Below are 72089 nucleotides of genomic sequence, written 5' to 3'. Positions count from 1 at the left end.
TATTCAGTGTAAAAAACAGGTTTGTCACGCTGTGCACTCTCTTGCTGCAGTGTTTTTAACTCAGCTTTGAGTTGTTGAACAAGATCCTGGGCCTGTGACAGGTCTCTAGCCTGATTCATTCTACTAGCCTCACTATTTTGCCAACGCTATTCTACTAAAAGCAAATTAAAATATAACTGAGAAGTTAGCTGAGCCATTTGTATTTGTTCATCATGAGCAGTTGTGGTCATACAAAATGCCTCAAGTGCGTTGTGCAATGTTCCGGCTTCAAGACAAATATCATTGCTTACTGAGGTAACCTCCCGCACAATTCCGGTATGCTAGTTTACTACACCATCCTGAACCCATTCTCCTTTGAGAAATAATTTAGTTAAGAGGTGCTCCCTGGCTTCCTCAATTTGTACAGTAGTCATTTTCACAGTTGGCTTTTTGCACGTATATCAAACTTTCTTTATGCAGGGGCAAACCCACCCTGTTTCTACTTGATTTCCTCACTCAAATAAATTATTACACTCTCTTAATTGTCTAATTATACACCTCCCGGGAACTCAGGAGTCAAGTCCTAGTGGCACTTTAACAAAACAAAGATGACTTTCACTTCACCTTAATGCAATTGCATCAAATGAATAGAATGTTCCAATGTACTTGTCATGGGTCAGGAATAGGAAGCTAAATCCCGAAACGAGCCCCCACTTTGTAACGGTTTATTGAGAAGCCACTCTCAACGCAGGAAGTCCCTTCCCTCCGCACTCAAGTGGTTGTTCAACAAACTGTTTAACAGATTCTTTTTTTAGCCCCATCACAGACACATATCATGCCCTTGGATCCCTCTTCCCTGAGCTAACAATAAGCCAAGTACCAGGCTGGCGTACGCAAAATATATTGGTATTTATTTAAATCAAAAGTAATACAAAAGTACCAAAAATATCAAAAACACCACTTTATCCGTGGCATAACACAATCAACTACTTTCAGCATAAATAAATCACAGACGTGAGTTAAAAAGAACACAGACACAATTCCTACTTTCTACAAAATGATTTCACTGATCAGTAATATAATTTCACCCAAACTTTTGGTTTAACATAAACACAGGTTGATTTATTGCTTTGTTTTTCAGACCCCCTACCCCCTGCTTTGGTCTATGTTGGGAAGTCGGGCAGAAACATGTGTATGCTTTGGGGAATTTTGGATTCAGACCCCCTTTACTGAAAGGCCTGTGTTGGGGAATCTGGATAAAATGGTTGGACTGATATAAGAACAAAGACGCCCTTCTTCCTTATAGAAGTCAGGGTCAGCTGGACAACAAGGATTGCTCAATTAATTTATAGGCTATAGTTTTCAGCTCACTCTGGGAAGCGAGTTTTGTTCATTTTGAAATTTAGCAAAATCCATCCCGTAGTGTCCTGCCAAATGGGGAATTAATTAAATTAATATTCAAGAATTCAAGGCAAGCAGACTCCCCCACATTTTGGTTTTCCAGGGCTCAGTTCTACTTTCATAGCAAGCCTCCGTTTAAGGTTCAGGAAAGACAGCTGCCTCTCAAGACACTCTGGAAGGATAGGGCAGGGGTCTGGTCACTCCACTCTCAAAGATAGCCTCCCGCCCGACACCATAGGAACCAGTCAGCTTTGAGGCCTTCCTAGAAATAGACAGCTCCACCCAGATGCACTCTCAGCAATCACCTCTGGTGTCTCCTTAGAGCTGTCAGATGGTATGTTTCAGTAGCCTTCTGGATGGTCTGTCTCTTCTCTATGTCCTCCTGTCTTTCTCCTTTTTATGTCTCTCCGGTTTGTGTGTCTCTCTGTCCCCTGTCCTTGTGCAGTCCCCCTTATATAGCAGAAATTACATCACCAATTTTACAATCTTGGGGAAGTACCCTGCTATAATCTGTGCCAATAGGGCTGGACAGTTACTCCTCTCCCTCCTTCCAACCCTGCCTTCAAGTCAGGATTGGTTTAGGGGTTTGGAATAACATATGGCAATTGCTAGTTTTAATTGCCCCTTTGTTCTCTTCTCAACTTTCTGGCAAAAACTAGTTCTGTATCACAACTTCATTATTTTACTAGCACCTGCCATACCAAACATATTTTCTGTTTTAGCTGATCATGGAGAACTAGATAAGCCGATTACCAAATCCGTACGTTGTAGCATGGCCATGTGGCACATTTCTGCCGTTTCCATAAAAAGTACAACAGTTATGAAGATAGAAGTTATTAAGCATATCCCTCATTTAAGTTTCCACCCACTCACCAACTCTCATATTTGGAACATATTCAGATCAACCAGAAACCTAGCCTAACTGCCCATTACAGTTCCCAGAGTCACAGGTAGATGCATTTTATATCCCCAAAATTGCCTGGAAATTACATTAAAAATGGTACAAAATTGAAATCAATTCACAGTATGGTTGCTACCAAAAAAGGCCTAAATGATAATAGCCCTCTTAAATTAATTGTGAATGTTCACGTTCAGCAAATGGTAGGTCTGCTTCATCCAGCACGGTCATCTATATCCCTGGGCCAGCCTGTGACCAGAGTTTTTTTAGGAGTCTCTTTGAAGTTTGTAGTTTGGTCTTTGAAGTGGGTGCCCCCATTTTCACACACATTAGTTGTGCTCCATCCAAGGGTGAATTTCATTGAAGCCCCTGCTTCTAGTGCCATCAGGTCTGGAAGACAGCCGGCTTTCAACACCTTCAGCAGCATATTTTATTGTGGGTGTCCTTAGATGGGAGATGTGACTTCCAGGCTGGAAGTGGGAGATTTGTTTGTGAAGTTTTGACCACAGCTAGAAACAGGTTTTCCAATAAGACAAAGTGGCTCTTCAAATGTCACTGGAGTTTTGTAGGTGAAACATAATATACATTGCTTTTGTCAACCCCCACATCCTGTTTTGTTTTCCTGACATTTTCTGTGAGCAGTGATATTTTTTCCAGTTTTATTCCAGTTTTATTTTTTAAAAGATGTTTTTATTTGCACAACAAGGCCGTTTTTGCTTTCAATGTTTAAATATTCTGTGTTCCATGTCACAGGGATCTTTCATTGCTCCTTCTTTTGTAAATTGAACTGCTGCTTGTCCATTGGTAATGACAGGTATGCCCCTTTCCATGTGGCTCTAACTTTACTTGAAAAACAAAAGCAAAAGCCATGGCATTTTTGTTTCAGTTTTAAATGCCTGCCATTCATGTGAACGGGACTTCTGTTTGGGGCCTGTAAATTCACACCCCAGTAACGGCTGCACCCAGCTCCTCTGCGTGAGGTTCCACGTAAGTAACAGCTGCAACCCATCTACTCTGCACAAGACTCCATGTAAGTAATTGCTGCACCCAGCTACTCTGTTCAAGGTCCCATGTAAGTAATTGCTGCACCCCAGCTACTCTGTACGAGGTTCCACATAAGTAATGGCTGTACCCCAACTACTCTGCTTGAGATCGCAGGTGAGTAACAGATGCACCCCAGCCACTGTGCCTGAGGTCCCACGTAACTAATGTCTGCACCCCTGTGGACCGTCCCCCCTATTCCCACTGCACACAAAGTGCTGGCACATACCCTGGCTGCATATCAGCCCCCTCAGGTGCAGACACCACCCATCAGCCCTCCTCACCTCAGCCCCAACCCCAGGTAGCTCTCACACTACCCACCAACCACCCTTACCTCTGATAATAACCCAGTCAGCCCTCACACCACCCATCAGCCCTCCTCATCTCTGACATGACCCCAGGCAGCCCTCACACCACCCACCAGCTTCCCTCACATCCGCCACTACCCCAGGCAGCCCTCACACCAGCCACCAGCTCCCCTCCCCTCTGATTCTTCCCCAAGCACCACCCACACAGACACAGTACTCTACCCTCCCTACACTGCATTCACCTCTGACACGGCCCCTAGGCAGCCCCCTCAAGTCCAGACACCACCCACCAGCCCCACACACCTCCAACACTACCCCAGGCACCACCCTCACAGTACTCCACCCTCCCCACACCACCCTCATCTCTGACACTACCCCAGGCAGCCCCCTCAAGTCCAGACACCACCCACCTGTTGCGGTTTATTACACAGTCACACCCAAGTCAGAGAGCTCCTTCCCCCACAATGAATGGGGTGCATAATACAAATGCTTTGGATTTTTTATGTAGATTTCACTATGGTGAGGCCCCAACCCATCTCGCACACAACCTCAACAAATACCCGGTGCCAATATGGACTAGGAATCAGGCCGGTGTGTATTAAGAATATATGCATTAATGTATTTATTTAGCCAAATATCACAAATAGGTTACATCAACCACCAATGTTGTGTCAACGTAAGAACAACATTACTTTTGTAATTATCCACACAGAGATGACACTAAAAATATGGATTTACAATAGTTTCCTTTTTGAATCACCCACCAATACAAGACAACTATTCAGAACACAGTGATTCAAACAGGGTTATTCTTTTTTCCCAGCAACCCTCACCTCTCAAATATCAATTAGGCTTGACTCTTTTGAATGGAAGGCAGTGGCAGGGAGTGGGAACACAATGGAAAAATTGGGTTTTGCAAATTGCTCACAGAACTATATGGGAGACAGAAAGGCAATGGAACAAATTTGTGTTGCTACACCTGACAATGACACACATGGCTTTGGGGTTTTTATCAGAACAGAATGGGAAAATCGTTTTTTTAATTATTTAGCACAGCTGCAATGGGAAAAAATAGGAAGAAATGGGAAATTCGTTCTTTACCTGTCGAGGACAGATAGGGTTTTGTGGTTTTGGTCAGAGCACAATGGGTACACAGGGGCAATTTCGTTTTGCAGAGCACAATGGGAACCCAGGGGCAATTTTGTTTTGCACCTTACATATGCACAGGCACTACTGGGCTTCCCACTTCTGATTTAACATTAAGGGGATTAATGGTGAATTTTGTTTTTACACCCTGCACACACACGTGGAACAGGGCTGTGGGGTCAATTCTTTTGGCAAATCTTTATGATTATAGCGGCTTGCAACACACTGGGAAAAGATTGTTTGTTTTGAATGCAAACAATACAGATCCAGAGAAAACAATAGGGGAATTAATTGATTTACTTTGATAAATATGCAAAGGATCTACACAGGCAAACAGAAGATTTTTCAATGGGGAAATAACTAAAACAATGTTTGAAAGCATACAGGGCATAAACAATCTATGGCTTGGGGTATTTCTACTTACAGGAGAGGTCTGGACTGGGCATTGGGGAGCATCAGAACACACCACTGGGACAGCAAGGGGTCAGTCAAGGATTTCCTGCTGTGAGTCCTCCAAGGGGTCCCAATCAGTCTCTATGTCTCCTGGCTCCTGTCTCCACTGCAAGATTAGGCCTCTCTCTGCTGGGATGTTTCTAACCAGATTTCGGCCGAAGGTCATCTCTTGGAATTAGTGGGAGAAGTACAGCTCTCATGTAAACTGACTTAGTTATAGGGAAACTTACATCACTAATGTGTCATGATTCTCACGAAAGGGATTGGTTGATTGTCTGTATCCCCCTCCCACCTGGGTGCTGGTAGGACAAGGGAATGAGAGAGTGCTTTGGACTGTCTGTGGGAGGAGAGAGCTTCATCATCTCACTTTGACAGGTGCACTCGGTCTGCATTAAGACTTAAAAATCTCACCACATGGCAAGTACCCTTAATTTTCACATCTTGACATGTATGAATACATTTTTGAGAACTACATTTTAAGGTGAATCAAAATATAATAATTTGGACTCCGCACACCCTTCCTATGCAGAGATACATTTTTTCTTCACTAATTCTGGAAGCATATCAGTGAAAAATATGCTGCTTTTACAGGTGTAATAATAAATATGATGGGCACGATCATACCAACGTTTACATCTCTTGGAATTATGGAAGGACCAATTCACATTTTCATTAATAACTTTAATTGTGTTTATCCTATCAGAATCGTTTTAGCATGGTTAGAAGGGGTTGACTGTCACCTTTCATGAAAGCCTGGGATGACGGTTGTGCGATGTACACGGTCCATCATTTTACACAATAAAATGCATTTCTCCCATTTTAAAGCAATGTACAGTTTCACTCCTCATTTTCTGGGCCCCCACATTTTTTAAAGTTTCATTTCTCCTCCTTGAGTACCTGACGTCAGCAGGGCTGCCTAATGGTCATGCTAATGCACTTCTTATGCGACTTGTGACCTGGAGGTCACCAGCGCTTCCAGAACAGACATGGCCTAATCTGGACTTCTCCAAATTTCTGATTTAGAAAGTATTTCTGATTGTATTTTGAAGAAAGGGCACTTGATGGCTGAAGACAACCATGCCTGAATCTCCAGGGAAACAGGGGGAGGTCCTAGTGTCTGATTTTACACCTGCGGAGATGACCACCCCTGTACCCTGCAGCAAACAGCCGGTAAATGTGTACATAAATGCATTTTATTTGCCACATTATAAGACACACAGTTTCAAAAACTATATATGTGTTGCTTTGAAAATGTCTATGTGGATGAGCTCGTTAAAGGCAGAAACCATGTTTACACTTTGAAAGTTTGGCAAGCATGTTTATGAGCATAATATTAATCTAGATGAGGGAAAAAACGCAATGACATGCTTTTATTTTACATGTAAAATGCTCTGTTTCAAGACAGCTGCTGTGGCACAATCTGGTATTTCTTTTAAGATGATGTGCGCTGTGGTTTCTTGAAATATCATTGCAGTTCTCCATGTATTTGTCAAAACATAGTTGCCACGTGTCATTTTTTCCCTTCAAGAAATACATTGTGCATATTTGCGCATCTTCAGATTTTTAGGGCTACTTTCTTTCCTTTTGATTTGTGTTCCATAGGCCTTATGCCGACATCATTTCTGTGCAGGCCTTGTTTTTGGGTGAGTCCCCATAACTGACTCTGGCCTCTTTATTTCTCATAGCCAGGGGCTATATTTCACCCCACAGCCCCCCCCCGGTCTTTGATTAATAAGACAGAGCGAAGATCAAGGAGAGAGCGGGAGGTCCATTTTATGTGGCCTGGCTTAGTTCCAGGGGTCTCCTTTAGAGCACGGCTGCCATTTTCCTTGTCTTGAGGGAGTGGCACTCTGGTCTGCACTCCACTTTTTTGGATTTTTTTGTTTGTTGTTGGGGGTTTTGGTGCTGGACCCCTCCCTTTCTGACAGATCCACATCCGGTCTGTAGAGGCAATGAGTCAGTTAATCTGCTAAGAATAAAAGAGAGGTCAACTATTTCATACAGTCCTATTTTCCCCCGGTATTGACGTGGGAATTGACAACAAAACAACAAGAGACACATGACATTTTATGACACATTAAAAACCTTTGACAATTATTCATGATAACTTCAAAATAAATATAAGTTTGGGTTACCATTCTGTACCTTTACTCTTCACATGGTTCCTGGGCTCTACCCTCACTCGGTTCTTCAATCAGTCGTACGTTCTGTCTGGGATGACAGCTTTTCAACTGATTGATGTGAATCCATTTCTCTTTCATCTGTTCTCTTTTAGGGATGCAGATCTTATAGGCGACAGGTGAGATTTTATCTACCATTTGAGAGGCGCCGCGCACAGAGGGGAGGATCCTCTGCTCTTTGGTCTGGTGCCTTTGAAAATTGTACAGGTTGACCCTACCACCTACTTGGAACTTTTTCTTGGTGGTCTTTAAGTCGTAGTGGGTTTTCATCACCTCTGCTGACTTCTAAATTTCGATGAGCGTAAGCAAAAGCATGCAGATGGTGTTTTTGTAAATTCTCAATGTACTCATGGGTCATGGACGCGTTGATCAGGGTCTGCTCCTATGTTTTGTAGAGCAGTTGCTGAGATAGCACCATTTTTTGTCCAGTCATGAGCTTGAACTGTGACATTTTTGTCGCAGAAATAGGGTAGACCTGATGGCCATCAGGACAAGGAGTAATCGAATGTCCCAAATAGGCCCAGAATCTGCCACAAACATCTTCAGGATTCCCACAATCTTTTTATTGTACCTCTCAACTCTCCCACTAGAGGCTAGGTGGTACTCAATGTGGAGCTTTCTCTTTACCCGAAGTATATCCCACATCTTTGTCATCACCCCGCTGGTAAAGTGACTTCCTTGGTCCGACTCAACCCTTTGGGGATGGCCGAAACGCAAGAAGATGTGATTGATCATTACGGTGGTCGATGTTTCTGCCTTGAAATTCGGGGCCAGGAGACACTTCACCCACTTAGAGTGTACTTGTTTCCTCTAGAGGAGTGAATCACGGGCCCAATGAAATTGACTTGCAAGTACGACCAAGGCAGTGTCATTCCCCTTTTCTGTAGGGGAGCTCGGTGTGTGAGGGATCCTGGCTGAAACTGAGCACACACAAGACCCCCCCTTCAAGTACTGGTTGAGGTCCTGACCCATGTTTGGCAAGTATGCAAACTCTCGCAAGATTTCCAAAAGTGTATGAAACCCCCTATGACCGGCAGTTGCTGCGTCATGGGTGTGACTAAACATCAGGCTTTGGAATGAGGTAAGTACCACACATTGGTCACATCCAGAGATGAATCTTCGTACCGACAAACTGTTTTGGATTTGCAACATTTTGGAAAACTTCAACACCCAGAGATCAGATTTCCCAATTTAATCGTATTCGGTAAGAGTAAAATTCACGGGGTCTACAATATGTTGATAACATTTCCCAATGATTTGTTCCCCTTTTTGTGCCGTAATCACATCAGCATCTGGGGTTTCTTTATTCCACTGGGCAGTTGAGTGTTCATTTTGGGCATGTGTTTGGGACCTTGTGACAGCAGCGACCTGGATTTCCCTCAACAGGGATTCAGTTTTTATGATACCCCCCTGGAATGCTCCGGTTTTGGCCAACTGGTCAGCCAAGTCATTTCCAGTTTTGTCTGGTCCCTCTATTCTAGAGTGACCTTTGATCTTTTTCCAGTAGATAGTCATCTCATTAGAGATGACCAGATCATCAATGGCTTGGATTAATTTCCCATGCTTGAGTGGTTTGTTATTTGCGCACAGCATGCCTCGATTTTTCTAATTAATCAGGTGCTCCACGAACCCATTCCTGACATAATATGAATCAGTGATTATGACCAGTTCTTTGAGTTGGTGTTGCACAGCACTGAGGATGGCTTGATGTACCGCCATCAACTCTACAACCTGACTACTTCGGGGATCAATCTTGTACCCAGCAGAGGGCTCTGGGGCATCATTCACCCAGGCATTCCCAAAGCAAGCCACTAGTTACTTTTCCCTGTGAATATCAACATGGTAGGCGCGCCCATCCACATAAACTGTGGTTATCCCCTGGCACGTGTATTCCTCATAGACTTTGTGCGGGGAAGTAAGGTATGCCTCTTTGTTGTCTTGGGTCTTTAGACTTTCGTCCTCCAGACAGTTTTCTTGAGCACAGTCTTGCAGGGCAGCCAAACCTTGGCCATATCTGACCTCCACAGGAAAGCCTTGCATGGACAGAATCCAGGAAGTAATTCTGGAATTACTCACGTTCCCTGTTTGGATTCAGTCACTTTGGAGATATTGCAAGGGCTGGTGAAGAGTCGCGACAATGATGTGCTTCCCCTGGATGAACGATCAGTAATTCTTCAACACTGACACCGTTGCCAGGAGTGCCTTTTCACAATCGATGAATGTTTCCTCCACAGAGGACAAAGTCTTGCTCGCATATAAGATGACTTTTTTGAACTTGTCATGCTTTTGGTATAATACTGCTGTTAAGCAAGTAATTGAGAACCCTGTCTCCAAGACGAACTCCTTGTTTTTTATGGGGTAAGCCAAACAAGGCACTTGGGAAAGGCTTCTCTTTAGCTGTTTTACTGCCTTGGCTTGCTCTGGACCCCCTCCCACTTAACCCCAGCTTTTAGTAAATGGACCAAGGGTCGCGTGACCTCTGCCTAGTCCTCTATGAGCTTTCTACTATAACTAGTAAGTCCAAGAAGGCTTATTAGTTCACATAGAGTTGTAGGGTATTTTCATTTCAATATGGCTTCCACCTTTTTTGCCTGGGGACCGAGACCATCAGGAGTGATTCCATGCCCTAAGAAGTTCACGCGGGTCTTACACCACTGTGCCCTCTGAAAGGACAGTTTTGCTAAGGCTTTCTGCATCTGGGTCAGAACATAGCGCATTTCAGCTATGTGTTCCTCCACAGTTGAGCTCTTGATTAAAACATTGTCTACATAGGCTAGGTTCCCCTTTCGCCCAAGTCAGGCATGGCCTTATGTAGGAAGATGTTAAATTCATTGGCAGAGTTTATGTATCCAAAGGGTGTTCGTGTACACATGTATTGTTGCCCCCCCTAAGGTAAAGGCAAGCTTGTACTGGTCTTCCCTACTCATGGGTCCTGTCCAGTAACCATTGGTCAGGTTAATGATAGTATACACCTTTGACCCTTGGATCTGGGCCAGTCCCTGATCGGTGTAGGGAAGGGTCCATCCTGACATGTGGACATGTATATTTAACTCCCTAAGGTCTGCGCAAAGTCCCCATTGGCCATGGGGTTTGAGTATCCCCAGTACCAGATTATTAATGGTACTGTTGACTGGATGGATTATCCCACAGGATTCTAAACTTTTAATAATCTCTGTGAGTGGCTCCATAGACGCTAGAGGCAACCGGTATTGCTTCACAAATATGGGAGCCATCTCAGGGTCCATTGGTATGGAGGTTAAATGTATCTCTGTGTGCCTACAATTTTACGTGTCCACAGCAAAGATAGATCTCCTGAAAATCCAAAAACACCTGTTTCAGCTTTTGCTTTTGCTCCTCTGTCTCATAGGCATCAGCAAGATTGATTCGGTCCTCAATCATCTGCTTAAAACCTGGAAATACCTCGGCTTTTGCAATTTCTGTGGTATCCTCCAGTTGAGTGGAGAGATCTCTTGTTATGATGTTGGCCTGGACATGAGGTTTCAAGGAGGGGGAGGTAGTCACTGTTGACTTGAAATACCACCTCATCATTCTTGATGTCACGGGTTACCTCTTCCCCACCATAAGGGCAGGAAGAATACACCAAGAAATTCCCCCCGTGCCGGGTGCAAATTCTTTTCCAGAGGGATATCGATGTCACAGTCATTTGGAATTGATCCCCTGATCTCATTCACTAAGTCAGTAGAATAAAGTTGGGCATCAACGACCATTCCAATTAAGGTGTCTGCACCCAGAGTGATACTTCTAGGATCCACCAATATCAAATGGTGTCGTGTTTTAGGTCAACTAGTGGTGTTAGGTTTAAATACAAACCTTGCTGTTGGAGGTGATAATTCAAATTTATATAAGGGTCCTGGTTTTTGAGGTTCTGTCCTCCCTTAATTTTTAGGGGAATTGTGAATTGTCGTACCTGTCCTGGGATGGTGACCTCTCGTCCCATTTGAATTTCAACTGCATACAACAGCAATTGAGCTGAACAAAATCCTTTCTCAGGGTTGTCAAAGCCAATGGGGTTACCCGCCACTCGGGATCAGGCTTTGTAATTAATTAGGTCCAAATTAATTGCAAATCAATTGAGAATGTCACTGCCTAAGTAAAAGGCGGAGGGGACATCTCTCACAACCCAACAATTATGTTCTATGCTTTTGTCGCTAATGGACATTTTGAGCACACACCTGCTAAGCAGAAGATGTTTGGAATTTGAATTTTCCAGGCCCATTTCCCACTTATCAATCAACTTAAATATGGGAATGGTCTCATCTTTTGGGAGTTACCTGAATAATGCTTCACTGATGAAGCTTCTTTCATTATTCAGGCATGCTCTGGCGAGAACATGCTCCCCCCGCTAATTTACCTGAATGGGGAAAAACAACTGTTTACCCTTTTTATGGATGTCAGCCATGCTTTTAGCTGGTTTTTCATCATCTTTTATTACGGGATTAGGGTTTTCTTCAGATTGTGGATCAGTATGACATTTCAGAGTATTCCCGTCCAGTGTGGAATGCCACTTAAAACTGAGAGGAAGGTTAATATTCAACAATGGAGAACGGTTCCCATCACCGCTCTCCTACAGAGATGACAATGATGTCAGGAACTTGATTGATCGTAAAGTGAAATTCGATTTGGTCAGACCGTTGTTCAATCATGTGCCATTTAAACTCACGTAATTGGTACTTTGTTTCAATTTGAATGGCTTGTTAGTCTGAGTCCAGAGTACCTTGTTCACGCAGTCAATCAGGGGTGATAACCTCTGAAGGAGGTCATTTCCCAGAAGACAAGGTGAGCCCTCTGGGGTGATGACTATCACCGGGTGTTTCACCCTATGTCGCCCAATTTTGATCTCCAGATCCAGTCCCCTCAACGGAAATATCATTTCCATTGAAGTTTTGGAGTTGTCCAGGAAGAGGTGTGAAGGGAATTTGGTGATCCTCCCCCTTCCTAAATTAATTTGTCAAAGGCCTTTTTGGACAGGAGGGTGGCTTGGGATCCAGTATCCACCAGCGCTGAAAATGCACATTGACTCTGGACCTTGATGAAGGCATACAATTTCCCTTCCCTTGCTTCAAGAGGGCAAAGAAAATGTGCATTTTGTGCCAGCTTGGCTGTTATTTTCTTTGTTTTGAACTCCACTGTGTGATCTTGGACAGTTTTCTGTATCAGAGTCTGGGAATCTGTATAGAAAATTTTGCACCCAGCACCAAATGGGCTGGGGAAGTCCCCTTTTTCCCCTGATTTGTTGCAGTCCCCTTTTTCCTGGAGACAGTTGCCCGAACCTGTTTGGCGGGAGGATCCCTCATTGCTTTCAGAGTTATCTGGTTGACATTGTTGAGGGTCAGGAATTGGTGGTTCTGTGTCAGTCCTCATACTTACCCAGTCTAAGTTACGGTCTTTTGGGACCCATTTTTCCTTGGGAGGGAGAGAGGGATCCCCCCATCCCTGAAAGACAAGATTTCATGGGATTTTGTCCCTTCAAACTTGATGACACAGACTTCCTCCACGAAATGGGTTTTCTTTGGCCCTTGATTTCTCCCACTTCCCTAGGTTCCAGCTCTTCAGGGTGAGGAGATTTGTGTTCAGATTCAGAGGTTACTAGGGTTTCTTTTTGGGTGAGAAAGGAATTTCCTCTAGGGCTTTGCATCTCCCTTCCTCCCTGGCCTAATCCTCTAGAACCTGTTGGTTGTCAGGGTTTTCTGCCCGTCATTGCCCCGGGGCACCAGACCCAGGTGTTGAGCTGTTCTGGACAATCATGTCCATTTGAGGGTTCTGCCGAGCCCTCAACATGCGACCCATGTCTTGTGTCAAACTTTTGACCTGGAGCTTCAGTTGCAACATTCTTTCTGGTTCGTATGGGGGTCTGGAGTCATACCTTTACTGCTCTCGGAAGAGATAGCTGTCCCTTCTCCCAGAGTAGCTCGGGTATTGAGGGTTTCCCTGATACCCCTCATTCCTTGGCTCCCTTCTTCCTGATTTGGGGATCTATTTTCCTGAAAGCAGGGAGAGAGAGGAGGATTGTTCTGAAAATTGGGGTTTGGAGGGTATCCGGGAAAGAAGATTAAATTGGAGGGCGGAGTATTTCTTCCCTCCTGAGGAAAGCTCTGAGGGAGGTTTTGAGAGAGGTTTCCTGGGGAAGTTCTTACCTGATTGGAACCCCCTTGGAGTCCATACTTACCCCAAGATGGATCTGTTACCCTTGTATCTCAGCTGATATACGTGGCAGGGTCAGATGGAGTATTTGTCGGGTAACCTGCCTGGCTCCCACCTGAATGGGATTGATCAGAGGGCCTCCTCTGCCTCTCAGTCTGCTTATTAGAGGGAGGAGTATTTTTAGGCCTCCCCATTTCCAAGTAAAAGATTGGGCTATTTTTCACCTCCGCCACCTTGGCAGCAGCAGGGGCATTTGATGGTTTGGAATTTTTGGTGTTATTTTTGTTCTCCGATGGCTTATGGACTTCATAAACCCGGGTACCCTGTTCTATCACCCAATCCAGGGTCCTGCGCTCACGGAAGTCCCTAACCAGTTCGGTCATTATATATTTTGGGAGTGCATGGAAATAAGTATCAATGAACTCCCGGCTGTTTGTGCGCACCCATCTAGAGGTCTGGGCTAATGCCTGCTTCAGTTCTTGCACAAACTCTGGTCTTCTCCACACTGCAGGTTGTCAGCTGCTTTGCGTGCCTCCTGAGTGTTCCTGTGCACAGAGAAATGCATGGCTGCCTTATAGGTGGACCATCTTTGATGATCTTGATCCTCCAGCCCAACAAAGAAGCTGGAGTATTCTGGGGGACTGTCCATTTGACAAACTCCATTGAATTGTGACATTTGTTGATGCCAAATGACATCATCATCTGGTCATACAGTTCTAGATGCTACCAGACTGAGTATTTGGCATTCTTATGATATGGTATCATAAAGCTTCTGATGGCTGTTATTTGCTCAATTGGGTCTTTTACAAGGCCTCTCTTCAGTCTGGCAGCCTTCTTTTTACACTGCACCTAAGTCCACTCACTCGCTCTGTAACTCAGAGCTGCTACTATTGGTGATCCACTGCCTGTCCTCTAGGCACTCCGTGCCTCCATGAGACTGGGAATCCCTTCCAGAATGACGGGGTCTGGGCTCTTCTCCCCTGTGGTGCTGTGGGCTCTCTAGGTCACTTCCCTTGGGCTCCCCTTTTCGCACAGCGGAGTACTCATCTTCCTCATCCCTTCTTCTGGGTGTGGTGGAGAATTCACCCCACCGCCATGAATGTGTCAAGGTAAAATACTCTTTTGAGGCCTGGACTCCGATTCTTCTCTGTCTGCAAAGCGGACCAGGTGGTCCCTTTGTAACTTATGTTTCTGCCAGTCTTACTCCCTGATCCTCTCCTCATAGGAGCTCCCCTGGTCAGAGGTATCTGCTATGGTGTTTTTAAATCTGGATAAAGATTAATATCCATTAATATCTGATAGGGGCTGGCATTCTTGCTCAATGATACTAGGCCTGAATGAGTCTAGCTGTCTCATGTTTCCCTGTTCTTGCAAACTGGCAGGCATGAAGTTTGCAGCGCCCTGTGCATATAGGGTGGTGAGTTGGCTTGAGGTCCCTGATAAAGAGGGCATCACCCCGTGATCGGATGGTGCCTTTCCAGACTCTAACTGTTTGGGGTACCTCAAAGCATGTTTATATCTAGTCATTTCCTTCTTCAATCTCTCAGATGTGCTCTTCTCAGCCCCTATCTCTTGGTGATAGATAGAAACCTGAGCTTGCAAAGCTGATAACAGGGCTTGTGTAGCTTCTATTACTTTGTTTTGTGCCACTACCTGGTCACTGACTCCCTTGTTCTCCTCACAAAGGGACTCTTTTCCTTCTGTGAAGCTTGTATTATCGGGGCATACTCAGACTAATGTCATCACTTTGTGCATTGTTGGCCTCTGTTGCCTGCTCTGCTTGCCTCATATTTTCTATCCTCATGTGAGTCAGTTCCTGAGAACATAACTCGCCTTTCTCCATGTCCTTCCTTAACTGGTACACTTTCTGACACAAGGCACTTTTCTCCTGGCACGATTTGCTATTCTCTTCGCTGAGTTGTTCTTTCTGCATTTTCAGAGCATTCAGATTCTGGCACTCACGATCGAATTCCGCCTGGGAATCGACCTGCATTATGATCAATTGGCTATTCTCATCTTTCAGTTGTTCAATTTGCATTTGAAATGCACAAATGTCCACTAAGCAGGATCTATTATGCACCACTTGCTCATTTAATTTTTTTTGGACTTGTGGGATGATAGGGCACATTGCACGCGTACGTGGGAGCCAATTCTGAAGAGGGGGCACACTTATCCTCCACCATATAGCACACAGACTAGAGAAAGTTTTGCCCAAGGTCAGACAGTGTACCAGACACAAGCACTGCAAGTGCAGCAGGTACAGCAACCAGAGCAAGTACAAATGAATCCACTGCAGGGGGAGTTACAACAAGCTCCCAAGCAGATACAACAGTAGGCAACCACAGGATAAGCATTGACAACCAGAATAGGAGGTGTCACTGTTGTGGCAGGTAATCCTTTCACAGGGACGGAGATGAGCCTGAACCCGACAGCTCACAGGGTGACTTGATGTGTTCAGTGCTATCTGTGACACCAGAACCCCAAGTGGAACCAAGGGTCATTGTGACGATAGGAGTCAAATCTTTTCCTTTTCTAGTAGACACTGGGGCTACTCGCTCATGTATACGACTTGGGAAAATATCCTATGTCAAGCATTGCCATGAATGCTCAAGGGTTCTCTGGAGCTACAAGTTGAGTTCCATTTACTGATGAATTACCAGTCTCTAAAGGAGAGTGTTACATGTATGTTCCTTTGTTGTATTCACGGCAGACACCAGTTAACATTTTGGGAAGAGATTTGATAACAAAACTTAACATTACAATTTCATTCACTGATCAAGGGATAGTGTGTTCCACTCCAGGATACACTTTTTAAACGTTGGTGAATGTATACTATCATTCACAGGGCAAGTGGTTATGTGAGGCATTTCAATCGATCCAGAACTTTTTCTATATGGGGTGATCATTCTGTTGACAGGGCTACCTGGACCTGTGGGAAAAATCGTGCGAATACCTGATGAGTTCTTGTTTAGACCACTAATAACTATGAACGAAGAGCAGGGGCAGACATCCCCTATAGAATTAGAAGCTACCATAGTACGAAGGCAAATGGCAATGCCAGAAGGAATGGACGATGAGGGTAGACCATGGAGGACAGTAATAGCTCTCGAGGAAGGGTACAGATTGACTGACATAAGTAATGATGATATTTTTAGGGAAGACCGAGAAGATGATGAAGTAGTGTTCTTTATGAGCATCACATACTGGATCAGAATAGAGAAGAGGGAAGTCCCACAGCGAATGGCAATAATGCGGCAGCATCCAGCATTTTCTCAGGAAGATTTGGAGAAGGTGCCCAGTGTCCTACTACAAGTTGTACAGCCCCCATTTAGGAATTCCCAATTATGGTGAGTTTTATTTTTTTTCGCACACGAATGGGACAGTCGTAACAGCAGTATTTACACAGAGGACTACATTAGGGTACAATCGTTTAGCGTTTTACAGTGAGGTCTTAGACCCAGTTATGAGGACACTTTCAATGCAAACAGTCATTGGCAGCTGCGGCGTTCGCAATTGGCATGGTTTATAGTTTCCGTCCACCTGGCGTAGGACTGGAAACCATTTTACATTTGAGCATCCATTAAAAAAATAATAAAAAAAATAATTAAAAAATAAATAAATATATATATATATATTTATCTGACACTGTGCTTTTTTTCTTATCAGGGAGCTATATTCTTCATTGTAAACACATTATTCAAAATATATCCTTGAGCTCTTATAGAGTGTGTGTAATATTAAAGCACCCTTCAATTCCTGTGCCACCCCACACCAAGTGTGTGACTTTTTACTTTGAATAAAGGCAATCTAATCCTGATTTCTACAATGATGGATAGGAGAGTGAACAATTTGGCCTATGTACCATTTTATCTGTATATCAGTTGAGGAGGGAGGAGCTGGCACACCCTTGTACACATGTTTTATTAAAGTTCTATTAATACAACTGCCGGGGTAATGGGCGCAGTATAAATACCTTTTACCTTACATGTTAAGTATGATAATTTGCCATGGACTGAGTGCAATGTTGGGGTTCATGCCAGAGTGCTGTAACATGTAAATGGGCAAACTTTCAGCAACAACTACTGTGCACTATTTCATTGGGACACACTGAAGAAAGCACACTTAGACAGTCGCCAAACACATGTGTTTAATTTCTTGGTCAAATGCATTCAATAGCAACACACCATTGCAGCCAGAAACAGCTGGAATGTCTCTTAATATTTAGGCTTGCATTCAGTGAGTTGATGTGAGTGTATCCTGGTACTCCAATAGTCTACAGTCACAGGTTGCACATCGCTCTTCTGACATCGGATGCCAGGCAACCTGACACCACCCTCTGATCACAGTTGAAAACAGTGACATTCCTCCTAAACCAGAAGTCGCTAACCCTGCACCTAGGCACACTGTAAATTGCACATCCATGATTCTGGCCACTCGTGAAGGGTGTCGGCTATCAGCGTGTTGCCGGGGTGGGTAACGCATGATATGGGTTCACCATCTCTTCTGTAAATTCTGTAATCAGTTAAATTCAGATCAGGCACCATCTGATTTTTCCAATGGATACAATTCTTTTACAAAGCCTTCACTGTTGGAGGAAAAGCTACAGCGCAAAGAAGAGTCTATGGCTCTCGGTGATGGTTCCATTGATCCAGTAATCCATTGTTATCAACCATCGTCTGGTGTGATGCCTCAGATGTAGCATAGGGTGAGTAGCATCTCAGATATATGATGGGAGATCTATAGGAGAGCAGATGGCATGATTAACTCAGGTCAGCATTTGAACATCTACCATAAGAGAAAAGACCAAGCATGGAGTCACACACCCACAGAAGAACGCATGCATGAAAAATACATACACACGTTTTCTATTCCCACTAAAGGAAACAAAATATCCCCTACTCACACTGATGGTTGCTGTTGGGACCTTTATCAAAAAAGGTGCTGAAAATCTTTAAAAAACAAAGGATTCCCCATAACAGGTGGTGTGAAGACACTGAAGAACCTGCACACACCTAACATTATTAAAAAGGATCAAAACATGTTAACATCACCGCAGTGGCTAGGCATGACGTAGAGTCAAGACTTCCAAACCAAGCTAAAAAGTGTGTCTTTAAATACCACTATTGATCACTCCCTACCAATGACATCCTTTGCATGTTTTGCCATTTCCTTGTGTGCCTGCCTTTATTTCATATGTTCTTGTAAATTAGAAAACACATAGAACAACTAGCTCTCCATTTCTTTAGTGAATGCTGGTATCCTATCACTGTAAAAAAAAAGTTACAAAAAGAAATCAACAAAGGAAAACCAAACCAGTTCTCTTCTGCCAAGAAAATATGACCTATTCATTGAAAAACTGAATAAATAGCATTCCTGGGATTTCACCATGGAAACCGTAGTTAATAATACAATTGTTTGTAGAGGTGGGATTTCAGATTTCTTGAGATAAAGTAGCTTTTGTTCACCCCAATTGTGAGTCAGTTGAGATTCAATAATGTTGTTACAGCAACTGAAGCTCATACAAACCCTCTTTCTTTAAACTATGAAGCCACCAAATTCAATTAGTAATTATTATTTTTGTGAGCCAAACTTCATTTTGCTTGGTGCAGACACGGATGTGTTGCAATTATAGAGTATGTAAAGGTAGCTAGCCAATAGGAAATGTGTGGGGACTAGTGTGCAAGCCATAGAAGAACCATAAATGGCCAGAAGCATGAGGGGCAGGTCTACACAGAGATTGTGTTGTCCCATTTTTGGGGTTGCCGGGTTGATGCTAACAGAAGACCTACCATTCCTGGTTACTGCTCCACTTCTCCAGAATTGGGTAGAAGTCAGAATAGTTATTCTGGGAGTAAGTCCCCAGAGAGACTTTTAGACCCCTCGGCTGGCACGCACTGATAGCAGTAGGATTTCATCATTTAGGCCAGAGGTTAAGCTGTCCATTTCATGCATTGCTTAATGGGTTATCAAGCGAGGAAGGACACAGTGGATGGGGGAAGGAGCATCTGCCCTGTTAGGGGTGCATTTGTGGAGGGACTCTACTTAATTGTGTTCAGGGTGGGGAAGCCTTTGGCAGATCCTTGCATGTGGCAGAATGCTGCAGCCTGTCACCAGTTCATGTTCTGGATCCCCTGAATTACACATCTTTGCAACTGGGTCCAAGATTTACACAGCTATGAGCCATAGAGGCACCCATCATTTTACTCACCCAACAATGGACTGATGCTCACGTGGCTTCCACCTCGGGTCCAAGAGTGACGGTGATCTCCCCGTTCTTGACCTCCAGCCTAAACGACGTCCCCGGGGGCAAGTCTTCAATGCCCTCAGTGAACACAAGGATAAGTTCCATGTCCGCTCGCTCGTGCTCGACCACTTCTTCTGGCTGGATAACCACTCCTTCCACCACCAAATCTTCTTCCTGCACCACCTCTTCTTCATCCCCCACCTCTCCCTCCATCGCCCGTACATCGCCTTCTGAACTATACACCAGCTGTAGCAGCTCTTCCTCCTCTGCCTCACTTTCTGAACTATGCTCCTGCTGGTCCAGCTCTTCCTCCTCCACCTCACTTTCTGAGCTATGCTCCTGCAGTTCCAGCTCTTCCTCCTCCACCTAACTTTCTGAGCTATTCTCCTGCTGGTCCAGCTCTTCCTCCTCTGCCTCACTTTCTGAGCTATGCTCCTGCAGTTCCAGCTCTTCCTCCTCCGCCTCATTTTCTGAGTTATGCTCCTGCAGTTCCAGCTCTTCCTCCTCCACCTCACTTTCTGAGCTATGCTCCTGCAGTTCCAGCTCTTCCTCCTCCACCTCACTTTTTGAGCTATGCTCCTGCAGTTCCAGCTCTTCCTCCTCCACCTCACTTTCTGAGCAATGCTCCTGCTGGTCCAGCTCTTCCTCCTCCGCCTCACTTTCTGACCTATGCTCCTGCAGTTCCAGCTCTTCCTCCTCCGCCTCACTTTCTGAGCTATGCTCCTGCAGTTCCAGCTCTTCCTCCTCCGCCTCACTTTCTGAGCTATGCTCCTGCAGTTCCAGCTCTTCCTCCTCCGCCTCACTTTCTGAGCTATGCTCCTGCAGTTCCAGCTCTTCCTCCTCCGCCTCACTTTCTGAGCTATGCTCCTGCAGTTCCAGCTCTTCCTCCTCCGCCTCACTTTCTGAGCTATGCTCCTGCAGTTCCAGCTCTTCCTCCTCCGCTTCACTTTCTGAGCTATGCTCCTGCAGTTCCAGCTCTTCCTCCTCCGCCTCACTTTCTGAGCTATGCTCCTGCAGTTCCAGCTCTTCCTCCTCCGCCTCACTTTCTGAGCTATGCTCCTGCTGGTCCAGCTCTTCCTCCTCCACCTCACTTTCTGAGCTATTCTCCTGCTGGTCCAGCTCTTCCTCCTCTGCTTTACTTTCTGAGCTATGCTCCTGCAGTTCCAGCTCTTCCTGCTCCACCTCACTTTCTGAACTGACCACTGCCACAAAGTCCTCTGCTTTCCAAGGCACATCGAGGTACTGCTGAATGTTCTTGATGGAGCACCTTCTCAGTGGGTGGAAGCTCAACATTTCTTTGATGCCCCGCACGGCTTCAGGGGTGAACCTCTGCCAGTAACCGGGAACAGGTGAACTGTACCCACTCATCTGCCACCAGTAAAAATCTTTGTAATGCCTGTCCGATGGCAAAGCCTGTTTCCAGGGGAAGAAGCCAGTCAAGGTGGTCAGCATGACAACAGCCAAGGCCCACACATCAAGGCTGGGGTGAAAGAAAAGCGTTTCTGGCTTTCTGAGACAGCAAAGTTCAGGAGCCATGTATGGGATGATGCAGTTCATGGAAGGGATGCTGGTGCCAGCCATAGTTGTGAGCCCAAAGTCACTCAACTTGACGCAGCGGCACTCTGGGTCCATCAGCATGATGTTGTCTGGTTTGACATCCCGGTGCACTAGCCCCAGTCCATGCATATAGTCTAATGCGCTGGTGACCTGCAGCACACATTGCGATGGTGAAATTGAATCAAATATGGGGCTCTAATTTCCAGCTTTCGGTGTTAAATTTTAAATGAGTAAAAAATGTATATTCATGAATACTTTGGCAGTAATTATTTTAGGCACTATAGTGGACAACGAGAGCCCCCGAGATATCAATAGGCATTCACAATGTATCAGATGGTTATTTTATATCATCCTGGGAAATGCCTTTAAAATCTTTATACAGGGAATTGCTAGGAGGCACCAGTAAGGTGTTACATATTTGACAGGAATAGCCCCGACTCAAAATGAATGATAGACATGGGTACGCAATTTGATGCAGCCAAACTGTTACTTCAAATAGATCCCTCAATGGCTGTCAGATCCAAGAGATGGTGGATTTCTGAGCCATAAATAAGGGAGGGGGAGACTTTCTCTTCTTAGAACTTGATTACTGGCAAGATGGAAATGTGCCATATGTTTTGTTGTTGCATTTCATATGGCCCAGCGATTGTATTGATTTGTTTTTACAGTCCAGTATCTGAATTTTGTTATGTCTAGCTGTAATCCAGAAACCTAAGTATTTCAGATCAGTCCCTATCTACAGCTTTTGGTAATTAATCTTCTAGGTGTATGTGATAGGTCTCAAACCTGCTTTAAAGTGAACAATTTTGTAAGTCTTGGTTAAAAGAAATATTGTGTGGACCTTATCGAACGCAATTGATAAGTCAATAGTCACCATGAAAAGCAGGGGACGGAGGGTAGTTATTTTCCATGCTAATTTCTGTATCTGGTCAATAATGTGACCATTCAGATAAATGACCTCTCATTTTAAGAATCCAGTTCGATTTTTTAGCATGCTCAATGTTCCAGCTCTTTCAAAATAAGTGCCGGAAAAGCTTTTGCACCTACATCTATTGGGGCTATTGGTCTGTAATTCATTGGGTCCCGTTTGTGCCCCCTTTTAAAAATAGGAAGAAACTTTTTACAGTTGGTTCTGTGAAAAAAAACCTGAAAAATGAATCCCAGCTGGCAAACAGTACACCGGAGAACTGCACGACATTTCATGATGTCTGTATCCACAATATACGCCGACATTGACACTGTAATGGGAGGGGTTTAGAGGGAGTCCCAAGACACAAATGAACTGCCCTCGCCCATGAAGGGTCTAAAAATCCAGAAGTATGTTCCTGTAATTTGAAAACACACTTTTTTCACTGGCAGAATGAAAGGCCATCATGAAAATGGCAGCACTGTCAAATACAGCAGTGGTGTTGTCAGAAACAGAAAGACTAAAATTAAGCGTGCAAACCACAAGTCTGACAAGAAATGAGGCCTACATTTCACTACAGAATGAAAAAATGAAAGGGCATTTTTACAAAAAGAAAGGTTCCATGGAAAAATAAAAATGAATTCATTCTGCAGCCTGGAAAAATGAAGACAGTTGCATCTGGGATTGAAAGGAATTGGTTAACAGTGAAAATCCAGTGTCTACGCCAGTTTAATATATAGTTTAATTTAAAGATGGACATTGAATGTATGGTGCAGGCGGAAAACAAAGATTGTGTGCTGTAGGATATTTATGAAGGCCTCAGATATAAAGAAAGAAATTGAAACATTTAAAGCACATATTTCTGTTCATTAGAGTCCACTTTAACACTGAGATTCAAAGCCCAGGCACTGCTCACCTTCCCTCATCAGCTGCAAGGGCCAAGTTCTTCTCCCCTTGTTAATTTAGAAATCTCTTTGAAGCTTTCAAGGCCAGAAAGGGGGCAGTACTCATGCACGGCCAAGGAGTTTATTGGGGTGAAGTAAAAAAAACCTGTGCAAACAGAGAGGGAGCCCTGAACGACTTGCACTTTCTAAGAGGATTGAATTACTGATCATTTAGATGATGTGGGGGAGGTGGTGGTTATATGGAGATGCTCAGTGGGAAAAGGCAAGAGCTAACATGTATCATCTGAGTGGCACTACTGAAAAATTGCTGGGAAACAAACCTTGCCTGGGTGCCAGGAATTGGAGGAAACCAGGTAAGGACAGAGACTGGGATCCATACAAGGAGAGACCTATCAAGGGGGATTGACGCTGGAGGCATCCATGACTGAACCTGGAGAGACCATCTGAACAGATCCCTGTCCTTTCCCTATGAAATGACCGGGGAGGTGTTTTTATTTTCCCTGAGCACATAACCCAGAGCAATTCTATGTAAGTAACTTGTCCAACCAAACCAACTTCCTAGCAGTTTTCTAATTCCCCTATAGCCAACTGACACAGGATGAATGTGTTCGAAATCAAGATTGCTTTCAATGTGGATAGAAATACAGGCTGTTAAAGTAATTGGTACTCCTATTTCTTTTGCCAGACCCAAAATTCCCTGAAGGGAGGTGTGCATAAAAATGAAATTCACAATTGCTCCCCAATCCCCAGAGACTAACTTAAAGCGGAGGGGTTCCATATCATAACTGAATATCTGGGTTTGTGGCATAGGAAAAATGTCTTCCCAAAGTTAAGCAGAGTGAGGTCCTTGATTAAGGTATCTGGCCAGAGTCAGCGCCCGGGTAAAAAAAAAACATAAAAAAAGAAAAAAAGAAAGCGCCCGCAAGCAAACTAACTTCCCCTGGTGACCCTGTGCAGGGGGTCACCAGAGGAAGTTACAGTACTCAGCCACGACCCGGTTTATGTATGTATACAATGTTTGTCAGATACATGGACCCAGATTTTTTATTTATTTTTGTAATGTTTGTCGGATACCTGGATCCAACAAACATTGCATAAATAAATAAATATACAAGTATTCGGCAAACATTGCATGAATAAATAAATACCCCTATTAAAATTGAAACTATCACACACGATGCAGCCACCCAAATGCTTTCAGAGGGGAGCTGTGCCGGGTGTGGTTCAAGGAAAAGAAAACGTTGCTTATTGCGAACAGAAATTACAATGTTTGAATAGTACCCAAGGGGGAGTGTTTTTTTAATAAAATGGGATGCAAATTGGGCATTTTAAAGAATATTTACTCAGCAACAATGGTCAAAACTATTATCCGCATTTTGAAGTAGCTTGTCGCCAGTGCCATGGAAGTGTTTTAAAGTGGAATTGATATATAATTTGGAAAAGAAGCAGCATGAAAGAAATAGCTCTGTTTAAAACTATTATTTTGGAAATTTCCTTTAATCGGAGGTCAACTGCCAGCCCAGCCCCCTAAACCCTGCATCCTACGGCACCCCGCCCCCAAACTCTGCCCCAACCACGGCCTTTGTGGGATCCCCACCAATTTTTTCTCCATTTCCACCACTGTGCGCGTGACTTTCTTAATGCTGTTGTCACTGGGCACTGGGGAAGCTTGCAATGTGACACTGGGCACTGGGGAAGCTTGCAGTGTGACACTGGGCGGTGGGGAAGCTTGCAATGTGACACAAGTCAATGTCTTAATGCTATTGTGACTGGGCACTGGGGAAGCTTGCAATATGTCGCTGGGGAAGCTTGCAATGTCATTCACGTCACTTTCTTAATGCTGTTGTGACTGGGCACTGGGGAAGCTTGCAATGTGTCGCTGGGGAAGCTTGCAATGTGTCACTGGGCACCGGGGAAGCTTGCAATGTCATTCACGTCACTTTCTTAATGCTGTTGTGACTGGGCACTGGGGAAGCTTGCAATGTGTCGCTGGGGAAGCTTGCAATGTGTCACTGGGCACCGGGGAAGCTTGCAATGTGAAGCACGTCACTGTCTTAATGATAGTGTCACTGGCAAGGGTCGTTCTCGGTTCTATGAACACCGCATCTAGGCGCTATGAAGCCCCACAGGTGTCGCTACTCTTATATTAGTGTTGAGGCACCACTCTGGACACATGAGGGAGTGGGACGGCGCGGCTGAGGACCGGAAAACTGGGGCTAATGTGCACAGAAACTGGGAGTCCGGGGCCAAGCCTGGCCGGGGTCAGTGACAACGGTTGTCAGCGAGCGGTTCCATGAACACCGCACCTAGGCGCTATAAAGCAATCGCGCACTAGGACGAGTAAAGCGCACTTATCAGCGAAACTTAACAAACCCAACTTTGAAAAAAGCTTCTCACTTTTGGCGGGCGGGGGGGGGGGCTGAAGAGTGCATTTTATCACGCATTTAGGATCTGCCATTAAGTTACATTTAGAGGGCGACTTCCCTTTACCTCATGGCCGGAGCCCCGAAGCTGCGACCTCGGGTTCCGGCTTCGGACGCTCCAGGCCCTGGGTCCCCGGGTCGGGCTGTGCTGGGGTGGTCGGTGGCCCTCGGATGCCTGGGGGTGCGCAGCGCCTGGGTGTCTTCTCTGAGCGCAGGGACGTCATTTAGGGGTCGCCAGAGGTCACAACTGCGACCTCTGAGGTCTCTCTTGTGACCTCTGTGGTCTCCCTTGCGACCTCTAAAAAAAAAAAAAAAAACTCCTGGCCTGTGGCCCTTTACTTCTGGGGTGGCTGGGTTTCGTGTTCAGGCCCCTTAAAAATAAGAAAAATAAGAACAGGAGTGCCACAAGTCTAACACTTTCAGCACTGACCCTAAATAAGAAAGAATGAGGAATACCAAATAATGTGTCTTTCTGGAATTCTATACAATAATTGCTAGACTCATTAAAGGTTTATTTCAGGCACACTACAGGGGGCGAGTCACTGATTTAGTCTGTTCTTAAACTCAACTCAGCCTTTCAACCTATCTGAGGTCGATAGATGAGTACCAACACAGGTTGGGTGACATTGGGTGCATATTTTTTCTATATAAAGCGCTTAAGCGTGAGTGCTATATAATAAACACATCATTATCATTTGGCCATGGACGTCTGCTTGTATTCACACTAATTTGGTAATATGGGCCTATTCACACTGATCTTAATAATACATATGGCGATCCATTCAGGTATGAAATTCACATCACATTATAGTGATATTGTAAACCATATTTTTCACACTGTACAATGCTATGTGATGCCACTTCCTGTTTTGTCAACAGATGAACTGTAGTGTTCCATCGCTACCCGTGATATCACTTTCTGGCGGGGTCAAATTACATCACTTCCTGTGATGTAATCAGGGGGTCAAGGGTCGTGTGATGTCACTTCCGCTAACCCTGGCATTTTGGTGAAATGACGTCCCTGTCTGAGCGGGGTCTCTCTCACCCGTGGAAGCCGGAATAGAGTTTGATTTGTACCTGGGTCCAGAAGACAAGGAGCCCACCGGCCCCCTCTCCAAAGAGGCGCCCTGGTTGGGAACCTGTGCGCTCAGCCAATCACAGCCCAGGATGCCGAGGCCTGGGCATTATCCTATCGCCAGGAGATGGGAAAGGGCACCGTGCTTTTACCCTCCAGTGTGCGGGCATCTCCCACCTGACGGAGGGGGGAGGAGGAACGGGGGCACCTTCAAAGAGGAAGCGATGCAGAAATGAGCAATATTCCAAATGAAACAACTCGAAGACCAAGAAAATAGGGGTTACCTAAGGCCAGCCATAGGCGCATCCGGTGTATTAAGAGTACGGGTTTACTTTACAAAAAAGCGCCCAGAAGCCGGCGATCGGTGGCGATAGCGCCGCGGCAATCGACTGAAATAACATAGGAACAATGCCCCAAACTTTGCCCAGACTCAGACACTATGCCACCTTGCCATGTTGCTCCCAGTGGAATAGCGCCGCCGGGCCCTGTGTCAGAAAATACCCTGTAATTCGCCCCAATACCGCCCACAATGCAGCGCCCCGATGCCCGGCTTTCAGGGGTGGCCGCCCGTTAGTGTAAAGGAGGGCTGTTCTTGATTCCCCTCGCAGGTGTGTCACTGGTGACTGCCACAGATCACACACCCGCCCCCAAACTCATCACCATGAATAGCAAACGATCAGACCCCCGGAATGGGTGGCACAGAGAGAAGAGGGGCTTTCACACCCCCTCGGGGGCTGAACAGCGATAGGGGGAGGGGATTACATGCAAAGAAAAGCTCACTCTGTACCGCCAAGAAGACCCCTTCGCTTTTGTGACCCCTATTTTCGTTTCTACCTTTAAAGACCACACGGCCTCTTCCCCCAAATAATTCACGGAACCCGGGTCCGCGGGCAGCCCTCGCGTTCGCGGGTAATTCCTCAAAATGGTTCATAATTCCGAAAATGCCGTCTCCAAAATCCAGACAGCGCCACTTCAAAATATCACTGGGCGAACTTTGCGTAATGTTTATGTCTTTAAAAAACGGAGTAAAACGAATATCACACGTTTCCGATCCCAGACACTGAAAAGCAAGGGGGTGTCCCTCCCTGAACAGCCAATGGCCTCGATTTGACACAGCTCTCCCTAGAAGACATCACACGGCGCATTTATTATTTATTTATGTTTTATTACTCTTCAAGAATACAGAATTTATATGACCTTGATAAACAAAAACATCGCATCATGATATATCAGCTGGGTACCGATATCGTGACATCGTGACTTTCTTCAGATATTCGCTCCATGTAACATGTTCCCAAGCACCCATGTGCTCGGCTCAGATACACCCATGTCCTGGGCACACGTCCTCCTGGGTACACTGCAGCAGCCTTGCACCCCTGCAATGGGACCGCGGGTGTTTGCAGGCGCGCATCACTCCTGGAAATCATTTTCCATACAGATATTCCAGACGCACACATGACGCTGCACATGTCCCGAGTGTAGAATACTAGGCACCAAGAACACATCACCTTTAAAGCAAAAACTGCATCTAGGAGGGTGCATTGCAGCTGTATCTACGGGGTGCATTGCAGCTGTATCTAGGGGTTGCAATGCAGCTGTATCTAGGGGTTGCATTGCAGCTGTATCTGGGGGAGTGCATTGCAACTGTATCTAGGGGGGTGCATTGCAGCTGTATCTGGGGGAGTGCATTGCTGCTGTATCTAGGGGGGTGCATTGCAGCTGTATCTAGGGGTTGCATTGTAGCTGTATCTATGGGAGTGCATTTCAGCTGCATCTAGGGGGGTATATTGCAGCTGTATCTAGGAGGGTGCATTGCAGCTGTATCTAGCGGGCTGCATTGCAGCTGTATCTAGCGGGGTGCATTGCAGCTGTATCTAGGAGGGTGCATTGAAGCTGTATCTAGGGGGGTGCATTTCAGCTGCATCTATGGGGTTGCATTGCAGCTGTATCTAGGGGTTGCATTGCAGCTATATCTGGGGGAGTGCATTGCAGCTGTATCTAGGGGGTGTATTGCAGCTGTATCTAAGGGGTCCATTGCAGCTGTATCTAGGAGGGTGCATTGCAGCTGTATCTAGAGGGGGTGCATTGCAGCTGCGTCTAGGGGGATGCACTGCAGCTGTATCTAGGGGGATGCACTGCAGCTGTATCTAGGAGGGTGCATTGCAGCTGTATCTAGGAGGGTGCATTGCTGCTGTATCTAGGAGGGTGCATTGCAGCTGTATCTGGGTGGTGTATTGCAGCTGTATCTAGGGGGTGCATTGCAACTATATCTAGGGGGGTATTGCAGCTGTATCTAGGGGGTGCATTGCAGCTGTATCTAGGGGGTGTATTGCAGCTGTATCTAGGGGGGTGCATTGCAGCTATATCTAGGGGGGTGTATTGCAGCTGTATATAGGGGGTGTATTGCAGCTGTATCTAGGGGGTGTATTGCATCTGTATCTAGGGGTGTATTGCATCTATATCTAGGAGGGTGTATTGTACGGGTGGGCTGTTCTTAATTCCCCTCCAGATGTGTTACTGGAGACTGCCACAGATCACATCCCCGCCCCCAAACCCATCACCGTGAATAGCAAACGATCAGACCCCCGGAAAGGCGAGCACTGGGGAGAAGAGGGGCTTTCACACCCCTCAGGGTCTGAACAGGGATGACAGAAGGCAAGAGGCGCAGGGAGTGTTTTAAATGCAGAGACAACAACGCATGTCCCGCCTGGAAGACCCCTTAGCTTAGATGACTCGCCCCCTTTACTGACGCATTTCACGAAACACCTGTTGGCATCTGCTCGCTTCCTTCGGCAATGGCACACATGAGCACAACAATAACAGCATGGAAACCCATCACCATGAGTAACAAACGATAAGACCCCCGGAAAGGGGGGGTGCCGTGGAGACGAGGGCTTTCACAGGCCAGGGCACCCCGTTCCTGAAGGCGCGGTGGGTGGAGACTTGTAAGAGTGGAAGGGGTATTTTCTAAATGCTAAGAAAACATCTCGAGATATCGCTGAGGATTTGTAATAATGCTTAATCGAAATGACTCAGTGCGGCAGAGAAAAATATCAACTCATAACCATAGCCAAATATATATAGCATTATGCTGAAATTCCAGAGAAACGTCATCTCTGGAATGAAACATGTTCCTATTTATTCAACAACAGAGACAGATACTAAAGGCACTCTGACGAAATAATTACTCCTCTGCAGGAGTGCAGGGATGAGTAGTGAATACAACTCCCACTCGGCCCCTCGCTACTACAGGGATGAGTAGTGAATGAAAGTCCCACTGGGCCCCTCGCTACTGCAGGGATGAGTAGTGAATAAAAGTCTCACTCTGCCCCAAACTACTACTAAAGCAGCAGAGTTCCCAGCTCTGCAGAAGTGTCGTGACGTGTAGTTAATAAACTCCTAATAAAACTCCTAATAAAATTCCTACTCAGTTCCACACTACTACTAAAGCAAAAGAGGTCCCAGCTCTGCAGGACTGCCAATATGAGTAGTGAATGAAAGTTCCATGTGGCCTGTGAAGGAGAGTGTGGTCACCAGTGGTCGCAGGATGTTTTCAGTGGCAGTTTTTTTCCTGGGTTGAGCCACCACCGAACACCAGCAGTAAAACCCCTCAGGGTGGAGCACAGCACGGAGTGTGAAGGTGAGTGTGGTCCGAGGTTAGACCAGAGGGGCCAGGACCTGATCAATGATTCACATACACTGGGGTACAATGAGGTGCAGTATCACTCTATTCGTGGAGCGTGCTATCTTTGAAATACTCGAACGACCAAAGAGTACTTTGACCACGCAGAGGGCTTCAGGGAACGAGGTCATATTATCAAATCCAGCCATATAGGTAATAAGATGCAGAACTGTAAATCTGGCAACATTTGTAGCAGAACCAATGGAGGAGGGGGACTACATGCACGACTGCAACACCTATATGGAGCAGTATGATGATCTTCCAAAAGTTAAAGAAAACAACTTGAGGGGGAGAAGTGCTTTACATTGACGGCTTGGCGACAATAGAGCAGACAACGGGTGAGAGACACATTGGGACCGCAGTGGTGAAATTAAAGACAGACAGTACCCCATGTCTTGGGAGGCTGATGAAGGTATATTTCAGACTATTTTAGCACTGATGAATCAAGGGATTCTGGTGCCATCTGAATCATCCTGTAATACTGCAGTGTATCGTATCAAAAAATCGAAGGGAGCATCTTGAAGATTTATACAAGATATGAGACCGATTAACCAGATTGTAGGGGCAGAATTTCCTTTAATTCCTAACCCGGCGACAATATTATGCAGTATCCCAGTGAAATCTCGATAATTCGCGGTGATCGATTTGAAAAAGGCATTTTTCTTGGTGCCATTGCACAAAGATTCACAAGACTTGACTTCCTTTACGTTTTGCTAATCTGGCCTAAAGCAGACTCGTTTACCCCAGGGGTACTGTGAGTCTCCATCGATTTTTCTCAGAGTCTTAGAGATGGATTTAGTCAATATTGATCTGAAGAGTGTGGTGACACAGTGCGTAGATGACATTTTAATTTGCAGAATGACGGAAGATGAGTGCAGAAAAGATTCAGTTGAGTTGATGACTATTCTAGCAGACAAGGGATGCAAGGTAGAGAAGGAGAAATTGCAATATTCTGAAGAAGAGGTGCTATACATAATGCATTTGATTTCACATGAAGGAAAGAAGGTGACACCTGAAAGGGCTGAGGAGATTATGAAAACCACAAAGCCAAACACAGTGAAACAAATGCAACAGTTTTTGGGGCTATGCAAGTATGTTAGAGTCTGGGTATGTGATTGCAGTACATTCACGAGACCTCTTTTGCAGGCTTTAAAGAAAGCACAGGTGAACAAGGTAACAATAGAATAGACTGAGCAGATGTGAGGAAGGGTTTGATGAGTTGAAAAAAGCAATTTGTACAGTCCCCGTTTTGGGATTTCTCAATTATGTTGAGGAGTTTTAATTGTTTTTGCACACAAATGGGACACTCATGACAGTAGTATTTACTCAGAGGACTAAATAAGGGTACCAGCCTTTAGTGTCTTACAGTTGGATCTCAGACCCAGTTATGAGGAACTTTCCGTGTGAACAGTCATTGGCAGCTGATACGTTCGCAATTGGCTTGGTTTATAGTTCCCCCCACCTGGCGTAAGACTGGAAACTATTTTACATTTGAGTACCCATTAAAAAAAAATAATCATATTTATATGGCACTGTGCTTTTGTTCTTATCAGGGAGCTATATTCTTCATTCATTTAAGCACCTCTCATTTTGTAAACACAGCATTCATAATATATCCTTGTGCTCTTCTGGAGTGTTTAATATTAAAGCACCCTCATTTCCTGTGCCACCCAAAACAAGTTTGTGACTTTTTTTTACCTTGAATAAAGGCAATCTAATCCTGATTTCTACAACGATGGACAGGAGAGTGAACTATTTGGCCTACCTACCATTTTATCTATATATCATTTGAGGAGGGAGGAGCTGGCACCCCCTGTACACATGTTTTATTGATGTTATATTGCTACAACTACCGTGGTAACGGGCACAGTATAAGTGCCTTTAACCTTACATGTTGAGTATGATAATTTGCCATGGACTGTGGGCAATGTTGGGGTCCGTGCCAGGGTGCTGTTGCATGTAAATGGATGAACTTTCTGCCAACAACTACTGTGTACTATTTCATTGGGACACACTGAAGAAAGCACACTTAGACAGTCTTCAAACACATGTGTTTAATTTCTTAGTCAAATGCATTCAATAACAATGCACCATTGCAGCCAGAAACAGCTGGACTGTCTATTAATATTTAGGCATTCATTCAGTGAGTTGATGTGACTGCCTCCTGGTACTCCAATAGTCTATACTCATAGGTTGCACATCGCTCTTCTGATATTGGATGCCAGGCAACCTGACACCGCCCTCTGATCACAGTTGAAAACAGTGACATTTCTCCTAAACCAGAAGTCACTAACTCTACACCTAGGCATACTGCAAATTGCACATCCATGATTCTGGCCACTCATGAAGGGTGTTGGCTTCCAGCGTGTTCCCGGGGTGGGTAACACATTACATGGGTTGACCGTCTCTTCTGTAAATTCGGAAATCAGTTAAATTCAGATCATGCATCATCTGATTTTGCCAATGGATACAATTCTTTTACAAAGCCTTCACTGTTGGAGGAAAAGTTACAGCGCAAAAAAAAGTCTATTGCTCTCTGTGATGGCTCCATTGATCCAGTAATCCATTGTTATCAACCATCGACTGGTGTGATGCCTCAGATTTACACAGGGTGAGTAGCATCTCAGATATGTGATGGAAGATCTATAGGCGAGCATATGCCATGATTATAGCAGGTGAGCATTGGGACATCTACCATAAGAGAAAAGACCAAGCATGGAGTCACACCTCCAAGGAACAACGCATGCCTGAAAAATACATATGGACATTTTCTATTCCCACTAGGGGCAAACAAAAATCCCCTACTCACACCGATGGTTGCTGTTGGGAGCTTTATAAAAAAAAAAGATGCAGAAAATCTTTAGAAAACAAAGGATTCCCCACAAGAGGTGGTGTGTAGACACTGAAGAACCTGCGCACAACTATAATTATTAAATAGGATCGAAACATGTTGTCATCACCACAATGGCTAGGCATGGCGTAGAGTCAAGCCATCCAAACCAAGCTAAAAAGTCTGTCTTTAAATGCCACTATTGATCTATCCCTATGGCATACTATGAACATATTAAGTGGAAAAATTTAATAAATAGCATTCCTGGGATTTCACCATGGAAACCGTAGTTAATAATACAATTGCTTGTAGGGGTGGGATTTCTGATTTCTTGAGATAAAATAGCTTTTTTTACCCCAATTTTGAGTCAGTTGAGATTCAATAATGTTGTTCCAGCAACTGAGACCTCATTCAAACCCTCTTTCTTTAAACTATGAAGCCACCAAATTCAATTAGTAATTATTATTTTTGGGAGCCAAACTTCATTTTGATTGGTGCAGACACTGATGTGTCGCAATTATATAATGTTATGTATAGGTAGCTAGCCAATAGGAAATGGGTGGGGACTAGTGTGCAAGACCATAGAAGAACCATACATGGCCAGAAGCCTGAGGGGCAGGTCTACACAGAGATTTTGTTGTCCCATTTTTTGGGTTGCAGGGTTGAGTATTATGTTAACAGAAGACCTGCCATTCCTGGTTACTGCTCCACTTCTGCAGAATTGGGTAGAAGTCATAATAGTTATTCTAGGAGTAAGTCCCCAGAGAGACTTTTAGACCCTTCGGCTGGCACGCACTGAGAGAAGTAGGATTTCATCATTTAGGCCAGAGGATAAGCTGTCAATTTCATGCATCTATTTATTTATTTTTATTTATTTATTGCACTTGGATGTACGCCCACACCCTTGGGTATCATGGCGTAGTTAATGCTTAATGGGTTATCCAGCTAGGAAGGAAACAGTGGATGGGCAAAGGAGCATCTGCCCTGTTAGGGGTGCATTTGTGGAGGGACTCTACTTAATTGTGTTCAGGGTGGGGAAGCGTTTGGGAGATCCTTGCATGTGACAGAATGCTGCAGCCTGTCACCAGTTCATGTTCTGGATTCCCTAAATTACACAACTTTGTAACTGGGTCCAAGATTTACAAAGCTATGGGCCATAGAGGCACCCATCATTTTACTCACCCAACAATGGACTGATGCTCACGTGGCTTCCACCTCTGGTCCAAGAGTGACGGTGATCTCCCCGTTCTTGACCTCCAACCTAAACGACGTCCCCGGGGGAAAGTCCTCAATGCCCTCAGTGAACACAAGCATAAGTTCCATGTCCGCTCACTCGTGCTCGACCACTTCTTCTGGCTGGATAACCACTCCTTCCACCACCAAATCTTCTTCCTGCACCACCTCTTCTTCATCCCCCACCTCTCCCTCCATCGCCCGTACATCGCCTTCTGAACTATGCACCAGCTGTAGCAGCTCTTCCTCCTCTGCCTCACTTTCTGAGCTATGCTCCTGCAGTTCCAGCTCTTCCTCCTCCACCTCACTTTCTGAGCTATGCTCCTGCGGTGCAAGCTCTTCCTCCTCCGCCTCACTTTCTGAGCTATGCTCCTGCTGGTCCAGCTCTTCCTCCTCCACCTCACTTTCTGAGCTATTCTCCTGCTGGTCCAGCTCTTCCTCCTCTGCTTTACTTTCTGAGCTATGCTCCTGCAGTTCCAGCTCTTCCTCCTCCACCTCACTTTCTGAACTGACCACTGCCACAAAGTCCTCTGCTTTCCAAGGCACATCGAGGTACTGCTGAATGTTCTTGATGGAGCACCTTCTCAGTGGGTGGAAGCTCAACATTTCTTTGATGCCCTGCACGGCTTCATGTGTGAACCTCTGCCAGTAACCGGGAACAGGTGAACTGTACCCACTCATATGCCACCAGCAAAAATATTTGTAATGCCTGTCCGATGGCAAAGCCTGTTTCCAGGTGAAGAAGCCAGTCAAGGTGGTCAGCATGACAACAGCCAAGGCCCACACATCAAGGCTGTGGTGCAAGAAAAGCGTTTCTGGCTTTCTAAGACAGCAAAGTTCAGGAGCCATGTACGGGATGATGCAGTTCATGGAAGGGATGCTGGTGCCAGCCATAGTTGTGAGCCCAAAGTCACTCAACTTTAGGCAGCGGCACTCTGGGTCCATCAGCATAATGTTGTCTGGTTTGACATCCCGGTGCACTAGCCCCAGTCCATGCATATAGTCTAATGCGCTGGTGACCTGCAGCACACAACGCTTCACCATAGCTTCTGGAATTCCAACCTAGAGAAGAAAAAAGCAAAAGACGCAACATTAATCAATCGTTCATACAGCCCTTATTTAGCACCAATCAGAATTGCAATCCATTGTACTTCATTGCATATGTATTTGTGTTCTTAGCGCCTGCTCACTTCTTGTGTATTCCAGACAATGGACGAGGATAATGTGGTCTTTAGATCAATATCAAGACTCTATTGGTACACCCGTTATGTCCAAAGAAAGAGCTCAGTGTTATATGCCGAAACATATAGCATGTTTAAAGGCTAATGGAGACAAATGACCATGCCATTAATCAGGTAAACCCCAAGTTTTTCCAGTGTAAGCTTTGGAATTAGCAATGCTTAATAAGTGACAATATGTAAGAAGTAGTGCCCTATCTTCTAGTTTGTCCCTTTTTTGCTTCTGTACCTCAGGTATTAGAAGAGAATGGAGACTCCCAGCCGGTGCCACCTCTTGAGCAAGGATATAGTGGTCCACAGTCTGCCATGCAATGATGAGAGTAGTTATGATGCTGGGGTGGGCACTGAGTAGGAGGGATGTGCTGAACACCAGCAGGAATGATTCCCAAAGTATGTGATTCTTGGGCAGTAGCTTCAGAGCAACAGTGGCATCTGTTGGAAGTGAAGGACGAAAAAATGCCTGTTAGTGTGATGTTAAAAATATCAGTGTCTGCAGTAACATTCGTAATAGCATGAAGAATGTCCAATCCAGACCCAGAAAAATGCAACGCCCTAGGAATGTTTGTGGCATGTGGCGCTGTACTTTTATCCAACCCTGCCAAACCACCCCCATCAACACCTTCTTCATCGACAAAATCTGCAAGATTCACCAACATATTGAGGCCAGCTCTGCATTAACAGACCCACCTCACGTCCCTCTTGGTGAAATTTCCACATCCTGGACAACATTCATGACACTCTCAACAGAGGACCTGGTCGAAACCCTGGCCGTCCTGAAAGACAGATCGTATACAGAAGACATCCTCCAACACCCATCCTCAAGATCCTCCTCACAGAAGCTCTCCTTCCCTACCTGGACATCATCAACAGCTCTCTAACAGAGGCTACTTACATTGGTGCATGGGGATCACAAACCTTGTCCTACGCGGGTTCATGTCCTACCTCACCAACCGCAAGCAATTTGTTTCCGATGGACTCCTCTAGATTGCTACCCTTCACCTGTTCCTGTTGAGTTTAGCAGGGTTCCGTCCTCTCCCCAGTGATCTTCAATCTATACACAAAGCCACTTGGAGCCCTGCTTGCCACACAACACCCACCAATACCCCAACGACACACAGCTATACCTCATGACTGACTCTATCAAGGACATCCATAGGCTCAAAGCATGCCTCTTGCTGATCCAGTCTTGGATGTTCAGTGACTACTTGAAGCTCTACCCCTCCAAGACAGAATTCCTACTCCTCACTGACAACACCGACCACCCAGACATACAGACCTGGCTAACAACCATGAACTCTCAGGGCTTCACACCCAAACTCACTTCCGGCGCAAGTCCATTGGGTTCCACATCGACAAAAACCTCTCCTTCAAGACACACATAGTGAAGGAAACTCAGGACAGCTTGGAATCAACTCAACTCTCCCTGTTGTGATGAGTCAAGCCCTTCCTCTCTCGAGACAGCTTTAGATCCACCACTCAAGCACTTGTTCTATCCCACCTGGATGTGGGCAATGCACTCCTTGGCTTCCCGTCATCCTCTCTTATGCCTGTGAGAAGTGTCCTATGCATGGCTGAATACCTCATCAAGGGTATGCACAGATACAACCGCATCACCCCGGCCCACAACGACCTTCACTGGCTCACACTGAATGCACAAATCACCTTCTGGTCTTGCTGCATCATCTTTTAGGCAGCAGTCCTCCAGTCAACGAGCTACCTCGCAAGGAAACTCAGCATCTCCGGTGGACCGCACACCACCAGAAGCAAGGACATGTTGTGAGAAATCCAACAGTATTCTCCCACCCACTCCCTAGGGATCCACTATTCAGGTGACCAGGGAAGGGCCATCGCTTTTGGATCCCGACCCTGGAGGTGGACAGGCGTGGGAGGATCATCTGAGTTGAGGGTCACAGGGTGTTGGGAGGAGGATACCTGAGGACGAGACATGGTATTTTGCCAGTCCTGAAAACACCTTACCCTACTATCGCTCAACCTTTGTGGGCTGTTTACACTCTCACCTCATCTCCCCTCCCCCCCATCTCAAAGAAGTACTGAGACGAGGAGGAGGCCACAAGGATCAATTGAGAATTCCCATAGGAATAACATGGGAAAAGTAAGGAAAACCGGCACGCAGAGAGGCTGGCCTGGTGTGTGTGGGCTGCAGTGTGGTGAGGGAGCCATGCCTCAAGGGAGCTGGAGAAGCGATGCTTGTATTCTGCAGGCTTGGTCCAGCAAAGTGCTTGTTCCCTTGGGGACGACCCTAAAGGTGCATAACGGGCAAGTGGTGAGACCCTGACCTCCATCCCGCATTACCTGGAGGAGCCACTTCTCAACACAATGCTGCCTGGTGAGTTTCATGAAGAATGGAAGAGAAACTAGGAAGCATGTGTTTAATTGAGAGTGGAGCAGGAGAAAGCCATGAACAGGAAAAGCAGCACAGATTCGGGAAGAAATAAAAGTCTGAAAGTGAAGTATGAAAGTAAAGCGAAAAGGCTGAAAGTGCAGCAAGGAGACATAAAGCAGATTGGGGCAAAAGGCAAGAAAAGCCTGATCGAAGTTGAAAGTGATAGAAATTGGGAAAGAAGCAGCGAGTGGCCGCTAGTGAGAGAGGGGCACGAGAAAGGCAAAGAAGAGTGCCTGGGGCAGGCGAAGACGGTCTTACTGTGGATTGAACTTATTTGTGTGACATTGACCCAGCAGTACCTGGTTAGAAGACCACCTGAAAACAACCCTGGTTTCCATTATTGTTGAACCACAATTTTTTCTTATTTTTGAAAAGACTTCCTATAACATTTTTGTATAGAATGAGGGTAAGCATAGGTTTGGACACAGACTGACTTATTTTGGAACCAGCGATGGCTTTATAAACATCGGTTGAGGGAATTATCTCTTTAGAGTTAGGGCCGGTCAAGGATTACACCAACCCCAGAACTTTAGTCAATAAAGGATTTCAAGGCACCCAGCTGAGTATGTGTGTCTCTTGATACCATGCCTGTCTCACAATGTGCAGACTTGAAATCCGCCACTGCAAAAAGGAAAGCACCAGAAACAAGCCTTCTCTGCCTACAAGCCAAGACTATGAAACATCCTCCCCAACAGCATCAGACTCACCCCCAAAATTTAGAAAATAACTCAAGACCCAGCTATTCAAGGAGTCTCTCCTCCACAACACCAAGGCCATCACATTGCCTCTTGTGCCACCTAACTTGTTAGAAGCCACATGCCCCTCTACATCCCGCCACCCGGTGCAGCTGTACCCCTCCTCTGTGACCCCTTTATCCTACCTCCACTGTGTATATGTTCAGTTGTTATGACTAAAAAGCGGTACGTTATGCATCTGTAATGTTGTACACCTCTGTAAAGTGCTCCATTATGTATCTGTATTGGTTTATACCTGTGTAAACTGCTCCGTTGCTTCTCGAAGCTAGGTCCACACTCAATAAATACCATAATAACGATAATTATAAAACTGCATATCTTACCGGAGCCCCGGTGCATGCCCAGCACCACTTTTCCATATGTTCCACGCCCCAATTCACGGAGGACATCAAAGTGCTCTGCAATCTCCATGGTGACCATGTGCTCTGTGGTGAGCAATAGCAGGTCTGTCAGGGCACGTTCTGTGGACAGGGACAATTCTATGGCAGACATCCTGCTCGAGGTGGAAACAAACAAGAGTGTTATCAGTTGATGTCTACTAGAGCTTCCAGTCATAAGCAGGTCATCAGTGATGGCATAAAGGTTCTCGTTATGATTGGCTACTCATATGCCCTACTTCATGCGACGTGGAAGCTAAATGAACAGATAATATCAAATATTGTGTCAAAAAGTGTTTATTTTAATACAATTATTAATTGCATATTATTCAAATTTTGAATTTATACAATGAGTACAAATAGTTTTAATTATCCTAAAAACAGAAAATCTATCAGATTTTCCACTAGATCAAGATATATAAGAATATTTCAACAAAAAAAGTGTTACATACTGCAAAGCACCTACTTCAGGGAATAAAATATGTCCCAGCTGTCTAAAACCAACATTCCAGAAACAGACAGCTATAGTTACAACTACTTGCTAGAACCTCAAATTAAAGGCAATTACAAATGTGCCTATTGTATACTTTGTCAACATATGATGGACAAGTAAACATAGATTCCCCCCAAGAACTACCCAACTATGATAGTGAGGGAGTGGATTTCTGGAGCCCTGAAATGCACGGTTATATATGTTTTGTCGATATTGTATTTAGGTCTACCTATTACTTATTGCAATGAGATGGGAGAGTAATCTTAAATGTCATTCGCTCAGTACAGACACAGACAGCTATAGTTACACCTCCTTGCAACAGACACTCAAATTAAAGGCAATTACAAATGTGCCTCTTGTATAATGTATTGTAATGAAATGGGAGAGTCATCTTACATTTAATTCATTCAGTCCAGATACAACTACAACTATTGTATTCAGTTCTACCTACTATTGAATGCACTGAGATGGCAGACTCATCTTAAATTTAGTTAATTTGAAAATTTGAACAACAGTATTAACAAAATTGAAATCGTTTTTGGATACGTTTACACAATATTAACTATTACATAAGAGATCTTCAAAACTGTTTTACATATTTAATTATCTTTAGACATCTATATCATGTTCCTTCTTTGTCAGATATAAAGAATGTGAAAAGGAAAATCTTAACAAAGAGGACAATCAATTTTGTTATATCTTAAAAATAAAAATGAAACCACAGGTTGGTTGAATATTATTAGGTTTCTAATGTTATACATAAATTGGCTCATGTTTTTGTTTTCTTAATTTTTTATAGAATTTACACTACACTTGTGGAGTGTCTGTGCATACTCCAATTGAGTTACACAATTAGGGAAATACAGGTTAATGATTCACAGAAGAGGATATGTATGAGGATTCATAGTGGATAATACAAATGAGGATTTATGATACAGATTAGGACCAGTCCCAGGGCAATACTCACACAGACCTTTATTCATGAACAGTTAGAAGGATGCCTTTAATATCCCATGGTTCCAAAATATAAAAAACAGCCTATTGAGAAACAATGCATAAACAATGTTGTCTCCACCAAGTAAAAAGGACCAAAAATTGCAAAAGCAATATAAAGCACCTTTAATCGCTCAGTGTAAGAATACATGTGAATCAAGAGAGTTCTGAATTAATTCAAATTGTAATCATGTGGTTATTTCTAACCCAGATATGTTGCAAGTATACTTGACATGACGTAATAAAGCTCATGACAGATGGCTGCTTATGAGAGCAGGCTTTAATAGCTTGCCATTGATAGCCATAACTGCAAAATTACAAGACCTTTTGGAGGGTCATAATTGACACAGGTTGTCAATTATGCAACCAAGCCATAGAAGATCTGTTACACTTTGTGTTAATTTGCCTGGCATGTTTGCACATAAAAAGAAATGTTTTTGTGATTTGAAAACAGTTGAATTTTAATCTGTTTTGTCCTGCTCTTTTTTACTCGCTTATGGCTAATTCAAAATGTGCAAGTTAGGCTTTCCTGGTATATTTAAGAGAGGTGTTTAGTTTAAGGAATACTTTTATTTGTGCAGTATGTATTTAACAATGTTGGTGTATGATGTAATTATGGTGTATTTAAATTATGTACTGTTTTATTGAAAATCGAATTCTGAAATAAAAACATTCCATGATTTTAATGGAAACTGACAAATTCTAAAGGGGGAAAATCTAGGAGATTCTATGATATGAGGAAAAGTACATGTTGCAATTAGACGATAATGGACATTCATATATCCACATTTTAAGATACTAGTGGGAACATGAGGCTTTTGAAGTTGATCTTGCAAAGAAGACTCACATTTCAGGATATCAATTTGCAAGTAAATACCTTTCAGTGAAAATATCAACATCCGATATATTTGGTGCTTCAATGACAATTATTGAAAGGATTTGTACCAGATGTATATTTTTTAAATTATGTTCATGGTTTAAACAAACCTTACACAAAGCCAAAAGAAGTATATCATCCGTTCATACAAATAATAGACCATTATCAACATATATAATTGAACTCCCAATTCAATCTACTTAGTTTACGAAATAAACATAAAAACATACAATGTATCCCAGATAATGTTTAACGTTTTAGAGGGGTTGATCAAATCTATGATTTATTTGATAAGCCTCCATAAATCTTCAAAATTCTAGGTGTTTTTGCATAGGCTCATCAAATCGATTATGTGCAAAAATCACCTTACGTTAATGAAGTTGAAGTCCCATTACATATCCTTTCCCACAAATGATCTGTCACAATAAAAGAAGGCTCGTATACAAAAGAACGAACACACAGGATACAAAAAAATGTATGATAATTAGACAATCAAGGACAAGATGCTTCATATTCCCCTTTTCTATTGAACAATACCAACGCACTTCCTGTGAATTATTTGGCTTTTCCTGGTAATAAATAATGTCCCTCATCATGAGATTAAATGTAAATCACATGATTGCATTTCCATGCGAGCAATGGTGAAATTGAATCAAATATGGGGCTCTAATTCCCAGCTTTCGGTGTTAAATTTTAAATGATTAAAAATGTACATTCATGAATACTTTGGCAGTAATTGTTTTAGGCGCTATAGTGGACAAGGGGAGCCCCTGAGATATCAATAGGCTTTCACAGTGTATCAGATGGTTATTTTATATCATCCTGGGAAATGGCTTTAAAATCTTCATGCAGGGATTTGCTAGGAGGCACCAGGAAGTTGTTACATATTTGACAAGAATAGCCACAACTCAAAATGAATGATATACATGGGTACGCAATTTGATGCAGCCAAACTGTTACTTCAAATAGATCCCTCAATGACTGTCAGATCCAAGAGATGGTGGATTTCTGAGTCATAAATAAGAGAAATTGAGACTTTCTCTTCATAGAATTTGATTACTGGCAAGAGCGAAAATGTGCCGTATGTATTGTTGTTAGATTTAATTTGTCCCAGCGATTGTATCAGTTTTTGTAAATTGTCCAGTACCTGATTTTTGTTAGGTGTAGCTGTAAACCAGAAACCTAAGTATTTCAGATCAGTCATTATCTACAGCTTTTAGTAATTAATCTGCTAGGTGTATTTGATAGGTCTCAAACCTGCTGTAAAGTGAACGATTTTGTATGTCTTACTGTTGGATGCCTATTTGGGTAGTATAATAACGATGACATCATCTAAATATAATAACCCAAATATCTTTGTCCCATTTATTTACAGAGTGATAAAGGTAGATTGTGTCTAGTGCCTCACCCATGTCTGAATTAAATAAACAGAGTGCAAGGAAACATCCTTGTCTAATGCCACCATGGGTCTCTATTTCCCTTGAGGTATGGGTCTGCAGATTAAGTCTAATTCTCTTCACCATGCACGTATGTAATTAACTAAATTATTCAATCAATTACTTGGGAGACAACAACATTTCAGCTTGGTATTGTGTGGACCTTATCGAACACAACCGATAAGTCTATAATCTCCAGGAAAACCAGGTGGCGGGGGGAGTTACTGTCTATGCTCATTTCTGTATCTGCTCAATAATGTGACCATTCAGGTTAGTGACCTCTCATTTTAAGACTCCAGTTTGATTGTTTAGCATGCACAATGTTCCAGCTTTTTTAAAATAAGCGCTGGAAAAGCTTTTGCACCTACATCTATTGGGGCTATTGGTCTGTTATTCATTGGATCCAGTTTGTCCACCCTTTTAAAAATAGGAAGAAACGTTTTACAATTGATTCTGTGAAAAAATAACTGAAAAATGAATCCCATCTGGCAAACAGTACACCGAAGAAAGGCACAACATTTCATGATGCCTGTGTCTACAATATATGATGACATTGCCACTGTAATGTGAGGGGTTTACAGGGAGTCCCAAGACACAAATGAACTGCCCTCGCCCACGAAGGGCCCAGAAATGCAGTAGTATGTTTCAGTAATTTGAATACACACTTTTTTGACTGGCAGACTGAAAGGCCATCATGGAAATGGCAGCACTGTCACATACACCAAGGGTGTTACCAGAAACAGAAAGACTAAAATTAAGTTTGCAAACCACAAGGCTGAAAAGGAACAAGGTCTACCTTTCACTACAGAATGAAAAAAATGAAAGACCGTTTTTACAAAAAGAAAGGTGCCATGGAGAAATACAAATTAATTCATTCTGCGGCCTGGAAAAATGAAGACAATTGCATCTGGGGTTGAATGGAACTGGTTAGCAGTGAAAATCCAGTGTCTGTGCCAGTTTAACATAAGGTTTTATTTAGAGATGGACATTGATGGTATGGTGCAGGAGAAAAACAAAGATTGTGTGCTGTAAGATATTTATGAAGGCCTCAGATATAAAAAAAGAAATGGAAACATTTAAAGCACATATTTCTGTTCATTATAGTCGACTTTAACACTGAGATTCAAAGCCCAAGCACTGCTCATCTTCCCCCATCAGCTGTAAAGGCCCAGTTCTGCTCCCCTTGTTAATTTAGAAATCTCTTTGAAGCTTTCAAGGCCAGAAAGGGGGCTTTACTTGTGCATGGCCAAGGAGTTTATTAGGGTGAAGTAAAAAAAAAACCTGTGTAAACAGAGAGGGAGCCCTAAATGAGTTGAACTTTATAAAAAGATTGAATTACATCAAATGCAAGACCCTCTCCCTGAGCTGATGGCATTTAAAAGACACCAGAAAGGGGGGTGGTCACATGAGTAAAGGGTGGAGCGTCTCACCTGCTTCAAGTAGATGTCCAATCCAGACCAAGAGCCAATAAGCTGGCACCTGATAATTTAGATAATGTGTGGGGGGGGGGTTAAAGAATTATGTGGAGATGCTCAGTGGGAAAAGGGAAGCACTGCCTGTTATCATCTGAGTGGCACTACTGAAAAATTGCTGTGAAACAAACCATGCCTGGGTGACAGGAATAGGAGGAAACCAAATAAAGACAGAAACTCGGATCCATACAAGGAGAGGCCTATCAAAGGGGATTGATGCTGGAGGCATCCATGACTGAACCTGGAGAGGCCATCTGGGCAGATCCCTGTCCTTTCCCTATGAAATGGCCCAGGAGGTGTTTTTATTTTCCCTGAGCACATAACCCAGAGCAATTCTATGTAAGTAACTTGTCCAACCAAACCAAATTCCTAGCATTTTTCTTCCAAGTAATTAAATTAAATTCCCCTATAGCAAACTGACACAGGATGATTCTGTTCGAAATCAACATTGCTTCCAGTGTGAATAGAAATATAGTTTGTGAAAGTTTTTGGTACTCCTATTTCTTTTTCCAGACCCAAAACTCCCTAAAGGGAGGTATGCATAAAAATGAAATTCACAATTGCTCCCCAATCCCCAAACAGTAACTTAAAGCAGAGGGGTTCCAAATCACAACTGAATATCTGGGTTTGTGGCAGAGGAAAAGTGTCTTCTCAAAGTTAAGCAGAGTGAGGTCTGTGATTAAAAGCATACTCTCTACAGAGAGTGAGAAAGTGACTCCTGATAGTTCCATATATATATATATATATATATATATATATATATATATATATATATATATATATATATATATATATGATACACGTCAGTCTGTTAATGCTATTATCACATTACACAGGGATGAGAAGCTTGCCAGGGGATACACATCAGTTTCTTAATGCACTTGTCCCAGGGGAAGCTTGCTGTGTGGCACATGTCAATGTCTTAATGCTGTTGTCAGTGTGCAGGGGAAGCTTGCGTGGAAATGCACGCCACTGTCTTTATGCAGTGGTCATTGGGTATGAGGGAAGCTTGCAATGTCATACACATCCAGCGTTCGCGATTGGGCCGGCTCCCATCGGTTCCGAGATCCGGCACCAGATGTGTACCCAGATCTTGAGATCCGGCCAGTGACAGCACTGGGGGCTAAAAAAGAAAGAAAAAAAGCACCTACAAGCAAACTGTAACTTCCTCTGGTGACACTGTTCAAGGGGTCACCAGAGGAAGTTACAGTCCTCAGCCATGACCCTGTATTTATGCAATATTTGTCAGATAAATGGACCCAGATTATTTATTTATTTATTTTATGTTTGTCGTATACGTGTATCCATCAAACATTGCATAAATAAATAAATAAATATACAAGTATCTGACAAACATTGCATGAATAATTACCCCTATTAACATTGAAACTATCACACACGATGCAGCCACCCAACTGCTTTCTGGGGGGGAGCTGCAGGAGCTCTGCTGGGCCTGGTCCAAGTAAAATAAAACGTTGCTTATGGTGAACAGAACTCACCCTGTTTGAATAGTACCCACCCCAAGGGGGAGTTTTTTTTTTAATAAAATGGGATGCAAATTGGGCTTTTTAAAGAATATTTACTCAGCAACACTGGTCAAAACTATTTTCCGCATCGTGAAGTAGCTCATCACGAGTGCGATTGAAGTGGTTTAAAGTGGAATTGATATATAGTTTGGAAAAGAAGCAGCATGAAAGAAATAGCGACGTTTAAAACTATTATTTTGGACATTTCCTTTGATTGGATGTCAACTGCCAGTCCAGCCCAGCTAAAACTGCCTCCTCGGCACCCCCCCCCAAACTCCGCCCCAACCCCGGCCGTTGTGGGATCCCCCACCCTTTTTTTCTCCATTTCCACCACTATGCACGCCACTTTCTTAATGCTGTTGTCACTGGCACTGGGGAAGCTTGCAGTGCGACACTGGGCACTGTCTTAATGATATTGTGACAAGCCACGGAGGGGGGAAATACCTGACGTTACCCTTGTGGACTCTATTAAAGAGATACTTGTGGTATAATGTTATTCTCGGTAATGAATTCTCTCGTGTTCCCCCGCCTGATTTTGGTTTTCTTTTCCCGCCTTCTCTGCAACAAGCGGGGGCGAGGGGGGGGGGGAGGCGGGGTTGGTATGAAGATGAGAGGGGAATAATAATCCCCAGGAGATGGGAAAGGGCACTGTGCGTTTACCCCCCCATCATCGGTGTGCGGGCATCTGCCTCCTGACGGGGGCGGGGGGTCATCTTCAAAGAGGAAGCGATGCAGAAATGAGCAGCATTGCAAATGAAACAACTCGAAGACCAGGAAAATAGGGGTTACATAAGGCCAGTCTTGGGTGCATCCGGTTTATTGGGAGTACGGTTTTTACTTAACAGAAAAGCGCCCAGAAGCCGGCGATCGGTGCCGTCTCCAAAATCCAGACAGCGCCACTTCAAAATATCATTGGGCGAATTGCGCGTCTTGTTTATGGCTTTAAAAAATGGAGTAAAACGAATATCACACGTTTCCGATCCCAGACACTGAAAAGCAAGGGGGTGTCCATCCCTGAACAGCCAATGGCCTCGATTAGACACAGCTCTCCCTAGAAGACATCACACGGCGCATTTATTATTTATTTATGTTTTATTGCTTTTCAAGATACAGACTTTCTATAACCTTTAAAAACACAAACATCGCATCATGATATATCAGCTGGGTACCGATATCGTGACATCGTTTCTTTCTTCAGATATTCGCTACATGTAACATGTTCCCAAGCACCCATTGCCCGGCCCAGATATACCCATGTCCTGGGCACACGTCCTCCTGGGTACACTGCAGCAGCCTTGCACCCCTGCAATGGGACCGCGGGTGTTTGCAGGCGCGCATCACTCCTGGAAATCATTTTCCATACAGATATTCCAGACGCACACATGACGCTGCACATGTCCCGAGTGTAGAATACTAGGCACCAAGAAAACATCACCTTTAAAGCAAAAGCTGCATCTAGGAGGGTGCATTGCAGCTGTATCTACGGGGTGCATTGCAGCTGTTTCTAGGGGTTGCATTGCAGCTGTATCTGGGGGTTGCATTGCAGCTGTATCTGGGGGAGAGTGCATTACAGCTGTATCTAGGGGGGTGCATTACAGCTGTATCTAGGAGGGTGTATTACTGGAGACTGTCACAGATCACACCCCGCCCCCAAACCCATCACCATGAATAGCAAACGATCATACCCCGGAAATTCGAGCACTGGGGAGAAGAGGGGCTTTCACGCCCCTCAGGGTCTGAACAGGGAGGGCAGAAGGCGAGAGGCGCAGGGAGTGTTTAAAATGCAGAGAAAACAACGCATGCCCTGCCTGGCAAACCCCTTAGCTTAGATGACACGCCCCCTTTACTGACGCATTTCACGAAACACCTGTTGGCATCTGGTCACCCCCTTCGGCAATGGCACAAATGAGCTCAACAATAATAGCATGGAAACCCATCACCATGAATAGCAAACGATAATACCCCCGGAAAAGGGGGGCGCCGGGGAGAAGAAGAGCTTTCACAGGCCAGGGCACCCCGCACCCTAAGGGGGGTGGGGTGGGTGACGTGTGAGAGGGGAAGGGTGGTTTTCTATATGCTAAGAAACAAGTCGAGATCTCGCGAGAAGAGCTTTATAGTGCTGTCACACAGTCCCCTTCCTCAAACATCAGAGGAAAGAGGGGGGGGGGGGCAGCACTTGCATGTCCGCAGGACTGGGTCTGCGGACCTGAAGGCGAATTTGCCCCGGGGAAAAGCTTGCATGAACGTGTAGGATTTATAATAACGCTTAATAGAAATCACTCAGTGCCGCAGAGAAACATATCAACTTGTAACCATAGCTAAACATATATAGCATTCTGCTGAAATTCGAGAGAGACGTCATCTTTTAATGACACATATTCCCATGCATTCGACCAGAGAAACTGATACTAAAGGCACTCTGCCTAAATAATTACTCCTCTGCAGGAGTGCAGGGGTGACTAGTGAATAAAAGTCTCACTCTGCCCCACACTACTACCAAGCCAGCAGGGATCCCAGCTCTCCAGGAGTGCAGGGATAAGTAGTGAATACACCTACTACTCTTCCCCACACTACTACCAAGCCAGCAGTGATCCCAGCTCTCCAGGAGTGCAGGGATGAGTAGTGAATACACCCCCTACTCTTCCCCACACTACTACCAAGCCAGCAGTGATCCCAGCCCTCCAGGAGTGCAGAGGTGAGCAGTGAATAAACCTCATACTCTTCCCCACGCTACTACCAAGCCAGCAGTGATCCCAGCTCTGCAGAAGTGTCAGGACGAGCAGTTAATAAAACTCCTACTCGGTTCCACACTACTACTAAAGCAGAAGAGGTCCCAGCTCTGCAAGAGTGCCAAGATGAGTAGTGAATGAAAGTCCCACGTGGAGTGTGAAGGAGAGGGTGGTCACTGGTGGTTGCAGTATGTTTTCAGTGGCAGTACTTTTCCTGGGTTGAGCCTCCACCGACCAGCAGCAGTAAAACCCCTTAGGTTGGAGCGCAGCATAGAGTGTGAAAGTGAGTGTGGTCCGCGGTTGGACCAGAGGTGCCAGGACCTGATTAATGATTCACATACACTGGGGTACAATGAGGTGCAGTACCACCCTATTCATGGAACGTGCTATGTTTGCAATACTCGAATGACCAAAGAGTACTTTGACCACGCAGAGGGCTTCAGGGAACAAGGTAATATTCTCAAATCCAGCCATATAGGTAATAAGATGCAGGACTGTAAATCTGGTGACATTTGTAGCAGAACCAATGCAGGAGGGGACTACATGCACAACTACAACACCTACATGGAGCAGAATGATGATCTTCCAAAAGTAAGAGAAAAGCAACTTGAGGGGGGAGAAGTGCTTTACATTGACGGCTCGTCGACAATAGAGCAGACAATGGTGGAGAGACTCATTGGGACGGCAATGGTGAAAATAAAGACAGACAGTAGTCCCCATGTCTCGGTAGGCTGATGAAGGTATATTTCAGACTATTTCAGCACTGATGAAACAAGGGATTCTGGTGCCATCTGAATCATCTCGTAATACTGCAGTGTATCCTATCAAACAATTGAAGGGAGCTTCTTGGAGATTTATACAAGATATGAGACCGATTAACCAGATTGTAGAGGCAGAATTTCCTTTCATTCCGAACCCGGTGACGATACTATGCAGTATCCCCGTGGAATCCCGAAAAAAATATTTTTCTTGATCCCATTGCACAAAGATTCACAAGACTTGACTTCCTTTACGTTTTGCCAATCTCGTCTAAAACATACTCGTTTGCCCCAGGGGTACTGTGAGTCTCCATCGTTCTTTCACAGAGTCCTAAGAGATGGATTTAGGCAATATTGATCTGAAGAGTGTGGTGATACAGTGCATCAATGACATTTTAAATTGCAGAATGACGGAAGATGAGTGCAGACAAGATTCAATTCAGTTGATGACTATTCTAGCAGACAAGGGATACAAGGTAGACAAGGAGAAATGGCAATATTCCCAAGAAGAGGTGCTATACATAGGGCATTTGATTTCACATGAAGGAAAGAAGGTGACACCTGAAAGGTCTGAGGAGATTATGAAAACCACAAAGCCAAACACAGTGAAACAGATGCAACAGTTTTTGGGGCTATGCAACTATGTTAGAGCCTGGGTATGTGACATACACGAGACCTCTTTTGCAGGCTTTAAAGAAAGCACAGATGGACAAGGTAACAATAGAATGGACTGAGACGCTGGAGGAGGGGTTTGATGAGTTGAAAAAAGCAATTTGTGCAGTCCCCGTTTTGGGAGTTCCCAATTATGCTGAGGAGTTTTATTTTTTTTGCACACGAATGGGACACTCATGGCAGCCGTATTTACTCAGAGGAATATATTGGGGTACCCGCCTTTTGCGTCTTACAGTGGGATTTTAGCCCCATTTATGAGGACATTTTCCGTGCGAACAGTCATTGGCAGCTGCTACGTTCGCAATTAGCATGGTTTATAGTTCCCCCCACCTGGAGTAGGACTGGAAACCATTTTACATTTGACTATCCATTAAAAAAACACATATATATCTGGCACTTTGCTTTTCTTCTTATCAGGGAGCTATATTCTTCATTTATTTAAGTGACTCTCATTTTGTAAACACAGTATTCATAATATATCCTTGTGCTCTTCTGGAGTGTGTAATATTAAAGCACTACATTTCCTGTGCTACCCCAAACTAAGTGTGTGACTTTTCACTTTGAATAAAGGCAATCTTATCCTGATTTCTACAATTATGGCCAGGAGAGTGAACTATTTGGCCTACCTACCATTTTATCTATATATCAGTTGAGGAGGGAGGATCTGGCACCCCCTGTACACATGTTTTATAAATGTTGTATTGCTACAACTACCATGGTAATGGGCGCAGTATAAATGCCTTTTACCTGACAAGTTTGAGTATGAGAATGTGCCATGAACTGTGAGCAATGTTGGGGTCCATGCCAGGGTGCTGTAGCATGTAAATGGGCAAACGTTCTGCTAACAACTTCTGTGTACTATTTCATTGGGACACACTGAAGAAAGCACACTTAGACAGTCTTCAAACACATGTGTTTAATTTCTTAGTCAAATGCATTGAATAACAACACACCATTGCAGCCAGAAACAGCTGGACTGTCTCCTAATATTTAGGCTTGCATTCAGTGAGTTGATGTAACTGCCTGCTGGTACTCCAATAGTCTACAGTCACAGGTTGCACATCGCTCTTCTGACATCGGAGCCAGGCACCCTGGCACCACCCTCTGATCACAGTTGAAAACATTGACATTTCTCCTAAACCAGAAGTCACTAACTCTACACCTAGGCATACTGCAAATTACACATCCATGATTCTGGCCACCCATGAAGGGTGTCGGCTTCCAGCGTGTTTCCGGGGTGGGTAAGGCATTACGTGGGTTCACCATCTCTTCTGTAAATTCTGAAATCAGTTGAATTCAGATCATGCATCATCTGATGTTGCCAATGGATACAATTCTTTTACAAAACCTTCACTGTTGGAGGAAAAGCTACAGCGCAAAAATGAGTCTATTGCTCTCAGTGATGGCTCCATTGATCCAGTAATCCATTGTTATCAACCATCGTCTGGTGTGATGCCTCAGATGTAGCACAGGGTGAGTAGCATCTCAGATATGTGATGGAAGATCTATAGGAGAGCAGATGGCATGATTAAAGCAGGTGAGCATTTGGACATCTACCATAAGAGAAAAGACCAAGCATGGAGTCACACACCCACAGAAGAACGCATGCCCGAAAAGTACATATGCACGTTTTCTATTCCCACCAGGGACAAAAACAACCCCCTACTCACACCGATGGTTGCCGTTGGGAGCATTATCAAAAAAAGATGAAGACAATCTTTAGAAAACAAAGGATTCCCCATAAGAGGTGGTGTGAAGGCACTGAAGAACCCGCACACACCTAACATTATTAAATAGGATCGAAACATGTTGACATCATCACAATAGCTAGGCATGACGTAGAGTGAAGCCTTCCAAACCAAGCTAAAGAGTCGGTCTTTAAATGCCACTATTGATCACGCCCTACCAATGGCATCCTTTGCAAGTTTTGAAATTTACTTGTGTACATGCCTCTATTTCATATGTTCTTGTACATTAGAAAACACTAAGAACAACTAACTTTACATTTCTTTGGTGAAAGCTGGTATCCTATCACCATAAACAAATTACAAAACAAAATCAACCCAGTTCTCTTCTGCCAAGAAACAATTACCTATTAAGTGGAAAAATGGAATACATTGCATTCCCGGGATTTCACTATGGAAACACTAGTTAATAATACAATTGCTTGTAGAGGTGGGATTTCTGATTTCTTGAGATAAAGTATCCTTTGTTCACCCAAATTGTGAGTCAGTGAGATTCAATAATGTTGTTCCAGCAACTGAGAGCTCATACAAACCCTCTTTCTTAAACTATGAAGCCACCAAATTCAATTATTAATTATTATTTTTGTGAGCCAAACTTCATTTTGATTGGTGCAGACAGTGATGTGTCACAATTATATGTTATGTAAAAGGGAGCTAGCCAATATGAAATGGATGGGGACGAGTGTGCAAGACCATAGAAGAACCATACATGGCCAGAAGCATGAAGGGCAGGTCTACAGAGATTTTGTTGTCCCGTTTTTTGAGTTGCTGGGTTTAGTATTATGTTAACAGAAGTCCTGCCATTCCTGGTTACTGCTCCACTTCTCCAGAATAGGGTAGAAGTCAGAGTAGCTATTCTGGGAGTAAGTCCCCAGAGAGACTTTTAGACCACCCGGCTGGCATGCACTCAGAGCACTGGGATTTCATCATTTAGGCCAGAGGTTAAGCTGTCAATTTCATGCATTGCTTAATGGGTTATCAAGCTTTAGGAAGGGCACAGTGGATGGGCAAAGGAGCATCTGCCCTGTTAGGCGTAAATTTGTGGAGGGACACTACTTCATTGTGTTCAGGGTGGGGAAGCCTTTGGGAGATCCCTGCATGTGGCAAAATGCTGCAGCCTGTCACCAGTTCATGTTCTGGATCCCCTGAATTACAAATCTTTGCAACGGTGTCCACGATTTACACAGCTATGAGCCATAGAGGCACCCATCATTTTACTCACCCAACAATGGACTGATGCTCACGTGGCTTCTACCTCGGGTCCAAGAGTGACGGTGATCTCCCCGTTCTTGACCTCCAACCTAAACGACGTCCCCGGGGGAAAGTCCTCAATGCCCTCAGTGAACACAAGGATAAGTTCCATGTCAGCTCGCTCGTGCTCGACCACTTCTTCTGGCTGGATAACCACTCCTTCCACCACCAAATCTTCTTTCTGCACCACCTCTTCTTCATCACCCACCTCTCCCTCCATCGCCCGTACATCGCCTTCTGAACTATACACCAGCTGTAGCAGCTCTTCCTCCTCTACCTCACTTTCTGAGCTATGCTCCTGCAGTTCCAGCTCTTCCTCCTTCACCTCGCTTTCTGAACTGACCACTGCCACAAAGTCCTCTGCTTTCCAAGGCACATCGAGGTACTGCTGAATGTTCTTGATGGAGCACCTTCTCAGTGGGTGGAAGCTCAACATTTCTTTGATGCCCCGCACGGCTTCAGGGGTGAACCTCTGCCAGTAACCTGGAACAGTTGAACTGTACCCACTCATCTGCCACCAGTAAAAATCTTTGTAATGCCTGTCCGATGGCAAAGCCTGTTTCCAGGGGAAGAAGCCAGTCAAGGTGGTCACAATGACAACAGCCATGGCCCACACATCAAGGCTGGGGTGCAAGAACAGCGTTTATGGCTTTCTGAGACAGCAAAGTTCAGGAGCCATTTATGGGATGATGCAGTTCATGGAAGGGATGCTGGTGCCAGCCATAGTTGTGAGCCCAAAGTCACTCAACTTGACGCAGCGGCACTCTTGGTCCATCAGCATGATGTTGTCCGGTTTGATATCCCGGTGCACAAGCCCCAGTCCATGCATATAGTCTAATGCGCTGGTGACCTGCTGCACACACCCCTTCACCATAGCTTCTGGAATTCCAACCTAGAGAAGAAAAAAGCAAAAGACGCAACATTAATCAATCGTTCATACAGCCCTTATTTAGCACCAATCAGAATTGCAATCCATTGTACTGCATTGCATATGTATTTGTGTTCTCAGCGCCTGCTCACTTCTTGTGTATTCCAGACAATGGACGAGGATAATGTGGTCTTTAGATCAATATCAAGACTCTATTGGTACACCCTTTATGTCCAAAGAAAGAGCTCAGAGCTATATGCCGAAACATTTGGCTTGTTTAATGGCTAATGGAGGCAAATTACCATGCCATTAATCAGGTAAACCCCAAGTTCTTCTAGTGTAAGCTATGGAATTAGCAATGCTTAATAAGTGACAATATGTAAGAAGTAGTGCCCTATATTCTAGTTTGTCCCTTTTTTGCTTCCGTACCTCAGGTATTAGAAGAGAATGAAGACTCCCAGCCGGTGCCACCTCCTGAACGAGGATATAGTGGTCCACAGTCTGCCATGCAACCATCAGGGTAGTTATGATGCTGGGGTGGGCACTGAGTAGGAGGGATGTGCTGAACTCCAACAGGAAGGATTGCCGAAGTATGCGATTCTTGGGCAGTAGCTTTAGAGCAACAGTCGCATCTGCTGGAAGTGAAGGACGAAAAAATGTCTGTTAGTGTGACGTTATCAATATCAGTGTCAGCAGTAACAGTGGTAATATATAGACCCATAAAAATGCAATGCCCCAGGAATGTTTCTGGCATTGTATCTTTTACCCAACCCTGCCAACCCACACTCCATCGACAAATCCACTGCCATCCACATTGTCTTCATCGACAAAATCTGCAAGATTCACCAGCATATTGACACCAGCTCTGCATTCACAGACCCACCTCACGTCCCTCTTTGCGAAATTTCCACCTCCTGGACAACATTCCAGACACTGTCAACAGATGACCTGGTCAAAACCTTGGCTGTCCTGAAAGACACATGGTATACAGAAGACATCCTCCAGCACCCATCCTCAAGATCCTCCTCACAGAAGCTCTCCTTCCCTAACTGGACATCATCAACAGCTCCCTAACTCAGGCACCTTACAATGGTGCATGGGGATCACAAGCCTTGTCCTATATGGGTTCAAGTCCTACCTCACCATCAGCAAGCAGTTTGTTTCCGATGGACTCCTCTAGATTGCTACCCTTCACCTGTTCCTGTTGAGTACAGCAGAGTTCCGTCCTCTCCCCAGTGATATTCAATCTATACACAAAGCCACTTGGAACCCTGCTTGCCACACAACACCCACCAATACACCAACGACACACAGCTATACCTCATGACTGACTCTATCAAGGACATCCATAGGCTCAAAGCATGCCTCTTGCTGATCCAGTCTTGGATGTTCAGTGAATACTTGAAGCTCTACCCCTCCAAGACAGAATTCCTACTCCTCACTGACAACACCGACCACCCAGACCTGGCTATCAACCATGAACTCTCAGGGCTTCACACCCAAGCTCACTTCCGGCGCAAGTCCATTGGGTTCCACATCGACAAAAACCTCTCCTTCAAGACACACATAGCTAAGGAAACTCAGAGCGCTTTGAATCAACTCTCCCTCTTGCGATGAGTCAACCCCTTCCTCTCTCCGGACAGCTTTAGATCCAGTGCTCAAGCACTATTTCTATCCCACCTGGATTTGGGCAATGCACTCCTTGAAGGCCTCCCGTCATCCTATGAGAAGTGAGAAGTATCCTATACGTGGCTGCATGTCTCATCAAGGGTCTGTGCAGATACGAACACCGGCCCTCATCGACCTTCACTGTCTCCCACTGCATATGCAAATCACCTTCAAGTCTTGCTGCATCATCTATAAAGCAGTTCCCCTCAAGTCACCCAGCTACCTCGCAGGGAAACTCAGCATCTCCGGTGGACAGCCCACCACCAGAAGCAAGGACACGTTGTGAGGAGCGTGACAGTATTCTCCCACCCACTCCCTTTGGATCCTCCATTCAGGTGGCATGGGAAGGGCCATCGCTTTTATAGCCCGACCCTGGGGGTGGACAAGCATTGAGAATCACCTGAGTGGAGGGTCAAAGGGGATTGGGAGGATACCCGAGGGCCAGACGTGGTATCTTCCCAATCCTGAAAACACCTTACCCTACTCTCCCTCAGCCTTTGTGGGATGTTTACACTCTCACCTCATCTCCCTCTGCCCATCGGAGGACAGATTCGGGAAGAAAGAAAAGTGTGAAAGTTAAATGTGAAAGTAAAGCGAAAAGTCTGAAAGTGCAGCAAGGAGACATAAAGCAGATTGGGGTGAAAGGCAAGGAAAAGCCTGATCGAAGCTGAAAGTGATAGAAATTGGGAAAGAAGCAGCGAGTGGCCCGTAGTGAGAGAGGGGCACGAGAAAGGAAAAGAAGAGTGCCTGTGGCAGGCGAATGAAGGTGCACGTGTGCCCGGTAAAAAAAGAGGGTGCAAGTCTGCATGGAAAGAACAGCAAATCAATAAAGTGAAGGTGTGCACTGAAAGGAAAGCAGAAGGAGAAAGGATGCAGAAAGCATCCGAAGAGCCTGGCATTTTCTAAGCCCTCTGTTTCTACCCCATGAAGGAATGGTTTGTGAATTCAAGAAATCATATGTTGCGTTTGTAAGCTGAAAGGGGCCTGGGCTTGGGGACAGGAACCCTAAGAGCCCTCACCAAGTCAAGAGACTTGTTAGTTTTTGTTGAAGTGGTAACACGATTGAAGCTTGGGGAAGGGAATCCTGGAAAGATTACAAAAGGAACTGCGTTACTATATGGTGTTTTGAAACTTGATGAAGCTGAAGCTGGGTAAAGGGAACCCTGAGGGACTAAAAGATACTGAAGGTTGTTGGGATAACTAGAAGGGACCTGGGAAGACGGTCTTACTGTGGATTGAACTTATTTGTGTGACATTGACCCAGCAGCACCTGGTTAGAAGACCACCTGAAAACAACCCTGGTTTCCAATCTTGTTGAACCACTATTTTTTCTTAGTTTTTAAAAGACTTCCAATCACATTTTTGTATAGAATGAGGGCAAGCATAGGTTTAGACACACAGTGACGGCCATTAGAGGCATCAGTTGAGGGAATTATCCCTTTAGAGTTAGTGCCAGTCAGGCATTACACCATACCCAGAACTTTAGTCAATAAAGGTTTTCAAATGAACCCACTTGAGTCTGTGTCTCTCTTTATCATGGCTGACTCACAAGGTGCAGATTTGAAATCCGCCACTGCAAAAAGGAAAGGACCAGAAACAAGCCTTATCTGCCTACAACCCAAAATGATGGAACATCCTCCCTGTCAGCATCAGACTCACCCCCAAAATTTAGAAAATAACTCGACCCACCTCTTCAGGGAGTCTCTCCTCCACAATACATAGGCCCTCTTGTACCACCGACTTGTTAGAAGCCGCATGGTCCCCTACCTCCCGCCACCCGGTACAGCTGTACCCCCCTGTATCCTACCCTGATGTATATCTGCTCTGTTGTTACGATGTGAAAAGCGGTACGTTATGCATCTGTAATGATGTACACCTCTGTAAAGTGCTCCATTATGTATCTGTATTGGTGTATGCCTCTGCAAAGTGCTCTGTTGCTTCTCGAAGCCAAGTCCATTCTCAATAAATATCATAATAATCATAATTTTAAAACCGCATATCTTACCTGAGCCCCGGTGCTTGCCCAGCACAACTTGTCCATATGTTCCACGCCCCAATTCACGGAGGACATCAAAGTGCTCTGCAATCTCCATGGTGACCATGTGCTCTGCAGTGAGCAATAGCAGGTCCGTCAGGGCACGTTCTGTGGACAGGGACAATTCTATGGCAGACATCTTGCTGGAGATGGAAATATTGAAGAGTGCTATCAGTTGATGTCTACTGAGAGCTTCCAGTCACAAGCAGATCATCGCTGATGGCATATGGATTCTCATTATGATTGGCTATTAATATGCCCTACTTCATGCAACATACATGACCAGACAAATATCAAATAGTGTGTCAAAAGTGTATATTTTAATACAATTATTAATTGCATATTATACAAAGTTAGAATTTATACAATTAGTAGAAATAGTTTTAATTGTCCTAAAAACAGAAAATCTATCAGATGCTGATTTTTTTTTAAATAAGTCTTTACTTGTGAATCAAAATGCTGAAATTTGAGTCGTCTTTCTATATTCAACTTCAAAAACCCCACTTCCAAAACGGTATCCTGCAATTAGAATGTTATGAGTGTCCAATATCCTCTAATTAGAATGTGTAAATTTCCATTGGTATAATTCCTCCAGAGATTTCCACTCCTATAAGTCCCCTTAGAAATGGTATGTTTCATTTATCATATATCTTCATTTGCACCATCCACTGGGAATCCTCATAAGTATCCTCTACTTTGAATAATCGACATAATAAAAGCTCAAAGATAAATCTGATAACAATATATACTTTACAAAATTGTATTTTGGAAAAGTTTTACACAAATAACCTGACCTTGTTCCACTAGATCAAGATATATAAGAATATTTCAACAAAAAAGAAAGTGTTACATAGTGCAAAGCACCTACTTCAGGGAACAAAATATGCCCCAGCTGTCTAAAACCAACATTCCAGAAACAGACAGCTATAGTTACAACTACTTGCTAGACCCTCAAATTAAAGGCAATTACAAATGTGCCTATTGTATACTTTGTTAACATATGATGGACATGTAAATGTACATTCTCTAAAAATGACTTAACTATGACAGTGAAGTTGTGGAGTTCTGGAGCCCTGAAATGCACGGTTATATATATTTTGCCGATATTGTATTCAGTTCTATCTATTATTTTTTGCAATGGGATGGGAGAGTTATCGTAAATGTAATTCACTCAATACAGACACAGACAGCTTTATTTACACCTACTTGCAACAGTCACACAAATTAATGGCAATTACAAATCTGCCTCTTGTATAATTTATTTCAATGAGATGGGAGAGTCATCTTGCATTTAATTCATTCGGTCCAGACACAGACGCGTATAGCTACAACTACAACTATTGTATTCAGTTCTACCTATTATTGAATTCACTGAGATGGCAGAGTCATCTTAAATTTAATTAATTTGAACAACCGTATTAACAAACTTGAAATCTTTTTTGATACTTTTATACAATATAAACTATTACATAAGAGATCTTCAAAACTGTTTTACATATTTAATTCTCTTTAGACATCTATATCATTTTCCTTTATTTTCAGATATAAAGAATGTGAAAAGGAAAATCTTAAAGAGAACAATCAATGTTTAAAATTTAAAAAATAAAAATGAAACTACATGTCGGTTTTATATTATTAGGTTTCTAATGTTATACATAAATTGGTTCATGTTTTTGTTTTCTTAATTTTTTATAGAATTTACACTCCACTTGAGGAGTGTCTATGCATACTCCGATTGAACTACACAATTAGGGAAACACATGTCAAGGTTTCACAGAAGAGGATACATATGAGGATTCATAGTAGATAATACAAATGAGGATTTATGATACAGATTACGACCAGCCCCAGGGCAATACTCATACAGGCCTTTATTCATGAACTGTTAGAACGATGCCTTTAAAATCAAATGGTTCTAAAACATAAAAAACAGCCAATTGAGAATCAATGCACAAGCGCTTGTGTCCCCACCAAGTCTAAAGGAGCAATAGAAAGCACTTTTAATTTGTCAGTGTAAGAATACACGTGAATCAAAAGATTTCTGAATTCATTCAAATTGTAGTTGTGTGGGGTACTTCTAACCCAGATATGATGCAAGTATACTTGACATGGAGTAATAAAGCTCATGACAGATGGCTGCTTATGAGGGCAAGCTTTAATGGCTTGCCATTGATTGCCATAACTGCAAAGTGACAAGACCTTTTGGAGTGTCATAGTTGAAACGTGTTGTCAATTATACAACCAAGCCAAAGGCGATCTGTTACACTTTGGATTCATTTTCCTGGCATATTTTCACATAAGAAGAACCATTTTTGTCTTTTGAAAACAAATGAATTGTAATCTGTTTTGACCTACTCTTTTTTACTTGCTTACAGCTAATTCAAAATGTGCAAGTTAGGCTTTCCTGGTGTATTTAAGAGAGGGGTTAAGTTAAGGTAGAATTTTATTGGTGCAGTATGTATTTAACAATTTTGGTGTATGTTGTAAAAATGGTGTATTTGAATTATGTGCTGTTTTATGGAAAATCGAATTCTGAAATAAACACATTTGATGATTATGGAAACTTACACATTCTAAGGGAGCGAAAATCTAGGACAAAGTATGATATAAGGAAAAGTACATTCTACAATTAGAGGATAATGGTCATTCTTATATACACATGTTAGGATACAAGTGGAAACATGAGGCTATTGAAGTTGACCTTGCAAAGAAGACTCACATTTCAGGTTGTCAATTTTCAAGTAAATACATTTAAGTGAAAATATCAACATCTGACAAATTTCGTGTATCAATGAAATTATTAAAATGGTTTGTACCAGATGTATATCTTTTTAATTATGTTAATGGTTTAAACAATCCTTACACAAAGCCAAAAGAAGTATAAGCAATTCATACCAAAAAATAGAACATTATCAACATATAAAATTGAACTCCCAATTCAATCTGCTTAGTTTACGAAATAAACTTTAAAACACACAATGTATCCCAGATAATTTTTAATTTTTGTAGAGGGATTGATCACATCCATGATTGTTTGATAAGATCCCATAAATCTACAAAATTCTAGGCCTTTATTTATAGGCTTATCAAATTGAGTATGTGCAAAATTCACTATACATTAATGATGGTGAAGTCCTATTAGATATCCTTTCCCATAAATTATCTATCACGATAAAATAAGGGTCATTTACAAAAGAAGTTAAATACAGGATATGAAAAATCATGATATTTAGACAATCATGGGCAAGATGCTTCAAATTCCCTTTTTCTATTGACCAATACCAACACATTGCTCGTGAATTGTCTTGCTTTTCCTGGGTATAAATAATGTCCCTCATGATGAGATACAGGCCCTGATTCATGGATTATTTGTGCAGAAAAAAACGGGATTTGAGCGCCATTCTGCCCACAAATCCCTGTTTAACAAATGGGGATATGCGGGCAGAATGGCGCACAAATCCCATTTTTCTCGGGGCAAATAACCCATGAATCAGGGTCTAAATGTAAATCGCATGATTGCATTTCTATCTGAGCGATGGTGAAATTGAATCAAATATGGAGCTCTCGTTCCCAGCTTTCGGTGTTCCAATTTTAAATGATTAAAAAATGTATATTCATGAATAATTTGACAGTAATTATTTTAGGCACTATAGTGGACAACGAGAGCACCCGAGATATCAATAGGCATTCATAATGTATCAGATGGTTATTTTTTTTCACATTGGGAAATAGCTTTAAAATCTTCATACAGGGAATTGCTAAGAGGCACCAGGAAGTTGTTACATATTTAGGGAAATTAGGGAAACACATGTCAAGGTTTCACAGAAGAGGATACATATGAGGATTCATAGAAGATAATACCAATGAGGATTTATGATACAGATTATGACCAGCCCCAGGGCAATACTCATACAGGCCTTTATTCATGAACTGTTAGAATGATGCCTTTAAAATCCAATGGATTTAAAACATAAACAGTCTATTGAAAATCAATGCACAAGCGCTTATGTCCCCACCAATTATAAAGGAGCAAAAACTGCAAAAGCAATAGAAAGCACTTTCAATCTCTCAGTGTAAGAATGCACGTGAATCAAGAAATTTCTGAATTCATTCAAATTGTAGTTGTGTGGTTACTTCTAACCCAGATAGGTTGCAAGTATATGTCACGATTTGGAGAATGACTTGCAGTCACCGTAGGGATATTGTCCAAATGCTTCACTTTCCCACCCGAGGCACCACTCTCCTCACCTGAGTCTTCAGGGTCTGGGGCTCCGACGCCGTGTCTGTGGGCAAGGTAATCCTTTTTACTCTTCGTTGTGAGTGCTCTGACACGGAAGGAAGCCGTGGTGGAACTCTGTATAGGTTACCACCTTGGCTCCACTCCCGTATGCAGGCGGGTAAGGGGAAAAAGCCCAAAGGCGGAAAAAACCCCTGAGTTGTAGTCTTGGGTTGCGATGGGAGATGTAGTCGTCGCTGGATGGAAAGCGGAATTCTATAGCCTCGGAATCCCTGGGTAAACAACACGAAGGTTCTTCAGGAGAGGAAATGACCAGGGAGGAAGGTACGCTGGCAAGTAGCCGGTAAGCGTAAGAACGCAGAAGTAGAGGGGAAATAGGTGGAGAGGAGGAACCGCCAGGGAGACGGGGGAAGGAGGAGAAATGAAGGGAGAGAACTCCCCAGCAGGGGAAACAGGAGCAAGCGAGGGAAAAGCACTGGAAGCGTCTCACCGTGAAAACGAAAGGAGACGGTTGCAACGCAAGGAATCATGGGAAGCAGGAAGTAAAATAGGCTGGATGAGGAACAGAGGAGAAAACACTAGACCGTAGACAGAGAAACGTGAAAGGAACGTGGTGGCCGTGTTAATGGCGGCGAAGCCGTAACAGCGGCATCCATCGCCAACCAAGAGGGTTCATGACAGTATGCCCCCTCTTACTGCCCACCCCGCCCGGCTTACCAGGATGGCACCGATGAAACCTAGCTACTAGGCGGGGCGCTTTGACAAAATGCACGGGTTCCCAAGAATCTTCAGACCTGGGATAACCTCTCCAGGAAATGAGATATTGTAAACGTCCCCGGTAGTAGCGGGAGTCACGGATCTTTGAAACTTCATACTCCTCCTGGGAGTCTCTGGGTGAAATGTCTTGCAAGGGTGTAGACCTGAAACGTGGTTCAGTATGTGACTCTTTGAGAAGGGAAGTATGAAACACCGGGTGCACCCGGCGAAGGTAGGAGGGTAGTTGAACCTTGTAAGCCACCGGGTTGATTCTTTCTAGGATGGGAAACGGACCCAGGAACCGAGGTGACAACTTGGAGGACCGGATCCACCTTGGTAGATATCTGGTCGAAAGCCAGACCTTCGTCCCTTTAGTCCAAGAGGGGTCCGATTGGCGATGTCGATCAGCAAGGGTTTTGTAGGTCCTAAGGCTCCTCGCTAGACTGTCTCTGGCCGTCCGGTGAGCCTCAGAAATTTCCGACAAAGCCGCTTCGGCAGCAGGAGAGTTACTGGCGTGAGAAACAATGGGCCAGATGGACTTGGGATGAAGACCGTAGTTGCAGTAAAAAGGAGAGATACCTGTGGCAGAGTGTTTAGAGTTGTTATAGGTGAATTCTGCAGTGGGGAGGAGTTGTACCCAATTATCTTGGAGTTTGTTTATGTAGCATCTGAGATATTGTTCCAGAGTGGAATTGAGTCTTTCTGTCTGACCATTGGTCTGGGGATGATAGCCAGATGAAAGAGCACGGTCTATGCCTAATCGGAAACATAAGGCCTTCCAGAATTTGGATATATATTGGCTGCCCCGGTCCGAGGTAATCTTATCGGGCAAGCCATGAAGGCGGAATATATCTCTGGCAAAAACCTCGGCCATGTGATTGGCCGTAGGTAAGCCCTCTAGTGGAGAGAAATGGGCCATCTTGGTGAATGAATCTATGGTTACCATGATGCAAGAACAGGACTCTGATAAGGGTAAATCCACAATGAAGTCCGTAGACAAGTTCCCCCATGGCCTTTGTGGTATGTCAGGCTGAGTAAGGAGACCTAACGGTTTGCCTGTTGGATTCTTTGCCATAGCGCAGACTGGGCATGCTTTGATGTATGACTGGACTTCTCGTCGAAGATTGGGCCAGAAAAACGAGCGTTGTACGAGGTCAATGGTGTTTGCCTGGCCTCGATGTCCTGCAACTCGGCTGTCATGGCACCAGTAGAGAATCCTCTTGCGGAGATGTCCTGAAGGTATATAGAGTCGGTTCTTGTAAAACCAGAGACCATCCTTGGTATGGAACTGAGACGCCAAGTCTTTGTCTTTACAATAGGGTTCAGCGTCCGAAGCCTCTTTGAGCTCCTGTAGAAAGGTGTGAAGAGGTGCCACTATGCGAGTAGACGGAAACATGGGTTCGATTGAGTGGTGGGCCGAACCAGTAACCGACTCCTTGCGCGACAAGGCGTCGGCTAGGACGTTCTGCGAGCCTGGTAAATAGGTAATGGTGAAATCGTATTGGGAAAAATAATAAGCCCATCGTGCCTGGCGAGAATTTGCACACTCGAGGGACTGCAGGACCTTGAGATTCTTATGATCCGTGCGAATGATGAAGGGAATACTGGCCCCCAATAACAGATGTCGCCATTCTTCACAGGCCAATTTCATAGCTAGTAGCTCCTTTTCTAGGACAGTATAGTGAAGTTGACTGATGGTCAGAGTGCGAGAGAGGTAGGCGACTGGATGTTCTATACCTTCGAACTCCTGGAGTAAGGCAGCACCCACGGCCGCGGAAGAGGCATCGGTTTCCACGATAAACTGTTTAGTTTGATCGGCCTGGAGCAATATGGGTGCTGAGCAAAACAAAGTTTTTAGATGTCTGAAACTAGACTCTGCCGTCGATGACCACACAAAGGTTCCAGATGATTTCTTGAGAAGTGCGGTTATGGGTAGCACCATTTCGGAGAACCGGGGAATGAATCTTCTGTAAAAGTTGGTTAAACCCAAGAATCTCTGAACCTCTTTGACTGAGGTGGGAGAAGACCATTCTATAATGGCAGACACCTTGCGAGGGTCCATGGAGATACCCCGGTCAGACAAAACAAACCCCAAATAGGGAATGCTCGAGACCCCGAACTGACATTTCTCCGGTTTGGCTAGCAAACGGTTCTCCTTAAGACGAGAAAGCACTGTCCGAACATGCTCTTCGTGTTCTTCTTTGTTGACGGAAAATACAAGAATATCATCCAGGTAGATGATCACTGAAACAAATAAGAGATCTGAAAACAAGCGGTCCATAAATCTTTGGAAAACTGCGGGGGCGTTAACTAGTCCAAAGGGCATGACTCTGTATTCAAACAATCCGAAGGGTGTTCGAAAAGCCGTCTTCCATTCATCCCCCTTGGCAATGCGCAATAAATGGTATGCATTGCGAAGATCCAGCTTAGTGAAAATGTGTGCACCTTGAACTGCTTCAAGAATGTCCGTGATAAGTGGCATAGGGTAGCGGTCTCTGACAGTGACCTTGTTGAGACCTCTGTAATCAATGCACGGTCGTAATTCTTTGGAATCCCTCTTGGAGATGAAGAAAAAAGGAGCACCGGCCGGAGATTTTGAAGGTTGAATGAGGCCATTGTGCAGGTTCACATCCAGGTAAGTTCGCAAGACCTCCTTCTCGGATCTGGACAAGGAAAACATACGACCGAACGGAACCAGTGCATTGGGCTCAAGATCTATAGAGCAGTCCTCAGGACGATGGGGTGGTAAAGGTGCTGGCTTGACTTCTGTGAAAACCTCTCTGAAAGCCTCACCAAGATGTGCCATATTATGGATAGTTGGGGATTCCTGACTAGAGACAGGGGTGACCTGTAGTTGAAGATAAGATTGTTGGGGAATACAATGCTTCTTGCAAAACTCAGACTCGAAACGTAGCAAATTGGATACCCAATCGATTTGTGGGTTATGTCTCCGGAGCCAAGTGATTCCCAAAATAACTGGAAAATGGGCAGCTCTAATGATGTCAAATTGAAGTTTCTCCACATGCTGGAAAATTCGAACTTCTAGCTCCTCAGTCGTCTGTGTTATGGGTCCCGAAGACAAGGGGGTTCCATCGACACCTTCCACCTTCTGGTCTTCGAGCCTGGCTAGCCTTTTGAGGCCCACCTTGTCAACCCACAAGGTATCAACGAAGTTACCAGCTGCTCCACAGTCCAAGAGTGCCAAAGTCTCTACGAACTGGTCTTGGATCATCACACTGATATTGATAACCATAAGCCTGGAATCTTCCGGTGTCTTCTTAGTGGATACGGCCAAAGAAACGTAGGGACTGGAAGTTTTGGATAACCACCGGTTTTCTGTCCCTGTTAAAACCGGGGTGATTCGTTTCCCGAACGCCGTGAAGGTAGTTCGGAACAGTCTTTGAGTAGATGTTTGTCAGACCCACAGTAGGCGCAAAGCCCTCTTTCTCTTCGTCTTCTTCTTTCTTCCATGGTGAGTGGTGCTCGGGTGGTTCCAATCTGCATAGGTTCTTCACTCTGTTTAGAAGATGGAGGAAGAGGGTTGGATGATGTCCCTGTGGTAAAGGGATTTTCTCTGTAGCGTCTTCTTTCATTGCGTCTCTCCTGGAGACGATGTTCAATCTGTAGGACTGAGGATAAAAGGTCCGAGAAAGAGGCAGGCCGGGGAGACCTGGCCAGTTCGTCCTTTATCTCCTCTTTGAGACCTCTGCGAAAAATGGCAAATTGTGCCTGTTCAGGCCAACTGGCCTCTGCCGCCAGTGTCTTAAATCTAGTTATGTACGTAAGGAGGTCTGAGGCTCCCTGTTTGACATCCAGGAGATCCTCACAAGCAGTGTAGGTGAGTTCATGTCTTTCGAAGGATTCCCTGAGAAGAATCTTAAAACTCCCGTAGTTCTGTAGAACCGGATTCTCTCCGGTCACAAGAGGTGTAGCCCACGCTAGGGCATTGCCCACCATGTTCGAAATGAGGAAGCCCACCTTAGCCTGATCCGAAGAAAACGTACGAGGGCGGAAAGTGAAGTATATGGTGGCAGCTTCCAGGAACTCTTTAAGTTTCTTGGGTGAACCGTCGAACTTCCCCGAAGATAGGGCCATAGGTGGCAATTCTGGGGGAGGGGAAGGTTCTTTGCCCAGAACCAACTGTTTTAATACCACATTTTCCGCCTTAACAGTCTGAAGCTCTTGAGAAAGGGACTGTACGGCTTTCCATAGTTCTTGGATTTGATCCTGCAGCTGTTCTGGAGTAGCCATGAGTATTTTTGGGCGTTGCAAACTGTCACGATTTGGAGAATGACTTGCAGTCACCGTAGGGATATTGTCCAAATGCTTCACTTTCCCACCCGAGGCACCACTCTCCTCACCTGAGTCTTCAGGGTCTGGGGCTCCGACGCCGTGTCTGTGGGCAAGGTAATCCTTTTTACTCTTCGTTGTGAGTGCTCTGACACGGAAGGAAGCCGTGGTGGAACTCTGTATAGGTTACCACCTTGGCTCCACTCCCGTATGCAGGCGGGTAAGGGGAAAAAGCCCAAAGGCGGAAAAAACCCCTGAGTTGTAGTCTTGGGTTGCGATGGGAGATGTAGTCGTCGCTGGATGGAAAGCGGAATTCTATAGCCTCGGAATCCCTGGGTAAACAACACGAAGGTTCTTCAGGAGAGGAAATGACCAGGGAGGAAGGTACGCTGGCAAGTAGCCGGTAAGCGTAAGAACGCAGAAGTAGAGGGGAAATAGGTGGAGAGGAGGAACCGCCAGGGAGACGGGGGAAGGAGGAGAAATGAAGGGAGAGAACTCCCCAGCAGGGGAAACAGGAGCAAGCGAGGGAAAAGCACTGGAAGCGTCTCACCGTGAAAACGAAAGGAGACGGTTGCAACGCAAGGAATCATGGGAAGCAGGAAGTAAAATAGGCTGGATGAGGAACAGAGGAGAAAACACTAGACCGTAGACAGAGAAACGTGAAAGGAACGTGGTGGCCGTGTTAATGGCGGCGAAGCCGTAACAGCGGCATCCATCGCCAACCAAGAGGGTTCATGACAGTATACTTGACATGACGTAATAAAGCTCATGACAGATGGCTGCTTATGAGAGCAAGCTTTAATAGCTTGCCATTGATGGCCATAACTGCAAAGTGGCATGATCTGTCTGATGGTCATAATTGACACAGGAGCTCTTAATGAGTTGAACTTTCTAAAAGCCTTGAATTACATCAAATGCAAGACCCTCTCCCTGAGCTGATGGCATTTCACAGACATCAGAAGTGGGGGGGTGGGATGTTATATGAGTAAAGAGGGGAGAGTCCCACCTACTTCAAGTAGATGTCCAATCCAGATAAAGAGCCAATAAGCTGGCACCTGATAATATAGATAAGGTGGGGGTGGTTAAAGATGGTATATGGAGATGCTCAGTGGGAAAAGGGAAGCACTGCCTGGTACCATCTAAGTGGCACTACTGAAAAATTGCTGTGAAACAAACCGTGCCTGGGTGTCGGGAATTGGAGGAAACCAGGGAAAGACAGAAACTGGGATCCATACAAGGAGAGGCCAATCAAAGGGGATTGATGGTGGAGGCATCCATGACTGAACCTGGAGTGGCCATTTGAGAAGATCCCTGTCCTTTCCCTATGAAATGAGGTGTTTTTATTTTCCCTCAGCACATAACCCAGAGCAATTCTATGTAAGTAATTTGTCCAACCAAACCAAATTCCTAGCATTTGTCTTCCAAGTAATTAAATTAAATTTCCCCATAGCCAACTGACACAGGATGATTCTGTTCGAAATCAACATTGCTTCCAGTATGGATAGAAATACAGTCTGTTAAAGTATTTGGTACTCCTATTTCTTTTACCAGCCCCAAAACACCCTAACGGGAGGTGTGCATAAAAATGAAATTCACAATTGCTCCCCAATCCCCAAACAGTAACTTAAAGCAGAGGGGTTCCAAATCACAACGGAATATCTGGGTTTGTGCCAGAGGAAAAGCGTCTTCACAAAGTTAAGCAGAGTGAGGTCCTTGATTAAAAGCATACTCTCTACAGAGAGTGAGAAAGTGACTCCTGATAGTTCTATATATATATATATATGAGATACACGTCAGTCTGTTAATGCTATTATCACATTACACAGGGATGAGAAGCTTGCCAGGGGATACAGATCAGTGCCTTAATGATCTTGTCCCAGGGGCAGCTTGCTGTGTGGCACATGTCAATGTCTTAATGCTGTTGTCAGTGTGCACGGGAATCTTGCGTGGAAATGCACGCCACTGTCTTTACGCAGTGGTCATTGGGTATGAGGGACACTTGCAATGTCATGAACGTCCAGCGTTCGCGTTTGAGCCGGCTTCCACCGAATCCGAGATCCGGCACCAGATGTGGAGCCAGATCTTGAGATCCGGCCAGAGACAGCACTGGGGGCAAAAAAAGAACAAAAAAAGAAAGCGCCTGCAGGCAAACTGTAACTTCCTCTGGTGACCCTGTTCAAGCCACGACACAGTATTTATGCAATGTTTGTCAGATACATGGACCCAGATTATTTATTTATGTATGTAATATTTGACGGATACCTATATCCATCAAATATTCCATAAATAAACATAGTTATCTGACCAACATTGCATGAGTAAATACCCCTATTAACATTGAAACTATCACACACGATGCAGCCACCCAACTGCTTTATGTGGGGAGCTGCAGGAGGGTGGGGTTCAAGTATAAGAAAACGTTGCTTATGGCGACCACCAGAAATCACACTGTTTGAATAGTACCCACCCCATGGGTTTTTTTTCTTGTTAAATAAAATGGGATGCAAATTGGGCATCTTTAAGAATATTTACTCAGCAACACTGGTCACAACTATTTTCCGCATCGTGAAGTAGCTCAACACGAGTGCCATTGAAGTGGTTTAAAGTGGAATTGATATATAGTTTGGAAAAGAAGCAGCATGAAAGAAATAGCGCCGTTTATAAAACTATTATTTTGGACATTTCCTTTGATCGGAGGTCAACTACCAGTCCCGCCCTTCTAAACACTGCCTTCTCGGCACTGCCCCCTCCAAACTCTGCCCCAACCCCAGCCGTTGTGGGATCCCCCACCATTTTTTTTCTCCATTTCCACCACTATGCACGCCACTTTCTTAATGCTGTTGTCACTGGGCACTGGGGAAGCTTGCAATGTGACACACGTAAATGCCTTAATGATATTGTGACAGAGCACAGGAAGCTTGCAATGTGACACTGGGCACGAGGGAAGCTTACAATGTGTCAGTGTGGAAGCTTGCAGTGCGACACTGGAGAAACTTGCAGTGTGACACTGGGTACTAGGGAAGCTGGCAATGTGACATTGAGCTTGCAGTGTAACACTGGGGAAGCTTGTATTGTGACACAGGTCACTGCCTAATGACATTGTCACATGGTAGGGAGGCTTGCAGTGTGACACTGGGGACGCTTGCAAGTTGATGAAGGTCGGTGTTGTAATTCTGGCGTCACTGAGCAGAGAAGACGCTTGCAAGGGGTTAATATTGTAAGGATGTGTTCGCAGGGGACTGGGAAAGCCGGGGAGTTATCGCGATACTGCATTGTGTCAAGGGTCCTCGGAATGCATTTGTCGCTGCCCTTATGTTGTGGTCGCGGGGGGCTTATCGTTGCAGGATGGCTATCGTAACGCTCGTTCTCACCCCCACCTGGTTCTGCGCTCAGCGCAGGTTTGACGCGCCCTGGAAAGGCTCTTTCGTGTGGTTGGGAGGGGTCGGGTGCAAGCGATCACTTGTATTTCCTGGGAGTGACGGGTTTGGGGGGGAGGCGAGGTAGTTTAAAGACAAGTAACGACGGTCAGACTTAGCTTTCTGTATTTCACGGGGGTGGCCGGGCCCCATAACAGAACGTTTTGTAGCGGTGAGATTGAGATGTGAGGCACGTTGGCGCTAGGTTGCGTTTTCTGTGTGTTTCGGTGTGTGTCGGGCATGCTAGGGGTGAAGGCGCTCCTTTGGATAGAGGGTGTTAGCAGACGCCCAGCGACCAGTGAAGGCGCCGGAGGACTCAGCCAATTCCACGAGCGGCCTGGTGGTGCCTGGGCACTGCCAGGACGACTAGTGAGCCCGCTACTAGAGCACAGAAGCCAGGCGACCGAGCCTGGTCCTGGCAACTGGCAACGGCTAGCCGCAGTTCCATGAACACCGCATCTAGGCGCTATAAAGCCACATAGGAGTCACTGCACTTATACGCGTGTAAATTGCGCGCGATAGCCTGACACATGTATTCCCAACCTCGTAACTCCGGGTGTTGAGCTCCTTGCGCGCGAGGCGCCTTGGAAACGGGCTGTCGCAGGGGCACGAGGGCGAGTAACAGCGCACTTATAAAACAAACTTAACAAAACCAACTTTTTTAAAAAAAAAAGCTTCTCACTTTTGGCGGGCGTGAAGAGTTCATATTATGATGCATTTAGGATCTGCCATTACGTTATATTTAGCGGGCGGCCTCTCCTTACCTCAAGGCCGGTGCTGCTACCTCGGGTTCCGGCTTCGGACACTCCTGGCCCTGTGGCCCTGGGTCCCCGGGTCGGGCTTTCCTTGGGTGGTCGGTGGCCCTCGGATGTCTGTCTGGGGGTGCGCAGGCTTGGCTGTCCTCTCTGAGCGGGGTCTCTCTCACCTGTGGGAGCCAGAATAGGGTTTCATTTGTACCTGGGTCCAGAAGACAAGGAGCCCGCCGGCCCCCTCTCCAAAGAGGCGCCCTGGTTGGGCACCTGTGCGCTCAGCCAATCACAGCCCAGGATGCCTATGGCAGGGCTCTGGGTGGGCAGCACAGGTGAGGGCGGGGATTGGGGAGGGGGCGGCTCGCCAGGAGATGGGAAAGGGCACCGTGCGTTTACCCTCCATCATCGGTGTGCGGGCATCTCCCTCCTGGGGGGAGGGGGGGGATCTTCAAAGAGGAAGCGATGCAGAAATGAGCAATATTCCAAATGAAACAACTCGAAGACCAAGAAAATAGGGGTTACCTAAGGCCAAACATGGGCGCATCCAATGTATTGGGAGTACGAGTTTACTTTACAGAAAAGCGCCCAGAAGTCGGCGATCGCTGGCGATAGCGCCGCGTCAAGCTATTGAAATAATATAGGAATGGAGCCCCAAGCTCTGCCCGGACTCATAGACACTATGCCACGTTGCTCCCAGTGGAATTGCACCGCGGGCCCTGTGTCAGAAAATACCAATACCGCCCGCAATGCAGCGCCCTGATGCCCTGGTTGCTGATTTCTACCATCGAATCCCAGCCTCACCAGAGCTGTCGGTGCTTTTGGTGTTTGCCCGGTTTCGTGAGCTTTGCCCAGGTGGAGCCCCCTTCTCTTGCCTCCCTTAGAGCCATGGCTGTGAGCGCTCTGTTTGGACCCCGTGCTTT

General features: G+C 44.6%; 1 protein-coding gene across 1 annotated transcript; it reads right to left on the bottom strand.

Moving 5' to 3' along the window:
* Positions 1 to 34520: 34520 nt before the first annotated feature.
* On the bottom strand, positions 34521 to 39313 carry LOC138453514 (serine/threonine-protein kinase SBK1-like). Its single transcript, XM_069606474.1, has 3 exons — positions 39145 to 39313; positions 35892 to 36094; positions 34521 to 35486 (listed from the first exon to the last, which is right to left on the bottom strand). The coding sequence occupies exons 1-3, from the start codon at positions 39311 to 39313 to the stop codon at positions 34521 to 34523; spliced, it is 1338 nt and encodes a 445-aa protein (XP_069462575.1).
* Positions 39314 to 72089: the final 32776 nt, after the last annotated feature.

The sequence above is a fragment of the Ambystoma mexicanum genome, chromosome 1p (assembly GCF_040938575.1).
Source record: "Ambystoma mexicanum isolate Mex_15411 chromosome 1p, UKY_AmexF1_1, whole genome shotgun sequence".
Lineage (NCBI taxonomy): Eukaryota > Metazoa > Chordata > Amphibia > Caudata > Ambystomatidae > Ambystoma > Ambystoma mexicanum.
This window is presented reverse-complemented; position numbering and strand designations above follow the sequence as displayed.

Excerpts from the sequence above, each read along its gene's own strand:
- LOC138453514 (XM_069606474.1), bottom strand. The coding sequence starts at position 39,313 with ATGTCTGCCATAGAATTGTCCCTGTCCACAGAACGTGCCCTGACAGAC. Across the intron at positions 36,095-39,144 it reads GGGCATGCACCGGGGCTCCG|ATGCCACTGTTGCTCTGAAG; the intron begins GTAAGATATGCA and ends CACTTCCAACAG. Across the intron at positions 35,487-35,891 it reads ATTCTCTTCTAATACCTGAG|GTTGGAATTCCAGAAGCTAT; the intron begins GTACAGAAGCAA and ends TTTCTTCTCTAG.